Source organism: Rutidosis leptorrhynchoides, chromosome 1, assembly GCF_046630445.1.
Source record: "Rutidosis leptorrhynchoides isolate AG116_Rl617_1_P2 chromosome 1, CSIRO_AGI_Rlap_v1, whole genome shotgun sequence".
Lineage (NCBI taxonomy): Eukaryota > Viridiplantae > Streptophyta > Magnoliopsida > Asterales > Asteraceae > Rutidosis > Rutidosis leptorrhynchoides.
The window spans coordinates 28694183-28766271 of record NC_092333.1 but is presented as its reverse complement, the minus strand read 5'-3'; the positions used below and the strand labels follow the sequence as shown (position 1 = coordinate 28766271).

The 72089-nt window shown below is 35.5% G+C and overlaps 3 protein-coding genes across 3 annotated transcripts; 1 reads left to right on the top strand and 2 right to left on the bottom strand.

Annotated features, from left to right (window-relative positions):
* The first annotated feature begins 37914 nt into the window (after positions 1–37914).
* LOC139852011 (uncharacterized) lies at positions 37915–40438 on the top strand. Its single transcript, XM_071841259.1, has 3 exons — positions 37915–38898; positions 38971–39178; positions 40329–40438. The coding sequence occupies exons 1-3, from the start codon at positions 37915–37917 to the stop codon at positions 40436–40438; spliced, it is 1302 nt and encodes a 433-aa protein (XP_071697360.1).
* A 1855-nt stretch (positions 40439–42293) lies between these two features.
* Positions 42294–43743, bottom strand: LOC139851939 (uncharacterized). The gene is made up of 4 exons (XM_071841164.1): positions 43717–43743; positions 43226–43597; positions 42835–42990; positions 42294–42689 (listed from the first exon to the last, which is right to left on the bottom strand). Exons 1-4 carry the CDS (start codon positions 43741–43743, stop codon positions 42450–42452), a joined length of 795 nt encoding a protein of 264 aa, XP_071697265.1. The 3' UTR covers positions 42294–42449.
* A 12055-nt stretch (positions 43744–55798) lies between these two features.
* LOC139858088 (snakin-2-like) lies at positions 55799–57660 on the bottom strand. The gene is made up of 3 exons (XM_071846942.1): positions 57516–57660; positions 56398–56440; positions 55799–56266 (listed from the first exon to the last, which is right to left on the bottom strand). Exons 1-3 carry the CDS (start codon positions 57585–57587, stop codon positions 56085–56087), a joined length of 297 nt encoding a protein of 98 aa, XP_071703043.1. The 5' UTR covers positions 57588–57660; the 3' UTR covers positions 55799–56084.
* Between the last annotated feature and the right edge of the window lie 14429 nt (positions 57661–72089).

Below are 72089 nucleotides of genomic sequence, written 5' to 3'. Positions count from 1 at the left end.
CATTTTCTTTTCCCTTGATCAGTTTGAACAGTGGGTTAGGCAAAGTTATGGCTAACAGGGTTCTGATTTTAGGGTCAAGACCAACTCGACGTTTATCCTCATCATCCCATCTAGAGGGAGTGAGAATAACCTCTCTGCCAGGGATGGCAGGAGTGTCAGCTGTTGCTGGTGCACTACCAACTGTCTCAGTGGGAACAAAAGGGCCATTTTTGGCAATTCCAGGCATGAGTGAATCCACAGACTCAAGATGGAGCATGAACCTTGCCTTCCAGGTTTCATACTCATCTTCATCAAACTTAGGTGGTCTGTTAGATGAGCCATTCTCAAGGTAAGCTGAGTTTGAATACGAAGCCATAAGAGAATTCAGATCCAAGATATTAATTATCAAGACTGAAGCTCTGATACCAGTTGTTGGTCCCTTAATAACAACAGGAGTATTGTAGAGGGGGGGTGAATACAATTCTTTTCTTAATTAACTAGTCAGTTAATCACGTTTAGTATTCTGTAGTAAATAATATAGAGTCACAGGTAATTTTCAACTGTTATTCTTTATTGATTAAATCAGAAAGAATCACAACTATCCTTGGCGGAAATGATAGTTGGTTGATACAGATTACCTAGATTATAGCTAAGAGACAAACTAAAGCTATTACACGGTTTGGACTCTAACAAATAAACCCACACCACTGGTTTTTACAATAGTGGATGCAACAATATATATAGTAGTTCTATTAACCGTGTAATTAATCTATTGTCCACTAGTACATTGGATGCCTTGTACTTGTGGGGACAATTGTGTCAGAAGGCGTGCTCTTCTTCTTTCCTCTTAAGTAGCTATTTGCTGGAACACACCAATTCGGTTTGGCACTACCATTTGATTTAAACAAATGGAATGTTGTGTTCCCTAGGTATGATTAAAGTATAACACATGTCTGCACATGCGTTCCACTTCTGCATTCCCACGTGGTCTTGTAAGGTCACTTGTCAGCCGCCGACTCCTGTCCTTTTCTGTTCAACTTTGTCTTCGACTTCTGTTGAATAGTGCGTTGATGTAGACCACTCTGGGAAACTACCATGCTTGTAATGGAGCATGGCTGTCTTGTGTTGTATGCTAATATCCAGACTTACTGGTCCTTCATATGCTGAGTCACTTGATATTCTTGATTTTCTGGGTGCACATCCTGTGCTGGTTCGAAGAATACATATCTACCTTGTGCTGATAGACTAGGCAGCATACTAAACACTCGACACAGCTATATTAGCTGACTATACATAAACAAACGTGTGCTGGCTGCACATAACACTTTAGTGCAAATAAATATTGTTTTGTCATAATTAAATCCTTAATTATTTTGGGGACTCAACAAGCATGTTTATTCTCAGGTGATTATTAAGAGCTTCCGCTGTCGCATACTTAAATAAGGACGAGATTTGGAGTCCATGCTTGTATGATATTGTGTAAAAACTGCATTCAAGAAACTTATTTTGTTGTAACATATTTGTATTGTAAACCATTATGTAATGGTCGTGTGTAAACAGGATATTTTAGATTATCATTATTTGATAATCTACGTAAAGCTTTTTAAACCTTTATTGATGAAATAAAGGTTATGGTTTGTTTTAAAATGAATGCAGTCTTTGAAAAACGTCTCATATAGAGGTCAAAACCTCGCAACGAAATCAATTAATATGGAACGTTTTTAATCAATAAGAACGGGACATTTCAGTTGGTTTCAGAGCGTTGGTCTTAGAGAACTAGAATTTTGCATTAGTGTGTCTTATCGAGTTTGTTAGGATACATTAGTGAGTCTGGACTTCGACCGTGTTTACTTGAAAAATGATTGCTTAACAAATTTTGTTGGAAACTATATATTTTTAACATGTGAATATTATGTGATATATTAATCTCTTAACGCGTTTGATATTATGTGATAGATGTCTACCTCTAGAACAAGTCCCATTGACTCACCTAATAATAATGAAGAGTCAAATGTAAATTGGAATGATTCGTGGACTGATTCACAAGTTCCCGAAGAGGAACCGGAAGAAGAGTCGGAACCGGAAGAAGAATCGGAACCGAAAGAAGAATCGGAACCGGATGAAGAAATAGAACCGGTGGGGAAAATAATAAAATGATTAAGTAAAAGAAAATCCTCAACCAACCGACCAAGGTTAATTATGGTCAATGGTGTTTCCGCCAAGGAAGCAAAATATTGGGAGGATTACCAATTCTCCGATGAATCGGATTCCGACGAGAATTCCGATGATGTTATAGAAATTACCCCAACTGAATTTAAAAAGGCAAAAGAAAATAATAAGGGAAAGGGCATAAAAATAGAGAAATCTAATTCCAACCCCGATGAACTTTATATGTATCGTCAACCCCCGAAGTCCTTAAGTTGTAACAATGACCCGGGAACCTCTAAACCACCAGGTTTTTCTAAACAAATGTGGAAAACGACGGCTCGTATTAGGGGAACATCATATATCCCTAGAAACTTGGCAAAACGAACCAAAACTGAAGAAGAAGAAACAAGCGAGTCGGAATAAGATAGTTGTATTCGTGTGGTGTAATATATGTAATATAGTGTGCTTATGCTTTATGATATATGTAAAAATTGCTTGTATTAATAAGTATTTTTTTTATGAATCTAACTCTTGTCTATTTTACAGTATAAAAACACAAAATGGATAGACAACCCAATTTTTTAAGAGACCTACCCGGAGACATGATTGATGAAATCTTGTCTAGAGTCGGTCAGAATTCTTCGACACAACTATTTAAGGCGAGATCAGTTTGTAAGACATTCGAAGAACGTTCCAAGAATGCCTTGGTTTATAAAAGGCTTTCGTTCGAAAGATGGGGGATATCACATTGGGAAATCCATAAGTTACGATGTGTTTACTTTGACGCATATATTGCGGGGAACCCAAATGCTATTTTACGCAATGGGTTAAGAAATTATTTTGACTCAATATATCCGAATATTGGACTTCGTGATTTAGAAAAAGCGGCTAACATGCAACATAAAGAAGCATGTTATGCTTACGGATTAGTAATGTTCGCTTCTCACCAAAGTGAGAACAAGAACATCGGGCTACAACTATTAAACAAAACGTTCCCACAAGTGACGGAGTCGGTAATTGGGGTAAGAAATGAGGTTTTTAGATTGTTACGGGACTGTTGGACATTACGTAACCCTCGTCCCTTTGACGACATTACAACACGCTGTCTTATCAACGGCCATAACGGTTATGTTCCACAAGACCAAGGATGGGAAGTAGTCCTAGTAAAACCAGAATGCATGACTTGTTTCTGGACGTATGAATTACGTGTCTTTATTGCCTTTGCTGAACGACTTGTGTACTAGCTAGAATTATCTTCACAACTATCTTGTATCAAAGTTATTGTGTGCTATATTTCATGCTTTATGTAAAATAAGCGGTATTGTAAGTTTGTAAAATATTGTATAAAAGTTTGAACGCGAAATATTATTATAATCAGTTTTTCATATAGAATTGTAGTAGTTGAATTGTATATTAGCTACTAAGTATGAACTTAACGGGTAGGTACTACCCGAATTTAAACTTATAAAACGCTAATATGAAGAAAAAGCTTTTATAAATGAGTTCATATTATGCTACGAAATACTATTAACTACTCTTAATATTCTGTATGATTAACTTGTTCCATTTGACTATTTTGAAGGAAATGGCACCGACTACTCGACACACCGTGAATATGAATGAAGAGGAATTCCGTACTTTTCTAGCTTCAAACATAGCCGCAGTACAGGCTGCGCTATATACCAACAATAACCTTGGATCTAGCAGTACATGAAATCGTGTAGGATGCACCTACAAAGAATTCACTGCCTGCAAACCTTTAGAATTTGATGGAACCGAAGGACCGATCGGATTGAAACGGTGGACCGAGAAGGTCGAATCGGTGTTTGCCATAAGTAAGTATACTGAAGAGGACAAAGTGAAGTACGCTACGCATACCTTCACAGGTTCTGCGTTAACATGGTGGAATACCTATCTAGAGCAAGTGGGACAAGACGATGCGTACGCACTACCGTAGTCAGGATTCAAGCACTTGATGAACGAGAAGTACCGTCCCAGAACCGAGGTCAATAAGCTCAAGATAGAACTTAGAGGGTTACGAACCCAAGGATTTGATATTACCACGTACGAAAGACGATTCACAGAATTGTGCCTATTGTGTCCGGGAGCATTCGAAGATGAGGAAGAGAAGATCGACGCATTTGTGAAAGGATTACCGGAAAGAATCCAAGAAGATATAAGTTCACACGAGCCCGCCTCCATACAACAGGCATGCAGAATGGCTCACAAACTAGTGAACCAGATTGAAGAAAGAATTAAAGAACAGACTGCTGAAGAGGCCAATGTGAAGCAAGTCAAAAGAAAGTGGGAGGAAAACGGTGATAAGAATCACCAATACAACAACAACAGCAATTACAACAATAATCGCAACAATTATCCCAACAATCGCAACATTAATCGCAACTACAACAAACGGCCCAACAACAACAACAACAACAACAACAGCAACTACAACAATCATCCCAACAACAATAATAACCGCAACAACAACAACAATCAGAAGCAGCTATGCCAAAGGTGTGAAAAGTATCACTCGGGGTTCTGCACCAAATTTTACAACAAGTGTAAAAGAAATGGTCATAGCGCAGCGAAGTGTGAGCTCTATGGACCAGGGGTTAATAGAACGAAAGGAACAAATGGTGTCAGAACGAGTAATGTCGGAGCAAGTAGTGTCGGAGCAAGTTATGCCAATGTAGTTTGTTATAAATGTGGAAAACCGGTCCACATTATTAGAAATTGCCCGAACCAGGAGAACACGAATGGACAAGGCCGCGGAAGAGTTTTCAATATTAATGCGGCAGAGGCACAGGAAGACCCGGAGCTTGTTACGGGTACGTTTCTTATTGACAATAAATCTGCTTACGTTTTATTTGATTCGGGTGCGGATAGAAGCTATATGAGTAGAGATTTTTGTGCTAAATTAAGTTGTCCATTGACGCCTTTGGATAGTAAATTTTTACTCGAATTAGCAAATGGTAAATTAATTTCAGCAGATAATATATGTCGGAATCGAGAAATTAAACTGGTTAGCGAAACATTTAAGATTGACTTGATACCAGTAGAGTTAGGGAGTTTTGATGTGATAATCGGTATGGACTGGTTGAAAGAAGTGAAAACAGAGATCGTTTGTTACAAAAATGCAATTCGCATTATACGAGAAAAAGGAAAACCCTTAATGGTGTACGGAGAAAAGGGCAACACGAAGCTACATCTTATTAGTAATTTGAAGGCATAAAAACTAATAAGAAAAGGTTGCTATGCTGTTCTAGCACACGTCGAGAAAGTACAAACTGAAGAAAAGAGCATCAATGATGTTCCCATTGCAAAAGAATTTCCCGATGTATTTCCGAAAGAATTACCGGGATTACCCCCACATCGATCCGTTGAATTTCAAATAGATCTTGTACCAGGAGCTGCACCAATAGCTCGTGCTCCTTACAGACTCGCACCCAGCGAGATGAAAGAACTGCAAAGCCAATTACAAGAACTTTTAGAGCGTGGTTTCATTCGACCAAGCACATCACCTTGGGGAGCTCCTGTTTTGTTTGTCAAGAAGAAAGATGGTACATTCAGGTTATGTATCGACTACCGAGAGTTGAACAAACTTACCATCAAGAACCGCTACCCACTACTGAGAATTGACGACTTATTTGATCAACTACAAGGCTCGTCTGTTTATTCAAAGATTGACTTGCGTTCCGGGTATCATCAAATGCGGGTGAAAGAAGATGATATTCCAAAGACTGCTTTCAGAACACGTTACGGTCATTACGAGTTTATGGTCATGCCGTTTGGTTTAACTAATGCACCAGCTGTGTTCATGGACCTTATGAACTGAGTGTGTGGACCATACCTTGACAAGTTTGTCATTGTTTTCATTGATGACATACTTATTTACTCAAAGAATGACCAAGAACACGGTGAACATTTGAGAAAGGTGTTAGAAGTATTGAGGAAGGAAGAATTGTACGCTAAGTTTTCAAAGTGTGCATTTTGGTTGGAAGAAGTTCAATTCCTCGGTCACATAGTGAACAAAGAAGGTATTAAGGTGGATCCGGCAAAGATAGAAACTGTTGAAAAGTGGGAAACCCCAAAAACTCCAAAACACATACGCCAGTTTTTAGGACTAGCTGGTTACTACAGAAGGTTCATCCAAGACTTTTCCAGAATAGCAAAACCCTTGACTGCATTAACGCATAAAGGGAAGAAATTTGAATGGAATGATGGACAAGAGAAAGCGTTTCAGTTATTGAAGAAAAAGCTAACTACTGCACCTATATTGTCATTGCCTGAAGGGAATGATGATTTTGTGATTTATTGTGATGCATCAAAGCAAGGTCTCGGTTGTGTATTAATGCAACGAATGAAGGTGATTGCTTATGCGTCTAGACAATTGAAGATTCACGAACAAAATTATACAACGCATGATTTGGAATTAGGCGCGGTTGTTTTTGCATTAAAGACTTGGAGGCACTACTTATATGGGGTCAAAAGTATTATATATACCGACCACAAAAGTCTTCAACACATATTTAATCAGAAACAACTGAATATGAGGCAGCGTAGGTGGATTGAATTGTTGAATGATTACGACTTTGAGATTCGTTACCACCCGGGGAAGGCAAATGTGGTAGCCGATGCCTTGAGCAGGAAGGACAGAGAACCCATTCGAGTAAAATCTATGAATATAATGATTCATAATAACCTTACTACTCAAATAAAGGAGGCGCAACAAGGAGTTTTAAAAGAGGGAAATTTAAAGGATGAAATACCCAAAGGATCGGAGAAGCATCTTAATATTCAGGAAGACGGAACCCGGTATAGGGCTGAAAGGTTTTGGGTACCAAAATTTGGAGATATGAGAGAAATGGTACTTAGAGAAGCTCATAAAACCAGATACTCAATACATCCTGGAACGGGGAAGATGTACAAGGATCTTAAGAAACATTTTTGGTGGCCGGGTATGAAAGCCGATGTTGCTAAATACGTAGGAGAATGTTTGCGTGTTCTAAGGTCAAAGCTGAGCATCAGAAACCATCAGGTCTACTTCAACAACCCGAAATCCCGGAATGGAAATGGGAAAACATTACCATGGATTTCATCACTAAATTGCCAAGGACTGCAAGTGGTTTTGATACTATTTGGGTAATAGTTGATCGTCTCACCAAATCAGCACACTTCCTGCCAATAAGAGAAGATGACAAGATGGAGAAGTTAGCACGACTGTATTTGAAGGAAGTCATCTCCAGACATGGAATACCAATCTCTATTATCTCTGATAGGGATGGCAGATTTATTTCAAGATTCTGGCAGACATTACAGCAAGCATTAGGAACTCGTCTAGACATGAGTACTGCCTATCATCCACAAACTGATGGGCAGAGTGAAAGAATGATACAAACGCTTGAAGACATGCTACGAGCATGTGTTATTGATTTCGGAAACAGTTGGGATCGACATCTACCGTTAGCAGAATTTTCCTACAACAACAGCTATCATTCAAGCATTGAGATGGCGCCGTTTGAAGCACTTTATGGTAGAAAGTGCAGGTCTCCGATTTGTTGGAGTGAAGTAGGGGATAGACAGATTACGGGTCCGGAGATTATACAAGAAACTACCGAGAAGATCATCCAAATTCAACAACGGTTGAAAACCGTCCAAAGTCGACAAAAGAGCTACGCTGACATTAAAAGAAAAGATATAGAATTTGAAATTGGAGAGATGGTCATGCTTAAAGTTGCACCTTGGAAAGGCGTTGTTCGATTTGGTAAACGAGGGAAATTAAATCCAAGGTTTATTGGACCATTCAAGATTATTGATCGTGTCGGACCAGTAGCTTACCGACTTGAGTTACCTCAACAACTCGCAGCTGTACATAACACTTTCCACGTCTCGAATTTGAAGAAATGTTTTTCTAAAGAAGATCTCACTATTCCGTTAGATGAAATCCAAATCAACGAAAAACTTCAATTCATCGAAGAACCCGTCGAAATAATGGATCGTGAGGTTAAAAGACTTAAGCAATTGTTAAGGTTCGATGGAATGCTCGTAGAGGACCCGAGTTCACCTGGGAGCATGAAGATCAGATGAAGAAGAAATACCCGCATCTATTTCCAGAAGATTCGTCAACACCTTCAACAGCTTAAAATTTTGGGACGAAATTTATTTAACGGGTAGGTACTGTAGTGACCCAAACTTTTCCATGTTTATATATATTAATTGAGATTGATATTTACATGATTAAATGTTTCCAACATGTTAAGCAATCAAACTTGTTAAGACTTGATTAATTGAAATATGTTTCATATAGACAATTGACCACCCAAGTTGACCGGTGATTCACGAACGTTAAAACTTGTAAAAACTATATGATGACATATATATGGATATATATAGTTAACATGATACTATGATAAGTAAACATATCATTAAGTATATTAACAATGAACTACATATGTAAAAACAAGACTACTAACTTAATGATTTTTAAACGAGACATATATGTAACGATTATCGTTGTAAAGAGATTTAATGTATATATATCATATTAAGAGATATTCATACATGATAATATCATGATAATATAATAATTTAAAATCTCATTTGATATTATAAACATTGGGTTAACAACATTTAACAAGATCGTTAACCTAAAGGTTTCAAAACAACACTTACATGTAACGACTAACGATGACTTAACGACTCAGTTAAAATGTATATACATGTAGTGTTTTAATATGTAATTATACACTTTTGAAAGACTTCAATACACTTATCAAAATACTTCTACTTAACAAAAATGCTTACAATTACATCCTCGTTCAGTTTCATCAACAATTCTACTCGTATGCACCCGTATTCGTACTCGTACAATACACAGCTTTTAGATGTATGTACTATTGGTATATACACTCCAATGATCAGCTCTTAGCAGCCCATGTGAGTCACCTAACACATGTGGGAACCATCATTTGGCAACTAGCATGAAATATCTCATAAAATTACAAAAATATGAGTAATCATTCATGACTTATTTACATGAAAACAAAATTACATATCCTTTATATCTAATCCATACACCAACGACCAAAAACACCTACAAACACTTTCATTCTTCAATTTTATTCATCTAATTGATCTTTCTCAAGTTCTATCTTCAAGTTCTAAGTGTTCTTCATAAATTCTACAAGTTCTAGTTACATAAAATCAAGAATACTTTCAAGTTTGCTAGCTCACTTCCAATCTTGTAAGGTGATAATCCAACCTCAAGAAATCTTTTTTTCTTACAGTAGGTTATCATTCTAATACAAGGTAATAATCATATTCAAACTTTGGTTCAATTTCTATAACTATAACAATCTTATTTCAAGTGATGATCTTACTTGAACTTGTTTTCGTGTCATGATTCTGCTTCAAGAACTTCGAGCCATCCAAGGATCCGTTGAAGCTAGATCCATTTTTCTATTTTCCAGTAGGTTTATCCAAGGAACTTAAGGTAGTAATGATGTTCATAACATCATTCGATTCATACATATAAAGCTATCTTATTCGAAGGTTTAAACTTGTAATCACTAGAACATAGTTTAGTTAATTCTAAACTTGTTCGCAAACAAAAGTTAATCCTTCTAACTTGACTTTTAAAATCAACTAAACACATGTTATATATCTATATGATATGCTAACTTAATGATTTAAAACCTGGAAACACGAAAAACACCGTAAAACCGGATTTACGCCGTCGTAGTAACACCGCGGGCTGTTTTGGGTTAGTTAATTAAAAACTATGATAAACTTTGATTTAAAAGTTGTTATTCTGAGAAAATGATTTTTATTATGAACATGAAACTATATCCAAAAATTATGGTTAAACTCAAAGCGGAAGTATGTTTTCTAAAATGGTCATCTAGACGTCGTTCTTTCGACTGAAATGACTACCTTTACAAAAACGACTTGTAACTTATTTTTCCGACTATAAACCTATACTTTCTCTGTTTAGATTCATAAAATATAGTTCAATATGAAACCATAGCAATTTGATTCACTCAAAACGGATTTAAAATGAAGAAGTTATGGGTAAAACAAGATTGGATAATTTTTCTCATTTTAGCTACGTGAAAATTGGTAACAAATCTATTCCAACCATAACTTAATCAACTTGTATTGTATATTATGTAATCTTGAGATACCATAGACACGTATACAATGTTTCGACCTATCATGTCGACACATCTATATATATTTCGGAACAACCATAGACACTCTATATGTGAATGTTGGAGTTAGCTATACAGGGTTGAGGTTGATTCCAAAATATATATAGTTTGAGTTGTGATCAATACTGAGATACGTATACACTGGGTCGTGGATTGATTCAAGATAATATTTATCGATTTATTTCTGTACATCTAACTGTGGACAACTAGTTGTAGGTTACTAACGAGGACAGCTGACTTAATAAACTTAAAACATCAAAATATATTAAAAGTGTTGTAAATATATTTTGAACATACTTTGATATATATGTATATATTGTTATAGGTTCGTGAATCAACCAGTGGCCAAGTCTTACTTCCCGACGAAGTAAAAATCTGTGAAAGTGAGTTATAGTCCCACTTTTGAAATCTAATATTTTTGGGATGAGAATACATGCAGGTTTTATAAATGATTTACAAAATAGACACAAGTACGTGAAACTACATTCTATGGTTGAATTATCGAAATCGAATATGCCCCTTTTTATTAAGTCTGGTAATCTAAGAATTAGGGAACAGACACCCTAATTGATGCGAATCCTAAAGATAGATCTATTGGGCCCAACAAACCCCATCCAAAGTACCGGATGCTTTAGTACTTCGAAATTTATATCATATCCGAAGGGTGTCCCGGAATGATGGGGATATTCTTATATATGCATCTTGTTAATGTCGGTTACCAGGTGTTCACCATATGAATGACTTTTATCTCTATGTATGGGATGTGTATTGAAATATGAAATCTTGTGGTCTATTATTATGATTTGATATATATAGGTTAAACCTATAACTCACTAACATTTTTGTTGACGTTTTAAGCATGTTTATTCTCAGGTGATTATTAAGAGCTTCCGCAGTCGCATACTTAAATAAGGACGAGATTTGGAGTCCATGCTTGTATGATATTGTGTAAAAACTGCATTCAAGAAACTTATTTTGTTGTAACATATTTGTATTGTAAACCATTATGTAATGGTCGTGTGTAAACAGGATATTTTAGATTATCATTATTTGATAATCTACGTAAAGCTTTTTAAACCTTTATTGATGAAATAAAGGTTATGGTTTGTTTTAAAATGAATGCAGTCTTTGAAAAACGTCTCATATAGAGGTCAAAACCTCGCAACGAAATCAATTAATATGGAACGTTTTTAATCAATAAGAACGGGACATTTCAGTAATTGGGGTAAGAAATGAGGTTTTCAGGTTATTACGAGACTGTTGGTCATTACGTAACCCTCGTCCCTTTGACGACGTTACAACACGCTGTCTTATCAACGGCCATAACGGTTATGTTCCACAAGACCAAGGATGGGAAGTAGTCCTAGTAAAACCAGAATGCATGACTTGTTTCTGGACGTATGAATTACGTGTCTTTATTGCCTTTGCTGAACGACTTGTGTACTAGCTAGAATTATCTTCACAACTATCTTGTATCAAAGTTATTGTGTGCTATATTTCATGCTTTATGTAAAATAAGCGGTATTGTAAGTTTGTAAAATATTGTATAAAAGTTTGAACGCGAAATATTATTATAATCAGTTTTTCATATAGAATTGTAGTAGTTGAATTGTATATTAGCTACTAAGTATGAACTTAACGGGTAGGTACTACCCGAATTTAAACTTATAAAACGCTAATATGAAGAAAAAGCTTTTATAAATGAGTTCATATTATGCTACGAAATACTATTAACTACTCTTAATATTCTGTATGATTAACTTGTTCCATTTAACTATTTTGAAGGAAATGGCACCGACTACTCGACACACCGTGAATATGAATGAAGAGGAATTCCGTACTTTTCTAGCTTCAAACATAGCCGCAGTACAGGCTGCGCTACATACCAACAATAACCTTGGATCTAGCAGTACAGGAAATCGTGTAGGATGCACCTACAAAGAATTCACTGCCTGCAAACCTTTGGAATTTGATGGAACCGAAGGACTGATCGGATTGAAACGGTGGACCGAGAAGGTCGAATCGGTGTTTGCCATAAGTAAGTGTACTGAAGAGGATAAAGTGAAGTACGCTACGCATACCTTCACAGGTTCTGCGTTAACATGGTGGAATACCTATCTAGAGCAAGTGGGACAAGATGATGCGTACGCACTACCGTGGTCAGCATTCAAGCACTTGATGAACGAGAAGTACCGTCCCAGAACCGAGGTCAATAAGCTCAAGACAGAACTTAGAGGGTTATGAACTAAAGGATTTGATATTACCACGTACGAAAGACGATTCACAGAATTGTGCCTATTATGTCCGGGAGCGTTCGAAGATGAGGAAGAGAAGATCGACGCGTTTGTGAAAGGATTACCGAAAAGAATCCAAGAAGATATAAGTTCACATGAGCCTGCCTCCATACAACAGGCATGTAGAATGGCTCACAAACTAGTGAACCAGATTGAGGAAAGAATTAAAGAACAGACGGCTGAAGAGGCCAATGTGAAGCAAGTCAAAAGAAAGTGGGAGGAAAACGGTGATAAGAATCACCAATACAAGAACAACAGCAATTACAATAATAATCGCAACAACTATCCCAACAATCGCAACATCAATCGCAACTACAACAAACGGCCCAACAACAACAACAACAACAACAACAACAACAACAACAACAACAACAACAACTACAACGATCATCCCAACAACAATAACAACCGCAACAACAACAACAACAATCAGAAGCAGCTATGCCAAAGGTGTGAAAAGTATCACTCGGGGTTCTGCACCAAATTTTGCAACAAGTGTAAAAGAAATGGTCATAGCGCGGCGAAGTGTGAGGTCTACGGACCAGGGGTTAACAGAACGAAAGGAACAAATGGTGTTGGAACGAGTAATGGTGGAGCAAGTAGTGTCGGAGCAAGTTATGCCAATGTAGTTTGTTATAAATGTGGAAAATCGGACCACATTAATAGAAATTGCCCGAACCAGGAGAAAAAGAATGGACAAGGCCGCGGAAGAGTTTTCAATATTAATGCGGCAGAGGCACAGGAAGACCCGGAGCTTGTTACGGGTACGTTTCTTATTGACAATAAATCTGCTTACGTTTTATTTGATTCTGGTGCAGATAAAAGCTATATGAGTAGAGATTTTTGTGCTAAATTAAGTTGTCCGTTGACGCCGTTAGATAGTAAATTTTTACTCGAATTAGCAGACGGTAAATTAATTTCAGCAGATAATATATGCCGGAATCGAGAAATTAAACTGGGTAGCGGAATATTTAAGATTGATTTGATACCAGTAGAGTTAGGGAGTTTTGATGTAATAGTTGGCATGGACTGGCTGAAGAAGGTGAAAGCAGAGATCGTATGTTATAAAAATGCAATTCGCATTGTACGAGAAGAAGGAGAACCCTTAATGGTGTACGGAGAAAAGGGCAACATGAAGCTACATCTTATTAGTAATTTGAAGGCACAAAAACTAATAAGAAAAGGTTGCTATGCTGTTCTAGCACACGTCGAGAAAGTACAAACTGAAGAAAAGAGCATCAATGATGTTTCCGTCGCAAAAGAATTTCCCGATGTATTTCTGAAAGAATTACCGGGACTACCTCCACATCGATCTGTTGAATTTCAAATAGATCTTGTACCAGGAGCTGCACCAATAGCTCGTGCTCCTTATAGACTCGCACCCAGTGAGATGAAAGAACTGCAAAGCCAACTGCAAGAACTATTAGAATGTGGTTTCATTCGACCAAGCACATCACCATGGGGAGCTCATGTTTTGTTTGTCAAGAAGAAGGATGGTACATTTAGGTTGTGTATTGACTACAGAGAGTTGAACAAACTTACCATCAAAAACCGTTATCCACTGCCGAGAATTGACGACTTATTTGATCAACTACAAGGCTCGTCGATTTATTCGAAGATCGATTTACGTTCTGGATATCATCAAATGCGAGTAAAGGAGGATGATATTCCAAAAACTACTTTTAGGACGCGTTATGGTCATTACGTGTTTATGGTTATGCCGTTTGGATTGACTAATGCACCAGCTGTGTTCATGGACCTTATGAACCGAGTGTGTGGGCCATATCTTGACAAGTTTGTCATTGTTTTCATCGATGACATACTTATTTACTCAAAGAATGATCAAGAGCACGAAGAACATTTGAGAAAAGTACTAGAAGTATTGAGGAAAGAAAAACTGTACGCTAAGTTTTCAAAGTGTACATTTTGGTTGGAAGAAGTTCAATTCCTCGGTCACATAGTGAACAAAGAAGGTATCCAGGTGGACCCGGCAAAGATCGAAACCGTTGAAAAGTGGGAAACCCCAAAAACTCCGAAGCATATACGTCAATTTTTAGGATTGGCTGGTTACTACAGAAGATTCATCCAAGATTTCTCCAAAATAGCAAAACCCTTGACTGCATTAACGCATAAAGGGAAGAAATTTGAATGGAAGGATGAACAAGAAAAGGCATTTCAATTATTGAAGAAAAAGCTAACTACGGCACCTATATTATCATTGCCTGAAGGGAATGATGATTTTGTGATTTATTGTGACGCATCAAAGCAAGGTCTCGGTTGTGTATTAATGCAACGGACGAAGGTGATTGCTTATGCGTCTAGACAATTGAAGATTCACGAGCAAAATTATACGACGCATAATTTGGAATTAGGCGCGGTTGTTTTTGCATTAAAGACTTGGAGGCACTACTTATATGGGGTTAAAAGTATTATATATACCGACCACAAAAGTCTTCAACACATATTTAATCAGAAACAACTAAATATGAGGCAGCGTAGGTGGATTGAATTGTTGAATGATTACGACTTTGAGATTCGTTACCACCCGGGGAAGGCAAATGTGGTAGCCGACGCCTTGAGCAGAAAGGACAGAGAACCCATTCGAGTAAAATCGATGAATATAATGATTCACACTAACCTTACTACTCAAATAAAGGAGGCGCAACAAGGAGTTTTAAAAGAGGGAAATTTAAAGGATGAAATACCCAAAGGATCGGAGAAGCATCTTAACATTCGGGAAGACGGAACCCAGTATAGGTCTGAAAGAATTTGGGTACCAAAATTTGGAGATATGAGAGAAATGGTACTTAGAGAAGCTCATAAAACCAGATACTTAATACATCCTGGAACGGGGAAGATGTACAAGGATCTCAAGAAACATTTTTGGTGGCCGGGTATGAAAGCCGATGTTGCTAAATACGTAGGAGAATGTTTGACGTGTTCTAAGGTCAAAGCTGAGCATCAGAAACCATCAGGTCTACTTTAACAACCCGAAATCCCGGAATGGAAATGGAAAAATATTACCATAGATTTCATCACTAAATTGCCAAGGACTGCAAGTGGTTTTGATACTATTTGGGTAATAGTTGATCGTCTCACCAAATCAGCACACTTCCTGCCAATAAGAGAAGATGACAAGATGGAGAAGTTAGCACGACTGTATTTGAAGGAAGTCGTCTCCAGACATGGAATACCAATCTCTATTATCTGTGATAGGGATGGCAGATTTATTTCAAGATTCTGGCAGACATTACAGCAAGCATTAGGAACTCGTCTAGACATGAGTACTGCCTATCATCCACAAACTGATGGACAGAGCGAAAGGACGATACAAACGCTTGAAGACATGCTACGAGCATGTGTTATTGATTTCGGAAACAGTTGGGATCGACATCTACCGTTAGCAGAATTTTCCTACAACAACAGCTACCATTCAAGCATTGAGATGGCGCCGTTTGAAGCACTTTATGGTAGAAAGTGCAGGTCTCCGATTTTTTGGAGTGAAGTGGGGGATAGACAGATTACGGGTCCGGATATAATACAAGAAACTACCGAGAAAATCATCCAAATTCAACAAAGATTGAAAACCGTCCAGAGTCGATCAAAAGAGCTACGCGGATAGTAAAAGAAAAGATATAGAGTTTGAAATTGGGGAAATGGTCATGCTTAAGGTTTCACCCGTGAAAGGCGTTGTTCGATTTGGTAAACGGGGGAAACTAAATCCAAGGTACATTGGACCATTCAAGATTATAGATCATGTCGGACCAGTAGCTTACCAACTGGAGCTACCTCAACAACTCGCGGCTGTACATAACACTTTTCACGTCTCAAATTTGAAGAAATGTTTTGCTAAAGAAGATCTCACTATTCCGTTGGACGAAATCCAAATCAATGAAAAACTTCAATTCATTGAAGAACCCGTCGAAATAATGGATCGTGAGGTTAAGAGACTTAAACAAAACAAGATACCGATTGTTAAGGTTCGATGGAATGCTCGTAGAGGACCCGAGTTCACCTGGGAGCGTGAAGATCAGATGAAGAAGAAATACCCGCATTTATTTCCAGAAGATATGTCAACACCTCCAACTGCTTAAAATTTCGGGACGAAATTTATTTAACGGGTAGGTACTGTAGTGACCCGAACTTTTTCATGTTTATATATATATTAAATGAAATTGTTATTTACATGATTAAGTGTTTCCAACATGTTAAGCAATCAAACTTGTTAAGACTTGATTAATTGAAATAGGTTTCATATAGACAATTGACCACCCAAGTTGACCGGTGATTCACGAACGTTAAAACTTGTAAAAACTATACGATGACATATATACGGTTATATATATAGTTAACATGATTTTATTGTAAGTATGTATCTCATTAGGTATTTTAACAATGAGTTATATACATAAAAATGAGACTATTAATTTAAGAAACTCGAAAACGATATATATAACGATTATCGTTATAACAACGTCTTACTAGGTACATATGAATCATATTAAGATATTGATACACTTGGTTAATTATGTTAAATGATAAGTAAATATATTATTAAGTGTATTAACAATGAAATACATATGTAAAAATAAGACTACTAACTTAATGATTTCGAAACGAGACATATATGTAACGATTATCATTGTAACGGCATTTAACTGTATATATATCATACTAAGATATATTATATATCATAATATCATGATAATATAACAATTTAACATCTCATTTGTTATAATAAACAATGGGTTAACAACATTCAACAAGATCGTTAACCTAAAGGTTTCAAAACAACATTTACATGTAACGACTAACGATGACTTAACGACTCAGTTAAAATGTATATACATGTAGTTTTTTAATATGTATTCATACACTTTTGAAAGACTTCAAGACACTTATCAAAATACTTCTACTTAACAAAAATGCTTACAATTACATCCTCGTTCAGTTTCATCAACAATTCTACTCGTATGCACCCGTATTCGTACTCGTACAATACACAGCTTTTAGATGTATGTACTATTGGTATATACACTCCAATGATTAGCTCTTAGCAGCCCATGTGAGTCACCTAACACATGTGGGAACCATCATTTGGCAACTAGCATGAAATATCTCATAAAATTACAAAAATATGAGTAATCATTCATGACTTATTTACATGAAAACAAAATTACATATCCTTTATATCTAATCCATACACCAACGACCAAAAACACCTACAAACACTTTCATTATTCAATTTTCTTCATCTAATTGATCTCTCTCAAGTTCTATCTTCAAGTTCTAAGTGTTCTTCATAAATTCCAAAAGTTCTAGTTTCATAAAATCAAGAATACTTCCAAGATTGCAAGTTTACTTCCAAGTTTTCTAAATCCATTCCAAGTAATCATCCAAGATCAAGAAACCTTTGTTACTTACAGTAGGTTATCTTTCTAATACAAGGTAATAATCATATTCAAACTTTAATTCAATTTCTATAACTATAACAATCTTATTTCGAGTGGAAATCTTACTTGAAATTGTTTTCGTGTCATGATTCTGCATCAAGAACTTTCAAGCCATCCAAGGATCCTTTGAAGTTAGATCTATTTTTCTCATTTCCAGTAGGTTTATTCAAGGAACTTGAGGTAGTAATGATGTTCATAACATCATTCGATTCATATATATAAAGCTATCTTATTCGAAGGTTTAAACTTGTAATCACTAGAACATAGTTTAGTTAATTCTAAACTTGTTCGCAAATAAAAGTTAATCTTCTAACTTGACTTTTAAAATCAACTAAACACATGTTATATATCTATATGATATGCTAACTTAATGATTTAAAACCTGGAAACACGAAAAACACCGTAAAACCGGATTTATGCCGTCGTAGTAACACCGCGGGCTGTTTTGGGTTAGTTAATTAAAAACTATGATAAACTTTGATTTAAAAGTTATTATTCTGGGAAAATGATTTTTATTATGAACATGAAACTATATCCAAAAATTATGGTTAAACTCAAAGTGGAAGTATGTTTTCTAAAATGGTCATCTAGACGTCGTTCTTTCGACTGAAATGACTACCTTTACAAAAATGACTTGTAACTTATTTTTCCGACTATAAACCTATACTTTTTCTGTTTATATTCATAAAATAGAGTTCAATATGAAACCATAGCAATTTGATTCACTCAAAACGGATTTAAAATGAAGAAGTTATGGGTAAAACAAGATTGGATAATTTTTCTCATTTTAGCTACGTGAAAATTGGTAACAAATCTATTCCAACCATAACTTAATCAACTTGTATTATATATTATGTAATCTTGAGATACCATAGACACGTATACAATGTTTCGACCTATCATGTCGACACATCTATATATATTTCGGAACATCTATATATATAGTTTGAGTTGTGATCAATACTGAGATACGTATACACTGGGTCGTGGATTGATTCAAGATAATATTTATCGATTTATTTCTGTACATCTAACTGTGGACAACTAGTTGTAGGTTACTAACGAGGACAGCTGACTTAATAAACTTAAAACATTAAAATATATTAAAAGTGTTGTAAATATATTTTGAACATACTTTGATATATATGTATATATTGTTATAGGTTCGTGAATCAACCAGTGGCCAAGTCTTACTTCCCGACGAAGTAAAAATCTGTGAAAGTGAGTTATAGTCCCACTTTTAAAATCTAATATTTTGGGATGAGAATACATGCAGGTTTTATAAATGATTTACAAAATAGACACAAGTACGTGAAACTACATTCTATGGTTGAATTATCGAAATCGAATATGCCCCTTTTTATTAAGTCTGGTAATCTAAGAATTAGGGAACAGACACCCTAATTGACGCGAATCCTAAAGATAGATCTATTGGGCCTAACAAACCCCATCCAAAGTACCGGATGCTTTAGTACTTTGAAATTTATATCGTATCCGAAGGGTGTCCCGGAATGATGGGAATATTCTTATATATATGCATCTTGTTAATGTCGGTTACCAGGTGTTCACCATATGAATGATTTTTATCTCTATGTATGGGATGTGTATTGAAATATGAAATCTTGTGGTCTATTGTTACGATTTGATATATATAGGTTAAACCTATAACTCACCAACATTTTTGTTGACGTTTAAAGCATGTTTATTCTCAGGTGAATACTAAGAGCTTCCGCTGTTGCATACTAAAATAAGGACAAGATTTGGAGTCCATGTTTGTATGATATTGTGTAAAAACTGCATTCAAGAAACTGATTTCGATGTAACATATTTGTATTGTAAACCATTATGTAATGGTCGTGTGTAAACAGGATATTTTAGATTATCATTATTTGATAATCTACGTAAAACTTTTTAAACCTTTATTTATGAAATAAAGGTTATGGTTTGTTTTAAAAATGAATGCAGTCTTTGAAAAACGTCTCATATAGAGGTCAAAACCTCGCAACGAAATCAATTAATATGGAACGTTTTTAATCAATAAGAACGGGACATTTCACGCGTGAGGATGTCAGATGGGTATGGTTACCTATGAGAGCGTGGCTGACACGCGCCTGACAACTGCCACTTTATGTCTTGTCAGCCGAATGGTCTTCTGCGACAGTGACAGGCATTAAATGACCTCGAAATGCACGCGAAACATTGAATGCTAGCCGTTTTCTTGTTTTTTCCGCTTAATAGTTTGATGTCATGTGTCTTGCGTCATATAACATCAAACTGGGGGGACATAATGATACCGCAACCCGCATGCGCACCTCATATGCATGCGGGCGCTTAATAGTGTGCGTAGGCGTGTGCTTGTGTGCGCTATGCGGTATGCGAATTGTATCTGATTCCTTTGTTTTCGGTATAGCGGTTGCTTAGCTGTCAAGTAAATATCTTTTCCATAATTATATCCGTGATTCGGGGGAGTCAGTTATGGATGAGATTATCATGATCTGGGACGGTTCTAGAATTAGGGTTTGCCTATAAATACAAACCCTAATCATCATTCACCGGACACAGCATATTACGTAACCATCACCTACGATACAAAAGCATCATTCGGCATCTTTTCAAGGTTAACAGGTTAGTCTTTCGTAAGCTAGTACCTACGACCTTATTTGGGGCCTCTTGATCGACAACCGTTATCGGAGGTGGACTTAATCACTTGGCCACCCCGCCGACATCATCATGTCGGCCAGGGTTATTCACGGTAACCGGACCGGAGAGCCACGTTCTAAGATCCTTAAACCCCTCTTTATGTATTGAGCAGGCATATTAAACCCCACGGTTAAAATATGCATGATCAGTTTTGGTGTGCGTTTAAGAGAAAAAATGGTTGTCTCGCTGAATATCTCGGAAGCACGCAACACACACGGGTTTGCACGCATCATGCGTGGTGCATGGTCATGGGGCATTTTTTGCAATTTTGAATTTTATGGGCATATTGTTAAGGACTTTAGAAAATGATGTCATTCTGACCAGTTTCCCTTTCTGTAATTGATGGATTCCAAATAATTAACATACCTAGTTTTAGGAGAACCACATGAATATGTATTGTGATAATAAGAACTGCGAGCAGAACAAGCTGTGGGAGGAAACAATAGCTAGTTTGACCAAACAAGAAAGTGCCATCATGTTCAACAAAGAACAATATATGTTTACGTTGATGGTCTGAATAAATCAATAAAACAATTGATATAAAAATGATGGAAACAAGTTATTTTAAGCTCCTCATCAATAAATAGGCGCAAAATTGTGTTTAACAATTTTTTTTATTATTATTTTTGTACAGGGTTATGACGATATTAGTGGTGGAAATAAGTCAAGAAAGAGACGTGCTTCAAATGGTCTATATATCCCAATTTATAAATGATATGCAATTCATGGAGTATCAAATGGTAAATTACACAAACAACCGAAAATCAAGCCGACCTCAGAAAGTTACGTGAACAACAATGTTGGTAATTGGTATAGACTTGATTGAAGCAATCGAGCCTAGCAAAACAGTATTTCAAGACCAGTGAGATGCTTTTGGGGCGCAACCATATTTTGTCAAAACCCTAAACCCTAAACTCTAAATCGGGCTAAATTTTACTTCACAAAACATGGAAAAAAAACGTTCATATTCTTCACGAACAATATTATCTTGAATGTTATTTTTGTCGATCGTTTTCCCGCCTAAATAATAACATTCATCACGAAGTGTCTCTTCTAAATGTTCATATTTTTGTGTGATCTTGATGCCGGAAAAAAATTCCAAAAAAAACGAAAAAAAAAAAAAAATTTGCTTCCTCCGCTTCCCCCGATTGGTTGCTTCCCCATTGATCATGCCCCGGGCTATATTTAACGTAATAAATCCGACTTTAACCAACTGAACTGGACTTTTGTCAACTTTGACGGTTTGACCGAATAGAACAACCAAGTCTAAGACTATTCGGGACTAATCGGATTACCTTATGATCTATGCTAGTCGACTTAGGTGGCCTATTTGGGGGACTTTTATATCCATGACAAGAGCTATGTAAGTCTACTAACTATGCAAGTCTATTAATATATATAACATCTCAATACCTGACAAAATTAATCAAGAACAAAACATATAAACTTAAAATCTTCAAGTTTCACAATCTGAATATGTAAATATTGGAATATTGCTTATGCAGCGGCACACTCAGAAAGAAAGATAAAAGGATAAAACAATACTAAGAACACAAGTAATCCTTATTTAGCATTCGGATACGGAGTAATAAATTCACCTGGCCATTATCTTCGTCCAAAGTTTACTTCAATATAGATATTCTAATCTCATCGATCAAGCAAAAGAAGTGTATGAATGAGTCAAAAGTTTAATACTCCCTCCGTCCCAAAAAACAATCCACTTTAACTTTTTGTTGGATATAAGATATAATGATAAATTGTCTAATTTGTCCTTTATTTTTTTTTTTTTTTTTATTTTTTTGAAAGGCAAAGTTAGTTGTTAGTTGTTAGACTCGAACCTGGGTTACTCTCGAATCCATGAAACATGGATACCAATGAAGCAAAGCCTCATTGGCAATTTGTCCTTTATTTAATGTTAGTTATAAAGAGTAACTAATAAAGTAATGTTAGTTATAAAGAGTAACTAATAAAGTAATTGATATATTTAAAGTTGAATTTCCAAAGTTAAAAGGGACATAATTGGAACTTTAATGATATTTAATGGTTATTTAGAGAAATAGACAATAATTTTGGGACAAACGAAAATAAAAAAGTGGACAATTATTTTGGGACGGAGGGAGTATATATATTTTTTATTTGAATAAGCAACACTCCAAAAAAAGCCAAGCCAAACAACAGTTGCCAATTGGATCTGCTGGCCGTTGCTTCACCTGTTGAAAAGCAACCAACGCCGCACAAAATGTCAAAACCCACGCATTGATACTTGACATTGTGCCATTGTGGCGTGGGATTTTAGCCACGTTGATTTCCACCGGGTGGGTTTTCTACCGTTACAAAAGATCTAAGAATGCAACCCCATAAGTTGCCAACTATACCAACCTAAAACTGTACTGCCAAGTGCCAACTATAGCAACCCAAAAATGTACTTCACAAAAAAAGGGTCATGTTGACCTAAATATGGTGTATACTATAAAAAGAGGGTTATTTTGACCCAACAACACTTTATAGTGGAGTTTATCAATATCACTTTATCAAGTGCAACTTATAAATGAGGGTTATTTTGACCCAACACCACTTATCAAGTGCAGCTTATAATAGGGGTTATTTTGACCCAATTGAAACCGTTAATAATAAGGTAAATGGCAACACAATATTTGATGAACACTAATAACTGATAAATAGCCATTCAAATTGCAACATAGTTCAAAGCATCAAACATAAATGCAGTAACATATCGTAGCTGTGACAAATCTCGTGCTTCAATATAGTCAAAGCAGCCTTTTCAATTTATTCTAAAGTCGATACTCACCCGCTTAGAGTTCGCATGTACAACCTTTAATGCGAGAAGTACTAGCATCCGAGCAGCAGCTCAGGTATGGAGTACAACTCAGTCAACGGTCTTTGGGATACCAAGAAAATGGAGGTTCTCTTCGTGCCGAGAACCCTTTGACACCGAAGTTAACATTACAATGAGGATTTTTACTTTTATTTGATTTTTTGATTCAAAGTTAAAACGAAAGTGAAGAAGTTTCAGAGTCGGTGAGTAATGTGCATATTTTATTGGGTGACTTAGTTATGAGTAAAAAGGGTTTGTTTTTCTTCTTCTTTTGTTTGACCATAGCTAAAGCTATAGAACCACTAACGCTAACATCTCTTTAAAAGTACAAAACATATCAACTTAAAATCTTAAAGTTTCACAATTCAAATATGAAAATCTGCCAATTTTACTTGTGCAGCAGCACACTCGGAAATAAAACATAAAAAAAAAAAAGGATAAAACTACAGTAAAGAACACATGTAATCCTTACTTAGCATTCGGATAATAAATTCACCTGTTAATTATCTTCGTCCCAGGTTAACTTCAAAATAGATACTACAATCTCATCGATCATGCAAAAGTAGCGTTTCATGGTAGTTATATACATCGAAATTAATCCCCGCTCTATCAAGCTTAGCTATCTTAGTGACGCGTTCTGAGTTTGGTTCAAAAACATAAAGTCCTTCCGAATCGTAATCATCTGTCATTACAATTATAGGTGTGCCACTCCTTGTGAATCCCCTAACCCCTTTGCTCACCAGATTTGATGTGTTAATGTTGTATAGCTTTGTAAACGTTTTTGACACACCGTTATTCATCATCATCATCATCATCCATACTTCACATACTACTTTCTCGGTTTCTAAATATTTAAGAAGCACGAGAGAGTCTCTTAGCTTAGAGATATCATAATTTTCAAGAGGTGCTATAAAATTTGGGATTTCAATTAACTTAAATTCTTCAATTGTCAAATTAACGAAACGATTAGATGAGAGTTACCATTCGCAGCAACAACAGCTGAGTCATTAGCAACCCAATAGATAATCCTATCCGTAACTACTGCTGCTTTATTTTGACTTATTTCAACTGTTCCACGTGGCAGATTGTTAGAAATCTTCCTCCAACTACCAAACTTAATGTATAAATTTCTACAACCCACTTCAAATCATATATGGTAATTCTAACAAGTTTGGGGTCAAGAGTGACAAGACAAACACCAAAATATACTCTAGAAAAACTATTTGTAGGACCGACAATACCAACCGATTTTCTAATTGATGGATTCCAAATAATGTACATCCCATTAGGGGATGATGCTCACACACTGTTTTTTGATGCTCACACACCAATTTACTTGAACTCCTCCCTAATAATAGGGTAAAAGGGGTGTGAGGATTAAAAAACAGTGTGGGAGAATCATCCCCCATTGGCATAACCATATGTACTGTTCCTATCGTAATACCTACATTTCAAAAAGAACAGGCCGTGGGAGCTCCCAAGTATACTGAAAATACAAGTAATTATACTTTCTCTTGGAAACACAGGAAAAATAGATTGACCAAACAATAAAATGTCATCATGATCAACAAAGGACATATACTCCTTAGTTGAATATACTAGGTGAGATACAAGTAAAACATGCATATTAATATGGTGGTGGATGCCGTAAGTAGCAACAAACTTTGGGCTGTCGATCAAAGACTTCCATGTTTTTGACACGGATCTGAATCGAATTAAAGATTTGGCAGCAAGTCTTTCTATGATTTCTGTATGGATTTCAAAAGGGATGTGGTCTGACATTGATCTTGTTAATTAGGGTTTGGAGATATGAATGAAGTTGTACGTTTTCAGGATTTTTGTTTTGCTCAGTTGACGCTTTGAATAACAATTGAGTTGCCTGCCATTTGCTTCTTCGTTTATACGGAGTAATATTTAATAAAATCTCGGTTGCAATGGCAGCCCTAGGATTCCATAAACTGAAAGCCCGTTTTAGGCCCAATTTACGTATTCACATCACAATGGGAGGTGGTCACCATATTAGGTGGATATCCACTCAAAAGTCAAACCACTCGATTCATGACGAAAAGGGGCACGGAGACTGAAAAGGGGCAGTTTGCTAGGTGGCGAGCTGTAATTGGGTGGTCAAATATGGACGTCGGGGTTATAGCCGTTTGAAAATTTAACTTTTTTTTTTTCCCTCCTATAAATACATATACATTCTATCCTTTATTTTAATATCCCTCATTTCACCATTTGCTAGGTTGTATTCGTTGCACAAGGAGAAACATGTTTTTAAATGAATGTTGGGTAGTATTGACTGTATGCATTGAGCTTGGAAAAATTGTCTCGATGCATGGAAATGTCAATATACTAGAGGTGATTACGGTTACCATACGATCATGCTTGAAGCGGTTGCTTCATATAATATGTGGATTGGCATTCGTTTTTTGGGATGGCATGTTCAAACAATGACATAAATGTGTTAAATCATTCTCCGTTGTTTGAAACCTCCCACCAAACTTTCGTTCTACAAACTAGTCTTTTATTTTTTATGTATTTTTTTTAATGTAACATCATTGACATCCTTTGACAAAAGTCCCCCATTACAACTTCCCCATTTACCTACCATGGTTCAGTCATTGACTTGCTCCAAAAAATTCACATTATTCACTCCATGTCACAATTACCATTATCCGTGATCTAATAACAGTCTAAAGAGACATATACTTACCAGGCAAAAGGTTGCGAAGTGGTCTCAAGTTTGCCTTCGTTAGGTTTCACGGGGTTGTGGATGCAGATCGACTTCTTCAGCGCCTTGAGGGTATTATGTTTGATTCGAGGCATATTAGGGTTTTCAAGGCAATTAACAGGAACCCTAATATGGGTAGGGGTAACATTCATCCGGTTAGGACTGAAAAGGTGAACGGCAGGTCAGTGTGGTTACCTAAAGTTAATCCCTTGGAGAATCCGAATCGTCTTGCATTGAGTGAAGACTTCCCTGATCTCAATGAAGTCTATGGGAATAGGCAAAGGAACACTATCTTTGGTGTTCCATCACACAACAGAAGGGTTAAGGTTAACCACTCTAAAGAAGATTTACGTGAGAAGATTTTAAAGAAGAGGTGGGAGAGAAAGCTGCTAAAGGAGATAGAGAAAGCCAGATTTGTGGAGGTTGAAAAAAACACTTCTTTTTCTAATATGGAGGATCGTGTTCTTCTTGGTGAATTAAAAAGTATCGGGTCGCTTAATCTAATCACCACTTTGGGGTCTGCTAATGGGTTGAATGGATTCCATTTAAAATATGTTGGAGGGCTGCTTGTATTGATTATTTGTGACAACCCAGTCATTGCAAAAAATATCGTGGAGGGGAACAATCAATCGTTTAACAAATGCTTGCAAAATTTAAAGGTTTGGGATGGTGGTTATATTAATCCTGGAAGATTAGTTTGGGTGGACATCAAAGGTGTTCCTTTTAAGTATTGGAACATTTCTACATTTAATTCGATTGCTATGTGGTGGGGGAAGGCTATCGAATTCAGAAACTGTAACATTACTCAGGGGAAACAAAACTTAATCTCTGGAAAAGTCCTAATTCACACGTGGGAGGATGAACATATATATGGTGTGGTTAAGTTAGTCGCTGGCTCATTGTGCAAATTTGTTAACATTATTGAATCGTTCGATAGAATTGAATTGGATCTGGAAAACATTAACGTCTCTGATTGGGAGGATTCTTCAGGTTCGGATGACATTTCAAACTCGTATTCTGATGATAGTGCGGACGAGATGGAAGAAGGTGAATTCAGGGGAAGTCGCCGTAGCAAAGCTACTTTTCCGGTGGAAGATGAGGGGTCTTCATGCATGGGTATTAAACATCTTTTTGGATTAATCAATGATAATGATGACACTTTGTCCAAAGTGATAGAAACTCCTAGTGCCTCCAACTTTATTAATTCAAAAGATGCTGGAAACGAGGAGGTGGGGTCAGAGAGCCATGATAAATCTAGCAAACTAAGCAAAAAAATCTACAATCTTGTGGACGTTCCAGTAGAAGTGGTGGGCCTAAGTTCTCCTAAACCTATTATTGGGCCGAGTGTGTTTAATAACCCCCTGGATCCTCGTGATAAGGTTATTGTGGAAGACTTGGGAGAGACCGATCGTTCCTCTGATAATGATGATTGTTTCAGCCCAATAATCGAGCCTATTCCATCTAATAATCTTGGGCCTATTGGGCCTTCTAGCAAAGTTGGACCTGGCTTAAATTTTGACAAGTTGGGGGTTTCTGCTCCTACTATTTTACCTTCGGCTCCAAAGGGTGTGTCAGCTAACAAGAAGAATAAAGAGAAAGTATATGGTTCTGATTCATCCAGTTGCTACTGGAATACGGCTGGTAATTGGAAAGCTTCGTCGAAACTTCTCCGTGCTAATAAAGTGAGTAGGAAAAAGTTTAAGAATGATGTGCTGGGGGGTGTCAACGAGGTTACTGATGGCATCAGAAGAGGGAAAAAGTCGAAGAATTATACTAAGTTGAGTTCAATCCCGAAAGGAAAATCTTCTTCCTCTTCGCGTGTTAGCAAGAATGTGGAGTTAAAACAACAAATTTCAGAGAGTAGCATCGGGGTTGAGGAATTTGGGACGACTCTTGGTCTAAAATGGACCAAGAATGCTATGTAAGTTTGCTTCTTTCTGTTTCGTTTTAGTAGGTTCAAATGAAGATTATCTCGCTAAACATTCGTGGGTTTGGGTCGGGGAAAGAAAGTAAGTTCGGGGATGTTAGAAAAATATGTATTTCGGAAAAACCTTCGATTTTCGCTCTTCAAGAAACTAAATGTCACAATAGAAATGATAACTGGGTTTTCGGTCTTTGGGGGTCGAAAGAGTGTGGGTACATTCAAAAAGAGATGGTGGGCAAATCGGGAGGACAACTTCTAATTTGGGACAAGAATGTATTTGAAGTCAGTGGTAATCTAATAGGTGATTATTTTATCGCAATTCGGGGAACCTGGAAGGTTTCGGGAAGTGAATCAATTATTGTTAATGTTTATGGGCCTCACGATGATATAAGTAAACGTAAGATGTGGGACTCGCTAGACAATCTTCTTTGCATTAGTGGGGTTTCGTGGGTATTTTGCGGGGACTTCAACGAGGTTAGGGATATCTCCGAGAGACTTAATTGTGAATTCGTTGAAAACCGGGCAAAGATGTTTAATGAGTTTATCAATAGAAACATGCTCGTGGATATTCCGATGGGTGGGAGAAAATTCACTAGGGTTAGCGACGATGGTATCAAGATGAGCAAGCTAGATAGGTTCCTAGTCTCTGGTGATTTTCTTGTTTTGTGGCCATCTCTTAAAGTAACTACTTTGGATAGAATAGTCTCGGATCACTGTCCTATTCTGCTTTCGGATGGTGACATTAACTTTGGTCCCAAACCGTTCAAAGTGTTCGATGATTGGTTTTTTGTGGATGGTGTTGATCAAGTTATTTCCGACTCCTGGTCGATGCCTATGACAGGAAACCGGAAAGACTGTGTCTTTCGCAATAAACTAAAGAGATTGAAAGAGGCTCTAAAAGTGTGGAGCCACTCGCACTTCGGTAACCTAGATGTTGAAATCGAGAATGCTAAGCGTGTGGCCATGGATCTTGAAATTAAAGCAGAACAAGGACTGTTGGATAATGTTGAATTTGAAAATTGGTTGTCTTCGAGGAAAACCTGGTTAGATAAAGAGAAAGTTAAAACCGGTATGTTGAAGCAAAAAGCTCGAGTTCGTTGGATGACGGAGGGGGACGAGAACTCCAAATATTTTCATAACTCAATGCGCAGGGATTATAATAAAAATAATATTCGTGGGGTTTCAATTAATGGGGCCTGGTGTGAGGATCCAGTGGTTATCAAAGAGATTGCATCGAGCCATTTTGAAAACATCTTCAACGAACAGAATAGTGACAGACCAAGCCTCGATGGTTTATCCTATGCGTCGATTTCGGATCTGGAAGCAGCTGATCTGGAGGTGCCGTTTACCGAGGATGAAATTTGGAATTCGGTTAAGTGTTGTGGTAGCTCTAAAGCCCCCGGGCCCGATGGTTTTAATTTGGGATTTTTTAAAAAATTTTGGAGTATTATTAAAAGGGATCTCGTTGAGGCTATTAATTGGTTTTGGGTTAATGGGGAATTCTCAAACGGATGCAATGCCTCATTCGTTTCCCTTATCCCTAAAAAATCGGATCCACTTTCTTTTGGTGATTACCGACCGATTAGCCTCATTGGTAGTTACTACAAGATCATTGTGAAATTGCTTTCCCTTAGACTGAGACGTGTGGTACCTCGTCTTATTGGACCGGAACAAAGTGCGTTTCTTGGTGATAGGTTCATTCTTGACAGTGTTCTAGTGGCAAATGAAGTGGTGGATGATCTCAAACGTAACAAAAAGCACGGGCTCATTTTTAAAGTAGATTTCGAAAAGGCTTTCGACTCTCTTAATTGGAATTACCTTCTTGAGGTCATGAAGTGTATGGGGTTCGGGGTTAAATGGTGTAAGTGGATATCTTCGTGTTTACATTCGGCATCCATTTCCATTCTAATTAATGGATCTCTAACTCGTGAGTTTCACTTAAAAAGAGGTGTCAGACAAGGTGATCCTCTATCTCCTTTCTTATTTATTATCGCGGCGGAAGGGCTAAATATTCTAACTAAAGTAGCGGTCGAGAAAGGTTTGTATAAAGGCGTGGAGGTGGGTGTTGATAAGGTTGTCATCTCCCATTTGCAATATGCGGATGACACTATTTTTTTCGGTGAATGGAGTAGACGTAATGCTCGAAATCTAATGTACTTGTTGGAATGTTTTGAAAGGGCTTCGGGCTTAAAGGTTAACTATAATAAAAGCTTGTTATACGGGGTTGGTATTAATACCAATATTGTGGAGGATCTAGCATCATGGTGCTCTTGCCAAGCGGGCAAACTACCGTTCTTTTATTTGGGTCTCCCCGTGGGTTGTAAAATGAAAAAATTGAATGATTGGTCCCCGGTTATCGAGAAGTTCAACAATCGGTTAGCGGAATGGAGGGCTAAAACGGTGTCATTCGGTGGTCGATTAACTCTTGTTAAATCGGTTCTCTCTAGTTTGCCTCTTTACTATTTCTCGCTTTTTCGGGCCCCGCCTTGTGTGCTTAAATTATTAGAGAGTGTGAGACGTAACTTTTTTTGGGGCGGGTCGGGTCTCAATTCGAAAATGTCTTCGGTTAAATGGGAAACAATCCTTCTTCCTCACGAAGAAGGAGGGTTAAATATTTCGTCACTTAAATGTAAAAACCTAGCACTTCTTTGTAAGTGGTGGTGGAGGTTTAAAACCGAAACCAACACTTTGTGGACTACAGTGCTTCGTAGCATCTATGGTTCTAACGGAGGGCTTGTGTTTGGTAACGAGATTACTCGTAATTCAAACGCGAGCCTTTGGTCGTCTATTTGTAATGCAGGAAAAGGTGTGGACAAGCTAGGGATTCACTTCTCCAGTTCGTTCTCTCGAGTTATCGGGGATGGGGCGAATACTTCTTTTTGGAATGATATTTGGATTGGTAACCTTTGCTTCAAAAACAGATTCAAGAGATTATATATGCTGGAGTTAAACAAGAACGCAAGCGTGAAGGACAAGATAGTTGGAACTCTCAACGCGGCTGCTGTTTGTTGGACTTGGGCTCGTGAACCATCGGGCCGAACTGCTACTGAATTAGTCGAGCTTGATGGACTGCTGCAGCACACTATTCTGGACCGAGACAAATGTGATGGTTGGCAGTGGAATCTGGATCCGATAAAAGGGTATACAGTGAAGAAAATGGCAACATTGATTGATGACATTATTTTACCCAGGGACTTTAATCCAATTGAGACACTTCGTAATCGTTTGGCTCCTAAAAAAATCGAGATTTTCATATGGCGAGCTCGACGTGGGCGTGTACCGGTGAGGTTTGAATTAGACAAAAGGGGTATAGATTTGCATAGTTTGAGATGTCCGGTATGTGATGGGGGGATCGAGACGGTTGAACACATTCTATTCTCATGCCAACTCGCAAAGGAAATTTGGAGTAAAGTTCTTGGTTGGTGGGGTTATGATTCGGCAATATTTGGGTTCGATGATATCTTCTTAGGTACATTTGGGTCGTTGGCTTGGGATAGCAAGCGTGCGGTGTGGCAAACGGTTTGTTGGGTTGTATGTTACTTGATTTGGAAGAGTCGGAACTCTAAAGTTTTCAAGACCAAGATTACGACGGTTCCATCCTTATTAATGGAAATCCAAGCTCTCTCCTTTGATTGGATCTCGCGAAGACTTAAACATCTTAGTATCGATTGGCACACTTGGTTCACAAATCCATTGTAGTCGGAATTGCATCCTTTGCAATTTCATGTTCCGTGTAATTGTATAGCCTATTAGTTTCGTGTTTTATTGTCGTTATCAAATTGACAACCATTGTACTCTTTCGTTGATTTATATAAATCTACTTGCTTTTCAAAAAAAAAAAAAAAAAAAAAAAAAATAACAGTCTAAAGAGCCGTAACTTTAATCAATGAGTTGGAAATTAATATAAATAAATAAATTTCCAATAAAGAAAACAATTCCCTCCAACAAACCTATAATCATTGGTACATAAGACAATACAAACATTTTACAAAAGAAACTTAAAATCAATAAATAAAAGGGCTCTCGATTCTAACAATAACCTTTAACCTTTTAAAAAAAGAAAGGAACAACCTTGGCCCCGACACCTATGTATGGCATTGGAGAAACGTATCTAAATACTACTCTGTAAGTCGCTGTGACAAATGTCGTTCTTCATTATAGTAACAACAGCCTTTTCAACTTATTCTAAAGTCGATACTTCATCTGCCCTGTACACATAAAAAAAAAAAAATCAATTTAATCCCAGAAAGAGATTTATTAGAAATCAATGTTAGACCTTTTTAGCAGAGTATAGATACCAAAGAACGTGCTAAGTCCATTCTAAAAAATTAACTGAACTTTAACAAAATTCACCAATTTTGCTTGTGTATCGATCAAGCAAAAGTAGCGTTTCATGGTAGTTATAAACATCGAATTTCAACTCTGTTCTATCAAGATCAGTTATCTCGGTTACGCGTTCTGAGTTTGGTTCATAAACATAAAGTCCATCCGGCTTCCAATCATCTTCATCTCCCATTACAATTATAGGTAAACCACTAATCCCCTAACCCCGTACGGTATCAGATTCGATGCCGTAACATCGTATAGCTTAGTAAACGTTTTCGAAACGCCATCATTCATCATCCATACTTCACATACTACTTTCTCGGTTACCAAATAACGTACATCCCACCAGGAGTACCGTTATTATTATTAAAATATATACATTCAGAACAGATCAAGCCGTGGGAGCTACCGATTATTCTGATAATTTCAACATCATCAGCTCCTTTTGGAGGCACGGGATCAAGAGTTTGATCGAACAATAAAATTCGTTTTTATTTTCTATACATAACGTCGGTTGATCCACTAATCCTACCATTCTACTGCATTTTTTAGTCCTTATCTAAAGTTTCTATAAAAATTCTATAATGATGATGATATCATTATTAGGTTAATTTTTTTATTAAAAAAGTTAAAAAATAAAAGAAAAAAATCTAAGCATAATGGGTGATGTCATGAATCTAAATAAATTTATATTAAACTTAAATCTCATTAATTAATTATTATTACTAAATTTTATTAATAATTATTTTAATTATTAAAATTAAATAATTTTAAATAATTTTAATTAATTATTTTGAATTAGGGATGGCAATGGGCGAGAAAAAACCCGTGACCCGCGGGTACCCGATTCGTAATGGGCGGGTAAAATCATAAAATCATACCCGCGGGCACGGGTACGGGTACAAAATTATACCCGCCAATGGGTCGCGGGCGGGTCGCGGGTACATACTACCCGTCGCGGGTAAAACCCGATCCGCTAATTTATGAGACTTTTTTTAATTTATCCGCGAGTTTATACATAGAATTATCAATTTAAAAGGGTTTTTACTTGAAATGCAATAATGATTAAAAATACAATATTATATATAAGTAAAAAACTTGACTTTCACATCATTTTACACGTGTTATTGGTAAATATTGTTTATAATTAATAAAATTTCCTAATTTTTCTAATTTTTTTTTTTAACAAAGTTGTATATTATTATTACCCGCGGGTTTACCCATGGGTCACGGGTATCCGCGGGTCACGGGCATGAGCGAAATATTTTTACCCGCGGGCGGGTAACGGGTCTCTACGAGCAAAAAAACCAGCCCGATGGACGGGTCGCGGGTATATAGAACCCGTGCCCGTTACCCGCGGGTGCCATCCCTATTTTGAATTGAATACGAGAATGTATAAAATTTAGGCAGAAGAAAATCAATTCTAAATTTATATTTTAATTTACTCTTTTAAAATAAAATAACAACCAATAGTATCTCTTATGATTGGATGTGGATTGTTTAATATGCATTTTAGGTGTTTGATGAAATGTTCAGCTGACGAGTTTCTTAGTCGGACTCCGTGGTTCCACGGGTCATTAAACTAAATAACTTTAACATTTACGTTAACTTAATACCTACAATATATTATTAAACTGTTTCATTTAAACAAACATGTGGTTTCACGGGTCATTTCACTAGTTGTATGTATTTATCTTGTTTAGAGGTATTTAATATTTTTAGTTTGAAACCGTTTATAACTAGAATAATTTTTTATTGGACATCACATTTAACTCGAATAATTAACCGAACTCAAATTGAAGTTGTAAAAATTTAATTTCAGTTTTCGGTTTTGAAAATTACAACTATAATTTGATTGAAATCGAATTCAATTTATACAAATATTAAATAGATATATATTACAATAACCGTTGGATCGCATCACAAAAATAAAAATTATTTTATTAATAGGAGTAACTTACCTCTAGCTAATAGTTATGTCAATCAATCATTCAATCGTAGCTCCTAGTATACATGATCCATTGCTAAATTGCTACATTACACTTTTCCAGTGCCATGGGAGCTACCGATTATTCTGATAATGTGAACCTTTTTAGGTGCTTTTGGAGGCAAAGGAACAAGAGTCTGACCAAACGATAAATTGTCACCATCATCAACAAAGGACTTATACTCAGACCATGCCGTTATAAGGTGCGATGTAAGAAAAACATACCTTTGAATATGATCCATGCCTGGCGCAAATTTAAACATCTGAAACAAGTGATATTTTTGGTTTTATCTTAATTGATTCGATTTCGAATGAAGAATAAAATAAGAGATACCAATTAGGGCACACAAAGATTTAGAAACCGGCTTAAACCAAAAAAGATACTTTAATGGAATGCAGACATTTTTGCAAGAGAATTAGGATTTTAATGTAACAGAGAATAAGTTGCGTGTGTATATATTAGTTGAGTTATATCATTAATATAGTTGATATAATTGAAATTTCGATCGATTAGATGAAAAACATATAACGCTGAAAATACATTGATCTAAACAACACACAGATATATGGTATAACTTATATGCATATGCATACATATAGAACAAAGATTAGACATCTGTAACCTAAATTGAAACAACAATGAATTGAACATTAATCATACAACAACGAAAATGTTTGAAAAGAAAGCAGAAGTTACCTGAATGTATATGAAAAGTGTGAAACTGTACACTTGTAAGTTGTAACTAGATACTGCACAAGTCCCCAGCACAAAAAAAATGATAATCATTAATCAACAAAAGAATTTATAATTGAGACATTTTAATTTTGGAATGATTTGGATCTCAAGTTGTAAAGGTTTATATAGAGAAAAACTTAGGTGTGAACACACAGATTTGGGGATGGAATATTCTGACACGTAGAAGCTTGTGGTAACACGTTTTTCATGTGAATCTGTGATTTTTGGGTTGGGCTTTGCAACTTATTGTTACATGGGCCATTGTCAAATAAATAAACAAAAATTAATGTAGCTACGTTCAAGCGTATACATGTAAAAAAAACATCTTTGTGTTAGGATATTAGGACCCAAACAACGCTAATAATTCTACAAAATTACTAGCCGAGTAGTGATTCTAATAAGATCATTCAAACCCACTTAATGAACGAAAGATAATAAATGCGAAAATGTAAAGAACGACACAAGATATAACGTGGTTATATGCAATCGTTGTGATTGCTTTAGTTCACGGACCAACTAGAGATAGTTTTATTACTGAGAATTTGTGTGTGGTGTGTTACAATTGCATACAATGAGTTCTATATATAGGAGAAGACAAGAACACCATGACAACTAGCTAGGAATCTTCATCATGTCAAGTAATCATCTTATTTATCAACTAGTCATGCTTTACACCCTTGAATTATCATGATCACAGCCTCAATTCAAGGTGTAAAGTACACACTTTGCACCTAAAGCAAAAGGTTAGTCAATAAAATACGGAACCCTTTTGAGCAACTTGATCAACTTGCTGATTTCCAGGTCGATGCGCCGCATCTCATGGGTGATGTGCCGCATCACCTTGCTTTCCACGTTTCAGATTCAAGAAATCGCGACTGCAGGCTCAAACTAGCACCAGATGCGCCGCATCAGTGGAGTGATGCGCCGCATCTCTGCCCTTTGATGCGCCATACCAGCTTGAAACACCGCATCCAAAACCTTCGGCATAAAACGCTTGATGAATGCGCCGCATCCATCATTGGATGCGCCGCATCGATGCTCAGATTCATATTTCTTGTTTGTTTAACGTCTCCATACTACAACACTTTGTTATTCTTTTTATTTTATTTTATTTTATTTTTTATTTTTTAAAAGCCAAACATCTTTGAACGTAGTTATTCTACTTTTACAAAGGCAATATTTTAATCTAGCCCACTTATTATTTATATTTTATTTTATAATCACGATAATTAAATTCTATATTATATATACTCATTGAGTTAGACTTGAACTTGCAATCACTTTTTTAAAGAAAAGTATTTAGAATCACTGGCACGGTAATGACCCATTCACTCGATCATTTTCCACGCACATACGTGCTTTCGGGCGAAAATTCGAACCGCATTACAGAGACTCAATCCTTAAACCATGCCGAGGGGTAGGCGGAGCAAGCCAAAATCCTGAAATGCGGGTCGGTAAAACCTTCCGGGGGTCACTCCATAAATCGGGTAAATACCCTGAAACGTTTTATGGAAATGAGACTCAAACTTGAGATCTCCCACTGTCATTCAATACACAAGGTGTTGGGCCAGAAGGATGGGTACAAAAATCAATTGGTAAGAAAAAGTTTACACATTGCAATTTACGTAGATTACTTAAATTTGATTTCCCTTATTAATAACAAAGACTTCTTACCTTTTTTTTTTTAACGGCAAGACTTCTTACTTTGATTCCAAAGGGTCTAATTACTAAAAAAAAAAAAAAAAAAAAAAAAAACCTAAAGGGTTTTAAACTCTAAAAACAAGCTACTCTTATATATATTGTAAATGTTAAATCATTTTATCGTAAGAGTTGCTAAAAGGGATTATCACCAAAATACCCTTTTTTTTAAGCTTGTTGACTGACAGCCCTAAAAGAAAAAAGTTTGACAATTTGCCCTCGCAAGGCGCAAGACACCTTGCGTCTTTGCGACCTTGCGTCTTTGCGATCTTGCGACCATGCGACCTTGCGTTACTGACAAAACGCAACAAAGAGACTTGCGTCCTTGCGTATTGCGTCTTGCGACTTGCACCTTTGCGCCTTGCGTCTTGCGTCTTATCCAGATAAGATTTTCATGATTTCGTGGATAAGATTTTGTACGATTTTTGTACTATTACGGATAACTTTTTCAATTCATATAAGGTATTACCAGCTCTATTTTCACTTCATTTCCACCATTTCAACATAAATCATATAATTTCAAGCGTCATTAAGGTAACTTTCTTTATTTTAAATAATGAGTTTTAGTGATAATGAAACCTTTGTTATTCATATATGTTGTGGTGGTTCTTTTCAATTTATTAATAACTTACCTATGTATTTGCCTCTAGATTGTTTTAGAACACGATTAAAACTCCCAGTTGCTCCCCAAAAACTAATTACTCGAAGAATATTGTTAAAAAATGTTCTTAGAAAAATTAATTTGCCACCTAATGCTCCTGTTTCAATGAGATATGTTGTCGATAATCTTGTTTTTGATATTACTGATGATTATGAAGACTTTCGTGATTTTCTACAACATGCAATATCAAATGCTCCTATTAATATTTACATTGTCGACAAAGTTACAATGCATCAACTCCCAGAAAACTTACAGTCAGTGCAAATCCTACCAATACACAATGTCCATCAAAACCTACCAACACACGATGTCCAACAAAACCTACCAACAAACGAGGAGAGCACAAACCTTCAGACACCCAATTTGGAAGAAGCACGACCTGAAGTACCACCTCCAAACACAGAAGAGTTTGATTTCTTCAACTATGGAGTTGAGAACGTATGTAAAATTAAAAAAACAGATCACCCTTTTGAATCAGTTGTCGCGTCTAGTGCTTCGGAGGAAGAAAATGACAGAGAAGATCAAGATGAAGATGAAAATGAAGAAGAGGAAGAAAAAAAGGATGTATTCTGGAATATGCCACTTTTATTGAGTGAGCATGACCAAGAGACTGAATCTACGAGCCAAATAACAACCAGTTATAGAGTATCCGATTTGATTAAAGTTCGACAAACTTTTTTAAACAAGGATGATTTTGTAAACCATCTATACACAAAATGTCTTGAAGAAAACTTCCAAATTAAGCCTGTAAAGTCTGACAAATCTCGATTCACTGCTAAATGCATGTTGCCAAATTGTGAGTGGAAATGTAGTGCATACAAAATACGCCACACTGACAACTTCATCGTAAAGAAATTGCATGACGTACACACATGCTCACGTACCCAAATTATGGGAAATAATAAACATGCTTCCAAAAAGGTGTTAGGAAGTATTCTGATGGAATCGTTCAAAGCTGCAAATCGAGACTATAATCCAAAAGATATACGTGATGATGTTGGCAACCGTTTTCGGGTGAGCATTTCTTACAATCAAGCATGGAGAGCCAAGTGTCATGCAATAGAGATGCTTCGTGGCAGTATGGATGACTCGTTCCGAATGCTTCCCATTTATCTTCATAACATTAAGATTCATAACCCAGGAAGCATGACAAATGTGGTGACTGACAATGAAAATAGATTCGTGATGTGTTACATGTCCTTTGGCGCAGTTGTAAGTATCACTCATCCTACAATTGTTTTATCTTAAACTAATAGCAATCTCATTTGATTTGTTTGCGTGCAGATTCGATCATTTGTCCAAAATGTTCGCCCTATTATCATCGTTGATGGTGCACATTTGAAAGCTGGATACTTGGGTACAAATTTAGTCGCTGTTGCAATGGATGCCAATAACGGAATTTTGCCATTGGCTTATGGAATTGGTGAAGGCGAGACAAACGAGGTTTGGTCATGGTTTTTTGGCAATCTAAGAGATCATTTAGAAAGTTGTGGTATGAGTAATCGTATGTCAGAGATTACCTTTATTTCTGATCGTGCTCCTTCAATAGCACATGGTATTTCAAATGTGTTTCCTGAAGCCTTTCACTCTTTTTGCGCACGTCATCTATTCATGAGCATAAAAACGATGTCCAACAAATTCAAATATTTTGAATGGCACTATTGGAAAATGGTTAAGGCTTATCGTTTGTCAGATTTTCAAGATCATGTTAGTGTATTTCAACGAAGATTAAAAGCGTCTCACAAGTATCTAAATGACGTTGGTTTCAACAAATGGTCCAGAAGTCATGCTGGTCATGTTAGGTATGCATACCTTACTAGCAACAGTGTAGAGTCTATTAACGCTCTATCCAAACATGCTCGCAAACTACCAGTTTGCATGTTATTGGAATTTTTTCGCGCTTCTATACAGGATTGGTTTTTCAAACATCACAACAAAGCAGTTAGTCTCACTTCAACGGTTACTCCATATGTTGAACGTAAATTAGGTAAGAGGACGAACAAATCAAGAAGATGGCAAGCATTTCCATCGACAAACAATCTAATAGAGGTGCGTGATGGAAGGAAAAACGGCCTCGTTAATCTAGAAGATAGAACATGTACATGTGGGCAATGGCAATTATCAGGCATACCTTGCGGACATGTATTGGCAGCAGCACGACTCTTCGGAGTGGAAGATGTTACATGTTATGTATCACATTGGTTCTTGTCTCAAACTTATATAAATACATATTCCGAACACATCCTTCCTTTGCCCCATCGATCCGAATGGTCCGATCCAGGGCCCAAGATCTTGAAAATCGTAAAGCCCCCAATTCAAAAGAAAAGAGCACCTGGACGCCCAAAAAGTACCGATCGGATTCCATCTCAAGGTGAAGAAACTGAAAAGAAAGTAAGAACATGTACTCGTTGCAAGCAAGCAGGTCATAACCGAACAACATGTAGCGCTTCTTATGACCTAACCGGTGAATCTACTTCTCAGAGGTTTAAAAAAACAGCCTCAAAATCAAAGTCAAAGTCGAAAGAGAAAGTCGAACCTTCGCAAGCTTATCAGTCTCAATTTTATCAAACGTACGATTTAGACCAGAATTAGGGGACCAGAATTAGTTGCTTGTTTATCAGTCTCAGTTTGTTGTTTATCAGTCTCAGTTAGTTGTTTAAATATGTGTCATAAATTGACCTACATAGAGACGCAAGAACGCAAGAAAAATCTTGCGTATGTCATCAAACACACGCAAATACGCAAACAATAACTTGCGTCTGTCTTTAAAAAAGACGCAACTTTTCAAACAATACCTTGCGTATGTCATGAAACATACGCAAGCACGCAAACATCAACTTTCGTATATCTTTTAAATACGCAAGAACGCAAACAAAACCTTGCGTTCCTTCAAACATACGCAAGAACGCAAACAAAACCTTGCGTAAGCCATTTAAAGAGACGCAAGGACGCAAACAACACCTTGCTTCTGTCAAAAAACCAGAAGCAAGGACGCAAAAAAGTCCTTGCGTCTGTCCCAGATTATTTACATACAAAAATTACATGTTTTACCTAAAAACTGTATAATAATTACATCTACAAGTTAACTAATTAACAACCTTTGGGTCCTCTGGGTCCTCTGGTGGTGGTGGTTCCTGTGTATCAAAGCGTGCACGGAAGAATGTTCTTGCCATTCGAATTCTATAGTCCTTAGCAGCCTTTTTAGGATCTCCAATGTTGTCAATCTGATCCCAACCAAAAACTATCCTCTCCATATGAAGGCAGACCCAAACACCACAATCACCATGGCCACCACTCTGCATTGGCACATACGGTGCATCCTCGATCATCAACTCTACATCTTCTCTGTTCTCATAATAGTCAACAATTTGTGAGTCCTGCTTCTTGTTAAAGTAATCAATAGCCTTCAAATATAACGGCAAGTTGTCTGATAAGTTTTTGAAGACAGCCTCGAGTTGACCTTTTTTCAAACAACCCTTTAAACTATCATAGACTAATACTCTCTGTTCATCTAAGTTCAAAGTGAGTAGTATAAAATGTTCAGGATCTGAAAAATGTACTGGAATCAAAATCTGCAACAAAAGAAACATAAAAAGTCAAGAAGGCAGGACGCAAGGTTGACCTTGCGAGACACGCAAGGACGCAAGGTAGACCTTGCGTCAGGAGCAAGGACGCAAGGTCTACCTTGCGGGTGGACGCATGGACGCAAATTTTACTTTGCGTCCATAATGAAGACGCAAGGTTAATCTTGCGAGGGTCGCAAGGACGCAAGAGAGTGTTTGCGAACGGACGCAAGGGCGCAAGATTTGTCTTGCGCCTATTACAGTTTACTCAAAATGTATAGTTTATATATAAAAAAAAGGACTAACCTTATCACATTCAGCCCAGGATGGATAAAGGTCATCACTACCATCCCCAAGACCAATCAAATACATATAATCTGGGGGATTGAATTTAATGATCCCCTCTGCTTCAGGATTAGATGTATCCCCCTTCTCCTCCTCATTTTGAGTGTCATCATCATAAAAGGACTTGAATTCCTCCAGTTGATTGAGGAAACCCAATGGCATAATCGTCCATCGAGAACTACATGTATAATCTGCAATCGGAAACTGAGGACTCGAGGACATCTGGCTAGCTCGGGGCAGAAACCTCTGCCGAAATCTCAACAGGAAGGTAGCCCATCCATCAATATGCTATAATCAGATCAAGTTGATTATGAATGTTATAAAGCTAAAAACAAAACAAAACAAAACATGCATAAGTTTATAATTATTAACAAACTTACTATGTTTTCCAAATAACCAGAAAATGCAATTCCCAATAAACGTTTCCAAAACTCAGTATCAAGGAAGAGGAAGGTTTCATTTTGGAAAATGAACATGCAACGCGTATCTTGCTTATTGAGGATTAGTGATTTCAAATCTTTTGCTGGCCCCACATGCTTCCTTTGATCTCTCCATGCACTTGGTGGTGGTGGTTGCAAAGTTCCTTGATCGTTTATAAATTTATCAACCATTGACCAAATTTCCTCCTCACAAACCCAATCCTTTTCCTTCCTTTTTCTCTTCCTTTCCTTTTTCTGAAAAAAAAACAATTAGTAATAAAGACGCAAAGACGCAAGAATTGTCTTGCGTCGGTGTAATGCAAACGCAAATACGCAATACAGTTCTTGCGTCCATCAGTGAAGTATACGCAAAGACGCAAGGTAATCCTTGCGTCCAACAATGAAGAAGACGCAAAGACGCAAGGTGATCCTTGCGTCATTCACTAACATCATGCTGGTCTGCTTGTTTTTCTGCTTCATTAACCAATGGCAAATCAACTCCTTGCTCAATCTCCTCAGACACCAGAGCCACGTTCTCATCTTGTTTATCAACAGCTTTTTCAGCCCCTTTTTCAGTAGGCTTTTCAGTTTCCATTGGCAACACATTCTCAGCTTCTTTAGTCCCTTGATGAGAAACTTTCAGCCTTTTTACTCTAGAAGCTACTTCGTCAGACAACTGTATATAATATATGAGTCATCAAACATACGCAAGGACGCAAGATATATCTTGCGTATACCAAGACGCAAAACGCAAGGTCTTATAAACATCAGGCGCAAGGACGCCAGGAAAACCTTGCGCCTGGTGAATGTTATAGATATACCTTCTCCAATGGTTTTCTGTAGCCCGGTGTTGTGAAAGGGGAATTTAAAAAATGAGTGGGCCTTCTTTCTCTTTTCCCACGTCTAACAACCCTCGGAGATGTATCATTGTCAGAGAAAGATCGAGGATCCACATATGCATCCTCGTTATCAGCATACTATAATGAACAAAACGCAAAAAATAAGAAAAGTAGCCATACGCAAGGTCGCAAGTAAGTCCTTGCGTCTGAGTTAGGGACGCAAGTACAACCTGCGCCTAAATTACAAAAAGACGCAAGGACGCAAGATGGTACTTGCGTCTGATATAACATCAGGCGCAAGGACGCAAGTAAAACCTTGCGCCATCATAACAGGCAAGACGCAAGGTCGCAAATAAAACTTGCGCCAATTTACCTGATGTTCCTGGTGTTCCTGTTCTTTCAAACGTTTTTCATGATCATCAAGCTTCTTTTTACAATCAGCCAACTCCTTTTCTTGATCATCCACCCTCTTAGTCAACATATTAACCATACGCAACAATTCCTGCAATTTGTTGCCTTTTTGTGTTGGATGAGGGTCCGAGGTCTGCTCTGACTCCTCCTGCAATAATTCCTTCAAACTGCCACCCAACTCCTCTTCAACTTGATTATCATCTTGTGTATTTTTCTCGTCTTCAACAACATCTCCTTGAAAGTAAGAGGAACTCTGGATCCACCATTGACAACCTCTCTCTGTCTCAGATGGGTGCAGGGAACGAAAAGGTCTTTTTCTCTTCGGACAATCATCCTGAAATGAAGTTATATTAGTAAAAACAAAAGGACGCAAGGACGCAAAAGTAATTTTGCGTCTAGACGCAAGAACGCAAAGATCATCTTGCGAATAGACGCAAGGACGCAAGAGTAAACTTGCGATACACGCAAGGACGCAAGCATGATTCTTGCGCCTGTAACAAGAATAACCCACGGTTCACACGCAAGGACGCAAGGTGTAACGACCCGGAAATTTCCGACCAAATTTAAACTCTAATTTCTATATGGTTCCGACACGATAAGCAAAAACCCTAAAGTTGACCCGCATTTTTTTTCGATCGTTCTATACTTATAAGATTAATATTTACATAAATTAAAACTTACCAACATGATAAGTAATCCAAATTGTCGAGATTTATATTTCCGAAAAGAGTTTTACACAACGTTTGACCGTCTAGTTTGACCGACGATATCACGAACTATACAATATATGATAATTATACGTTTGCGTATATATATGTATATATACATATTTAACATGATTAATGAATGTTTTAATATCTTATTTTGTATCAAAAACTATAAGTTATAAGTATATTTTGAAACTACTAACTTAAGTTTTCAAAACGATAACTATACGTAACGTTATTTGACATAAATACTTAAGACTTATAATGTTTATACATATATCGTATAAGTAATGTATTTACTCACTTTTAAGACTTAAATACATAAAATCATATAAGTGTATTCACAAAAGATAGCTATATTTGAATCCTCATTCCATTTTTCACAAAATTTCTATACGTATATCTAGAGTATTTGTACTCGTATCATACCTATCTTCTATACGTATTTACTATTGGTATATACACATCAAATCACCACCTAACCAGCCCTTGTTACTACCCTAGGTATAAGGTAATTGCTTTTGTATTATTGTTTGACAAATACATAAGATTACAAACTAAAATTTTGTCATGTTATCCTTAAAGATCACATTTTTAGGAGTATATATGTATCATCATTTTGATTCATTTACTACTTCAATCTCCTAGCTAAAACACACACACACTTATAACCCTTAAACACCTTCAACAATTCAGTAAAGTTCTAAGAAGATCTAGCCTCAAAAACCTTACATAAACACCATAAGAAAACCATACAAAAACACTTCAAGAAAACCTTCCAAGAACACCAACTTACTTCCAATCTTTCATCCACTTCTATCACCCTTTTGATTCTAGCTTCTTACTCCTCTTTTACAGCAAACTTATCCAAGGAACTTGAGGTAGAATCTATGTTCATAACCTTGTTCGATTCATATATATATAGCTATCTTATTTTGTGGTACAAAAGTTTAACAACAAGAACATAGTTTGAATGTTTTCAAACTTGTTTGCAAACTAAATAGATCCTTCTAACTTAACTTTTAAAATACTTCAAGACCTGTAATATAACTTAAATATATGCTAATTTAATAAGGTAAAACTTGGTTTTTCAAAGTATAAGTATTTTTAGAAAAATGGTCATTAAATGATTTTTTTTTTGTAACAAAATGTTTAACTTCATATGTTTCACTAATGTTTCACTTATGCCGTATGATTTTGAATACAAACCAAGGTATTTACAGTTCATAGTCTTAAAGAAGAACTCGATCCAAGAAGATGGCAATTTGAATCAACGAAAACGGACTTGTAACGAAGAAACTATGACCGAAACAAAATTGGTTATCCTAGATCATTTCAACTACGGGATCAATTGGAAAAAAAGATATAAATCACATATTTCTAAGATAACATGATATTTTATATATATGTACTCATAATTCAATTTCATATGGTTCAGGATCACCCGTAAACAACACGAGAAGATTAATCATAAGATCCCATGATTGTACGCAACACGTCATTTGACAACACCGGTACTTTATGTACGCAACACGTCATTTGACAACACCGGTACCATGGGTCAAGATTAATCTCGACCAACACATATACGATGGGGTTTTATGGGAGTTTTATTTATTTCGTTGGGGGTTTATTTATTGCGGGTATATTAAACATCTAAAAATGAACCATTAAAATTGAATTACTAACATCGAAACGCTAACTACGGACTAAGGAATTATTCAAAGTATTAAAAGTATTATAAATATATATACGAGATGTTTGTTTAAAATGAAAATATATTGATATATTATATATGGATAGGTTCGTGATATCAACCGGAAGACCAAGTCAAAAATATATATATCTTCGAGACAACAGTGAGTATATAGTCCCACTTTTAAACTCTAAATATTTCGGGATGAGAATACATGTATTTTATGTTTTACGCTATGGACACAAGTAACTGAAAAATATATTCTACGTTGAGTTGTACCACTGGCATACTTCCCTGTAGCTTGGTAACTAATATTTACAGCGGTATTGTAAACGCGAATCCTGTTGATAGATCTATCGGGCCTGACAACCCCAACCGGACTGGACGACCAGTATTCAACGGTTGCACAGTACTTCGTTTCGTGACTACACCTTGGTACGGTGTAGTAAGATTTCATAATAAAGGGAATATGCGACGTGATTAAATGTTAAGTATGGTTACCAAGTGCTCAACCACTTAGAATATTTTTATTGAAATGATTATATACGAAATCTTGTGGTCCATTGTTATAACGCTGCTAGCATCAAACCTATATATCTCACCAACTTTATGTTGACGTTTTAAAGCATGTTATTCTCAGGTACGAATTAAGTCTTCCGCTGTGCATTAGCTCATGTTAAGGATACTACTTGGGACCATTTAAGCTATGATACAAGGACGTTGCATTCGAGTCATTGAAGTTCATTAAAGACTATTGTTATGAAAATGGCAGATTAGATCATTTGGTTGTTATAAAATGTTAGGCTAATATGTCAACTCTCGATGTAATAATAGATTGCCTTTAAGAAATAAATGCAACGTTTGTAAAATGTATCATATAGAGGTCAAGTACCTCGCGATGTTATCAACTATTGTAATTCGTTTTTAATCTATATGGACGATGTCCGGATGATTAGTTTCGGATCCTTTCAGTTGGTATCAGAGCGTTGGTCTTAGCGAACCAGGCCTTGCATTAGTGTGTCTAACTAGTAGTTGTTAGGATACATTAAGTGAGTCTGGACTTTGACCGTGTCTGCCTGTCAAAAGTTTTGCTTATCAATCCTAGTCGGAAATCATCTGCTTATCATCCTTAGGGAACTGCCTGCTTATCATTCTTAAGTCTAGACACGTCTTACTGCATTTAGTGCATCGATAGTGTATAGACAAAATTCATATCTTAGCGTATCTGTTACTATAGACATTGCCTGACGTATTTCAAAGATTCTCCGTAATTCATGGGATTTTGATATTATATATACATATGTAAATTATGTATTGAAGAGTACCAAACCCAACTCCTATAATCTATTCCAAACCAAAAATTCACTTCTCCGACTATACAAGATGGATTCTTCATCCAGTTCGAATTCCTCCGACTTCGATAGCTACGCCGATATGGATTTCCATTCGAGCTCCGAGAACAGCGTCACCGGAATGGATCAACCAATTTCCCATCATCTATTTTGGATGAATTGGGGATGGGTTCGTAATATACTAAATCTCTGGAGGCAAGAAGAAGGTGATCCATTCCATCCACCAAATTGTCCTCTTAACGATGAACCTGAAGCACTTACCGGTGAACCTATTCGAAACACCATTTTCTCGCTCATTTCTAGAGTATCTCGTCATGATTACATACTATCCCATATTTCGAATCTTGTTCATTCGCTCGTTCCAACCGTCAATCATCCCGGTATAATAGAAGAAGTCAACGAGCTTCGCGCTCGGGTAGTGGCTTTAGAAAATACGGTGCGAAGGTTACAAACACCAGCAGCAGCACCAGCAGCATAATCTATACCACCATCATCAACGCCGACAGTACTCTTGTCACCCCCAAAATCTCAACATCACAATCTGTCTCTCGAATATCAACATCACACGACTCAATATCTGTACTTCGAGTATGATCTTCGTTCTATATATCGTTCTACATCGATTATCTTCGCTTTACGTATCGTATGACGATTATGTAATTTCTAAAGTCTTAGAGATTATGTAATCTAGAATTAACGATAAATCAAATGAGTTTATTATCTTATTGACTCATTAAATCTATGATTATCTCTGAAGAAAATATATATGTAAGTATATTTTCATAAAGATAGTAATTAAAAATTCCTTCGTACAAACTAATAATGATGAAAATATTTTAACGGGTGGGTAGTACCCGAGGAATATTTAGAATTCACATTAATAAGTTATATTGTACATTCTTGAATCTGATTCAACGGTCATTTGTTATTTTACTTACAACCATCGATATACGTATCCGTTCACCCCAGAATAACCATTTCCATTTAAATTTCATATTTGAATTTTTTTTTACCTATCCAAATCCAACAAGTGGCATAAAGAAGAAACATTGGACAATTAAAATGAAATAAAATGTTGATTATAACATATGAAACTAAACAATTCTTCAATTTTGCCACTTGATTTCATCCTAAACCTCATTTGTACTTCGACAATTATAATCCTCATTCAAATCTTTTCATGATTCTTGAAAACACCTCGATCGAGAAGTTGAACCAGCCGCACCTCGTTTACGGAAGAAAGATTTATGCATACAGTGATGCACCTGAAAAATTTTCGAAACCGAAGTTATAGTTAAAACGTATCCGCGTCGAATTCCTTATCATTCATTATCAAAAACAATCATACGATTCCTTTTCAAGAAGCTAATTTTGTCACAGCTCCACTTCGACTTCTCAGTGAGACTACTCCTATTATAATCTCGATATTTATACTTTGTCCTTTCGACGTTGTTATCGGAGAACCTTTTTCACAACATCATCAGCAGACGTACCAGCAACTCGTTATCTCTTTGGCGAAACCCGCAATCAGTATTTTGAAAATCTCGTAGAAATTCTCCCAGTTATACCGAGAACGACTATCCCTAAGAATTACATTTTTCGAATGTGAAGTTCTGAAAAACATCCTGGACTATGAAGTAGTTCTTGAAATGCTGAAGAAGCAGAAAAAAAAAAAAAAAAAAAAAAAAAAAAAACTGTAAACGACTTTAACAGTCAAAAGTTTAATGATGAAGTACATTGTATTGGTAAAGCTTAGAAAAAGAGGAGAGTTGGAACTGGAAAACGGATTGAGCAAAGTATGAAGGAGGATGTAGATAAATCACAAGAACTGAATCTGCTTTCAAAAGATTCAAACGATTCAGTGCTTGCTGAAACCATTAGTAAAAAAAAAAAAAAAAAAAAAAACCTACCCCTTATCCTAAACCTTTCCCGATGATATTCTTCATCATCATCTTATCTTAGATATTATAAGATATCTTCATATCTTTTGTTATACATATCCTCCATATTTCTGGAGATATTCTCACAACTGTTCTTATCCAAAATCATGTATTTCTCCGTAATATCTGCGTTACAATATAAAAGAAACTGTGTTAGTTTCTAAGTTCTAAAACCTTCAAGTTTAAAATAGGAATGTTTTGAAGTAGTGTTGGGAACTGATACATGAATTAGTATAATATAATGAAACTTGATCAACTTCATTATATTACAGTAAGTCATGTTAAGTTTCTAATGGAATGTGATGATTCACAGTACCGTCATCATGTGCCATGTTACACGGCTCTTACATTCTATCAAGTCTCCAAACATATTAGAACGTATCACCTTGATAGTTCTATTTTTCCGGAATATTCGAGTAATTTAACGAATCAAGATCGTGCCATTACAATTTTATTCTAAAACCAATAGCTAGGTTCATTCCAAATTTTATACCTACGAATTCCGAACTATTGATCGCTTGACTCAAGGACGGGAAGAAGAAACGAAGGGACAAAGTCCCAAAATAGAAATTGGGGTATAGATCACAGCAAATAGGAGAGAATATTAACTATGGATGACAATGATTATGGAAAACAGAAGCAGGAGCATCGAAGTATAAGGAAAGATATCAAACCCAACAACCACCCAGAAACTACAAACCATGTATATCAATACGTATGGCGACGTAAAGACACGGGAGAATTAGAAACATTATAATTCCAAGAAAATCATAAAAGTGAATAGATTCTTCTGGCGGTAGATGGAAGAGAAGAATGAAAGATATAAAAGTTAGAAGTATAACAAAAATCAGAACGGGATGAAGCATTTCAAAGGATACCTTAAAGTAGGAATTAAGGAGAAAGAGTAGAAGATGCGAGTTGTGAAAAATAAGGAAACGAAGGGGTGGATTTATAGTGAAATATCCGACAGAGAAATCGAAACAGATTACCGCATTAAATCAAAGAAGATTCTGATCGCCGAATAACCAAATCTTATTACGTAAGATTTTTCCTAAATCCCTTAAATCCCGGAAATCAATTCTAAACCACGTCATCGATTAAAAACGATTCCATATTTACTCATTTCATTTTTTTTTTGTGATAGCTTCGCTCGTGCGTCTCACATAACCAAATCGTTTTATCTAAATCTTTCAATAATGATAAAATTTCATTATTACCTCATATTCGTCATGAAAACATTCCTATGGTTATTTATGACAACCTCTACCAAATTTCGAGGACGAAATTTCTTTAACGGATGGGTACTGTAACGACCCGGAAATTTCCGACCAAATTTAAACTCTAATTTCTATATGGTTCCGACACGATAAGCAAAAACCCTAAAGTTGACCCGCATTTTTTTTCGATCGTTCTATACTTATAAGATTAATATTTACATAAATTAAAACTTACCAACATGATAAGTAATCCAAATTGTCGAGATTTATATTTCCGAAAAGAGTTTTACACAACGTTTGACCGTCTAGTTTGACCGACGATATCACGAACTATACAATATATGATAATTATACGTTTGCGTATATATATGTATATATACATATTTAACATGATTAATGAATGTTTTAATATCTTATTTTGTATCAAAAACTATAAGTTATAAGTATATTTTGAAACTACTAACTTAAGTTTTCAAAACGATAACTATACGTAACGTTATTTGACATAAATACTTAAGACTTATAATGTTTATACATATATCGTATAAGTAATGTATTTACTCACTTTTAAGACTTAAATACATAAAATCATATAAGTGTATTCACAAAAGATAGCTATATTTGAATCCTCATTCCATTTTTCACAAAATTTCTATACGTATATCTAGAGTATTTGTACTCGTATCATACCTATCTTCTATACGTATTTACTATTGGTATATACACATCAAATCACCACCTAACCAGCCCTTGTTACTACCCTAGGTATAAGGTAATTGCTTTTGTATTATTGTTTGACAAATACATAAGATTACAAACTAAAATTTTGTCATGTTATCCTTAAAGATCACATTTTTAGGAGTATATATGTATCATCATTTTGATTCATTTACTACTTCAATCTCCTAGCTAAAACACACACACTTATAACCCTTAAACACCTTCAACAATTCAGTAAAGTTCTAAGAAGATCTAGCCTCAAAAACCTTACATAAACACCATAAGAAAACCATACAAAAACACTTCAAGAAAACCTTCCAAGAACACCAACTTACTTCCAATCTTTCATCCACTTCTATCACCCTTTTGATTCTAGCTTCTTACTCCTCTTTTACAGCAAACTTATCCAAGGAACTTGAGGTAGAATCTATGTTCATAACCTTGTTCGATTCATATATATATAGCTATCTTATTTTGTGGTACAAAAGTTTAACAACAAGAACATAGTTTGAATGTTTTCAAACTTGTTTGCAAACTAAATAGATCCTTCTAACTTAACTTTTAAAATACTTCAAGACCTGTAATATAACTTAAATATATGCTAATTTAATAAGGTAAAACTTGGTTTTTCAAAGTATAAGTATTTTTAGAAAAATGGTCATTAAATGATTTTTTTTTTGTAACAAAATGTTTAACTTCATATGTTTCACTAATGTTTCACTTATGCCGTATGATTTTGAATACAAACCAAGGTATTTACAGTTCATAGTCTTAAAGAAGAACTCGATCCAAGAAGATGGCAATTTGAATCAACGAAAACGGACTTGTAACGAAGAAACTATGACCGAAACAAAATTGGTTATCCTAGATCATTTCAACTACGGGATCAATTGGAAAAAAAGATATAAATCACATATTTCTAAGATAACATGATATTTTATATATATGTACTCATAATTCAATTTCATATGGTTCAGGATCACCCGTAAACAACACGAGAAGATTAATCATAAGATCCCATGATTGTACGCAACACGTCATTTGACAACACCGGTACTTTATGTACGCAACACGTCATTTGACAACACCGGTACCATGGGTCAAGATTAATCTCGACCAACACATATACGATGGGGTTTTATGGGAGTTTTATTTATTTCGTTGGGGGTTTATTTATTGCGGGTATATTAAACATCTAAAAATGAACCATTAAAATTGAATTACTAACATCGAAACGCTAACTACGGACTAAGGAATTATTCAAAGTATTAAAAGTATTATAAATATATATACGAGATGTTTGTTTAAAATGAAAATATATTGATATATTATATATGGATAGGTTCGTGATATCAACCGGAAGACCAAGTCAAAAATATATATATCTTCGAGACAACAGTGAGTATATAGTCCCACTTTTAAACTCTAAATATTTCGGGATGAGAATACATGTATTTTATGTTTTACGCTATGGACACAAGTAACTGAAAAATATATTCTACGTTGAGTTGTACCACTGGCATACTTCCCTGTAGCTTGGTAACTAATATTTACAGCGGTATTGTAAACGCGAATCCTGTTGATAGATCTATCGGGCCTGACAACCCCAACCGGACTGGACGACCAGTATTCAACGGTTGCACAGTACTTCGTTTCGTGACTACACCTTGGTACGGTGTAGTAAGATTTCATAATAAAGGGAATATGCGACGTGATTAAATGTTAAGTATGGTTACCAAGTGCTCAACCACTTAGAATATTTTTATTGAAATGATTATATACGAAATCTTGTGGTCCATTGTTATAACGCTGCTAGCATCAAACCTATATATCTCACCAACTTTATGTTGACGTTTTAAAGCATGTTATTCTCAGGTACGAATTAAGTCTTCCGCTGTGCATTAGCTCATGTTAAGGATACTACTTGGGACCATTTAAGCTATGATACAAGGACGTTGCATTCGAGTCATTGAAGTTCATTAAAGACTATTGTTATGAAAATGGCAGATTAGATCATTTGGTTGTTATAAAATGTTAGGCTAATATGTCAACTCTCGATGTAATAATAGATTGCCTTTAAGAAATAAATGCAACGTTTGTAAAATGTATCATATAGAGGTCAAGTACCTCGCGATGTTATCAACTATTGTAATTCGTTTTTAATCTATATGGACGATGTCCGGATGATTAGTTTCGGATCCTTTCACAAGGATATCCTTGCGACACACGCAAGGACGCAAGGTGTATCTTGCGTCCTCATGCGACACATAAAACTGCTCTGTTAAAACAGAAACTGCTGTATATACACTATATAAAAAGCTCTTGGAGATATTAACTAACCATTATATGTAGAAGTTTTAGGTAGTCAGACACTGTAAAGGTTTCAGCAGATGAACGCTTCCAAAATAATGCTCTTGGTACTCCATCCTTATCAGTTTTGGTTGCAAAACTCTTAATGGTACGACGGTATGCCTCGAGGATCCAAATCTTAAATGCCCACATAAAACCAGCCAATGTGTAAGCCTTTCCACCCCCACTCTCTAATTGGCTTTCTCGAACCTCAAAACCTTCGCTCACCGCTGAGTAAGTAGCATCCCAAATACGAGACCCCCATGGGTACACGTTCACTTTATTGAAATCTTCAACCAACCATAGAAACTGTTTACTAACCACATGTTGCCCCTGCTTCCCCATAAACGCTCTCTCTACGATCAAAATTATAGCTAGTCGAACAATATCATCGTCACTAACCTTGGGAACCTTTACATCACCTTGTTTTTTGATAAGGATGTTTTGTATATCACTAACCAAAATGTTGCTGGCATCGGGACGTTCTGGAAAATAACGTCGTCTAATGGGTGCGGTCTTAGATTCATAATTTCGAGGGATGTAATGTGCCATGTCCGTCTGGCTACCAAACATAAAGCCGGTGACTAAACAAAATTCACGCCGACCAAATCTAATCATAAAATTAGGAGAAAAATGAAACCATATATCTTGTTGCTCTTCAGGGTACTTACTAGCATCTAATTTTTCTGAACGCTCACATTTCCGTTGGAGCATGGCATGTACTAGGCCAGGATCATTACCCGTGTATGAAAGATCTAACCAGGGACCAAAGCATGTACTTCTAAATAATTTTTCTTGTCTCTCAGTCAACATTTTCTTGACCTGAGGAATCACGGTCAACATATTCTTCATGGTCAATTTACCTTCCACATAGCCCTGTAAAAGTCAGAAGAACAACAGAAGAAAATCACATAGACGCAAGCAAGCAAGACAGAGATTGCGTACAAGGCCGCAAGGACGCAAGGTTAACCTTGCGTAACAGATGTGCAAGACGCAAGGATGCAAGGTTAACCTTGCGTAACTTATGATCAAGACGCAAGGACGCAAGGGTTACCTTGCGTGCACATGCAAAGGTAAAATTATAGCAAACGTAAGGTCGCAAATATCACCTTGCGTACATTGTGAGGCATACGCAAGGACGCAAGGATTGTCTTGCGTCTACATAGCAACAGAGTTACACAACTTGAATCTAGCAAAAATTCCTGGGTATCGTACGCAATCTCAATAATATACAATCAAAAACACAAAATACAAACAAATTTCGTTGACACATTTTTTCGAACACTTGGCGTGCAAAGAGTGCAAAAACTTTGTTTTAGCACATAAATCTAAGCACTATGAAGTAGATCGAATAATATAACATAGATCTAAGAAATCTAACCTGTTCTTGAGACATAGTGAACGATGATGGTGATTCGATGATGTTGGTGGCGTAGAAGCTCGCTTGTACTCGGGAAGATCGAAGATGGAAGGATGAAGAAGATCTAGTAACGATGAAGATGTGAGGAGGATGACGTGAGGATGATGATGAAGATTTTGCGAGTGATTTGCGAGTGTTTGGATCTTGCGAATGACGAGCGAAAGGGCACCAGAGAGGAGTTTGCGTATGTGTGTGGGAACAGTGAACGCAAACTGATCATTTAACTAGTTCTTTTACAGCTACACGCAAGGTCGCAACGTCGCAAAGACGCAAAGACGCAAGGTCGCAAGGTCGCAAGGACGCAAGCTGTCTTGCGCCTTGCGAGGGCAAATTGTCAAACTTTTTTTTTTAGGGCTGTCAGTCAACAAGCTTAAAAAAAAAAGGCATTTTGGTGATAATTCCTTGCTAAAACATGCTGATGAAAACATTAAAATACCTAAAGATATGAGAAATGGGTGCAGGCCCAACTAATGGACCGATAATAATGAGCTAAGTGGGCCCAAGTTGTGTTGACATGTACTTGCTTTGAAGTTTGGACATAGATATAACTAGACCTTTGGTTTTAACTTGAATTCGAATGAGCCTTTTAAAATTGTCACTAATCGCTACAAATTACATGACTCGAATCATACGTAGTTAGTATTAGTATGTTTATATATACGTACATGTATATGTACATACATGTAAATGAATGTATACCTAATTAGTGATAGATTTTATATCATGTTATATTTACTTTACTTTAGTATCATAATAGCAAAATAATTAATTATCCCAAAAAAAAACCCCAATAAATACAAGTATTAACCAAGTTTTGTCACGACAACACGAGCTAACTGATTCTTTATTATTGATGTAATCATAGAGCAATATAAGGGATCTAATGGATGAGTTTTTCTATTAAACTAGATCAGTCGATCGTCTGTATAGAAAATAAAAACGATTTTTTTACTAAATTCGACCTTTCGTAAAGAAAAAGATACGTATAAATACAAAATAAAATCTTAAAGTCATAAAGGTGCAAATCCATATCCCATAATCTTATTGATCTTTCTTTCTATTATTGTTTTGTAGAATGTATACAGCTAGAGTTTGTTTTAGCCCTATGTCACAACTATCATTCACATATAGAAATTTCATAAATAATTATATGATGTCGTTTTCCCCCATCTCAACAAGCAAAGATGGTTTCAGCCACATCAATGATCATGTTACATCCAAAAGAAAACCATACAAATACAAATCATAGTTACATCAATCCAATCATCTGAATTTGACCTTATTACACGTCGATAATACACATGAATATAACAAAGTACAATCACTCAATACCCATGATGAAAAAATATACGTAGTAATACAGTACAATACAATACGTTATGTGATCATGTACGTAATTACGTAAAATTAAAGATGCCTTTTAAGGACACTTTCTTCTGCCACCTTGAGTAGTCATGTTGTAGTAACAAGGGCAAACCTTTTGGTTACCGGAAGTGCCAGGTGGCACACAGCTGCAACGTGCGCAACAAGTCCCACATGCCCTGTGGCACAAATTTGGCCTCGATGATAACCTGCACCTTGCCTTACATGCTGAACCGCAATCTGAACACAAACATTTAATGAATATGTTACATAATTTCAATAATATATTGAATTTCATAAACTAAAACTTCACAAAGTCTAATGAATATTCAATAAACAGAATCTATGTAGAAATGAAGTATGTCACGTACTGATTTTGGAAGACTTGAGGCTTGTTTCATCAGTTTCGTTCACCTGTAAAACACAATAAAGGTGAACTATAACTAACTACATAAAAACATGTAAATCTATCCAATATAATATTGAGTGTAGATAGATTAACTAACTACATATAAATTTAATTTGATGTTCATATTATATTAATATTAATATTATATATTATATTAATCCTATTCAATAATAAGTGTCATGTTTCGTTTTTCAAGGTCATATTTTTTTGACTTTAAATATTTTTGTTTGTGTTACGTGATATTTGATGAAAATTATGTAAATGAAAACACCTTTTAAAACCGAATATATTCATATAATTTTCATCAAATATTGCATATTAAACAAAAATAGTTGAAATCGACATTTTAAAAGTAAGATCATGAAAGTCAAACAAAACACTTACTCCCTATTATGGGACGGATGGAGTAAAAAACAAAAGTTAAATATTTGAAAATACACATTTAAACGAATATTCACAAATGTACTTGTGTAAACAAATAATTAATGAATACGGAGTACGTTTTTAAATTTATTTTGTTAATTTCATATTTATGAGAAAAAAAGTTAGATACAGTTTCAGTTTTTTATTAAACTAGCTTGTTGAAACATATTTCACATTTTGAGTTTTTTAAAAGCTTATTTCAATTTTTAACCTTTTTATAGTATAAAAAATAGTTGATACGTACACTTTTTATAAGACATACGGAGTAGTTTCTACTCTTTTTAGAATAAGATTTTTTTACTTAAACCAATCAATATATTTTGAAATGAATACAACCGATTAATTTAATTTATACCTCGTACTTAATTAGCAAATGCTTATTGAAATAAGAAATTGGCATTAACCGATCAAAAGTGAGGTAATCCGTGATTTCTGATTGATCAATACGATGCGTATATATGCATGCGTAATCATAGTAACGCTATGATTTAAATGTTTCATACGATACATAGATATATAAATATAAATAAATATAAATATAGATATAATATAATAATATGGTATATATAACAATTGTTATTTTTGAACAGTAAAGGATGAAATAAAGGAACAAATTAAACTAAATAAATATTTAAAAAAAAGTTGAAATTAAGATACCAATTCATGAGCTTGAACCAGAAGAATCATTGAGAGAAAAACAAGAGCAACAAAAGGCTTAGAAATGGGCATGGCTATGTTACAAATTGAAAGTTTTTTTTGGCTTTCTGTTTAGCTTGGTATCTAAATGTTCGACACTAGCCACCTATTTATAGTCAAAGAGAGATAACAAATTAACAATAAGAAATACGGAGTATTATTTAAAATAATCTTTTTCATTTTCTTTTATTTATTTTCAAAGACAACTACCTATCAGGGTTCTAGTAACATACATTAAAGCCGAACGGTATTAAGTTAGCCTTAATTGATATCGCTTATTTAGACTTCATTTACTACACTTCTATCATTATTGTTGCTATCACAAAAAAAGCTTCGAGTATTTTATGAACCATGAAGGTCGATTTGTCGTCCGGAAAAGTGCTGTCCGGAAAAATCATTTTTCTAGTAGTGATCATCGAGTTCTTTAACTGATTATACTATTTCCATTCATAGCCGGAAATTAGTGTACTCGAAAGGTTTACTCATCCCACCTGTGAAAAATTTCTAGTGTAATATTTATAATTTTTTAGGGTACATTTTTTATTATTCACATCCAAGTTATTATTTGACTCCTCATGTTACAATCTTCAAGTTCCGTATCTATTTCCATTGATTATCACTGGCCAGGCTCTAACATGGAAAATAATAAGCTTTAGCTAAATAATCCTGTTATTCGGTTTTGTTTCCGCATGAAACACATGTGTGCATGAAAAATGATCGGATGAATAATTTCTATCTTCGTCAGTGATTTCAAAACTCTCTTTCCAAAAAATATAAATATAATCATCCATCGAACATTGGAGTTGTACCTTTAGAATTAAATATTTTTGTTAGGTTAGAAGCCACATATATCTATATCTATATACCATTAGTTCATAACCTTTTTTATGTTGGAATCCAGAAAGAAAAGATGTTGGTATAAGATGGGATACTTTTTGGTTGTCAACATTTGGACAACTATTATTGCTATTCCTTTTCCTTTCTTCTAACCCGTTCGTATTGCATGGTAACGCATAAGACAAAACAATCTACATACTAAAATAAATAAAGTATAAGAGTAAATTATATCTATAGTCGTCGCGGGTTACATTAAATTATATCAACCTTTCATGCATTGTAGATTACACTGACTGAATATGATTAATGGTCGTTCATGTAATTATAATGAAATCTCACCAATCGTTATTATCTTTTAGAGTAAAAATTACGTTAATCATTTCTGACTCATTTATAAGTGTAAGTTGACAGAAGGAATGATCAACACACATTTTAAATAAATTAGAGACTATCAACTTACACTTTTAGGTAAGTTATGAACGATCGGTGTAATATTTAAAAAATAAAGACTATCAACTTGCACATTTTAAATAAATTAGAGACTATCAACTTACACGGAAGAAGCAACGGGCATTGTTGCAAGTTTTTATTTTTTATTTAATTTAAAAATATTATTTTTATTCCCTTTTAATACTTAACCCAATTATATTTTAAAACATCATTACAATACTCCTAACTCACACCACCACTACTTCACACAAACAACTCACACGTCCTAATCATCAAAAAGCAACCCACGCTCCCGATCACTACAAATGATCTTAAGAAGATTGCCTATTCTATTGATCTATTGTACTGAAATTCTTGTAAATAAAAATGCACACGTTTTGGCAGGTAACTAGAAGTCGTTGTAGAAGCCAGAATGGTACAGCAAAAAAGTACAAAAGCCCCTACAACAAATGGTTCTATGCGATTTAATTTATATATAATATATATATGTGTGTGTGTGTGTGTGTGTGTGTGTGTGTGTGTGTTGGGGGGGGGGGGGGCTAATCAAGAGGGAAATGAATTTTAGAAGGAAAAAAAGGAAGTAATTATTTTTTTTATTTTTCTAATTTTTTGAAACAAAGTTAGCAATGAATATCAAGATCCGGTGAAAATAAAAACATTTAAAAAGGACATTTAGTGATGAATGTTATTATTTTGACCAAAAAAATGTTTAAAGAAATAACATTCATCACGATGAATGTTATTGACATGATCAGGAATAACATTCATCGTGTTAAATGTTATTTTTCGAGCGTCTTATGTTCAAAATAATAACATTTATCACAAAGTGTCTTTTTTATATTTTCATATTTTCATCTAATCTTAATGTTTATGAAATTTAAAAAAAAAAATACTTCTTCTTTCCCTCGTAAAATCTACTAACCCCTAGATTAATATATATATATATATATATATATATATATATATATATATATATATATATATATATATATATACACACACACACACACACATTTATAGTATATTTGTGTAATTAACTTTATCTTAAGTTTATATAATAATAATAATAATAATAATAATAATAATAATATTAATAATAAATAAAATAATAGGATAGTCGCTTTGAATTACGCATTGTCGGAGCTAGATCTTAATTCCGTGCAACAAGTGCTCAAAAATCGACTGAGTTGGATTGTGGAAGTACATATAATGAAGTGGAAAAAGGCACTTACACCTTAACGAACAATATAAGCTATATAACGCTAGTAGACTTCGATTTCTTTTTTCTACATGACTTTTTATTGTAGTTTTTGGGTCTACTATGCTTCGCCTTCGCTACTTCAGTTGTGTTTCTCTAGTTCTCATATTTCTCAAATATCCGATTATGTCTATATATAAATAAAATTGGGCACCCGAAATCCTTGGACCCCGAACTAGGTTTATCACCGTGTTCCCCCTCCAGGCCTCCCATGAATCTTATTAACACTATATAACAATATGCCCTTAAATTATTATTATTATTTTCAAAAACAACGTCACAAGGTGTTCTACAACCTTCAAGGAAGTCTTGTGGATGTCTGGTTGCAAGGTGGTTTTGTAACCTTGTGGCTGGGCAAAACTAGACACGATCAAAAAAATTTAGAACGCGAAATCTTTTGATCCGTAGCTCATATTCAGGCATCGTTTTTGTTTTGTTTTGAAAGTGTGTGTTTTTTGAGAGATCTATATGTTTTATTATATCCGAAGTCCCTTTTTTAAAATCGACCTTATATTGCGATTTATGTACAAACATGTGATTTTCGAGCTGTATAATCTAGTTCAAATTGATTGAGGGCTTCGTCAATAATGGTGAAGAATTAAACGGATAACAAATTAGAATCTTCTATAGTAAGTTATGTGAGGTCAAATTATGTCTAAAAGTCAAAATCAACAAAAACGACAAAATTTAAGGTCTTCGAGGCCAAATTTCAAATAATTGTTGGGACAACCCGCATTCATATAAAAAGAAATGACGTTTTAAAATTTTGAGTTTGCCTGTTACAGGTTAATCGCTAGACGACTTTGCGACCAATCATTCGCAAGGGTCACAAGCGCACCTTGTGTAACGTCCTCCCAATAGGGTCTGGAAGGAACGTCACTAATATCAAAACATACCAACATATTATAATAAACGAGAACAATACTAAATGATGAATTTAACTTTAATGAGTACGCAGCGGAAAATGAAATGTCGTTACAATGACAGGAATAACAATATCGTAAATGTTCACATGCAGAAGTAATAAATGCGATATCTCTTGATCCTATGTCCAAGTAGCATCACATAAGCGGTAAGTATAAGAGCTTGAATCAAACAGCACCTGAGACAAAACATGCTAAAGTGTCAACCAAAAAGGTTGAGTGAAGTTCATAGGTTTAACAAAAAGTTTGTCGTTGTTTTAGACCACAAGATTTAGTTTGTAAAGTTGATCTCCCGCAGGATCAAAAAGTTATGCCAATGCGTGATATTTAGACTAAACGTTCAAGTTTTGCCCCATGACAAGTTGTGTCTGTCCTTGTCGGTTTAATTTCATTATTAAGTAATACAATGACTTGGTCAAATGTATCGGGGACGTTACTCCCGATAGGCCTACCCCCAATAATTAAGCATGCCGCAGCAATTAAAAATATCACTGTAGGGACTTAGTCGGACATAGCCGGGTATAGCATAGTTTAACAGTTTGGTACTTGTGTCTAAAGTGTAAAAAGTAAAAACAGCATGTGTCTCACCCCAAGTAAAAGTAAGTAAGTTTGCTAGTAATAAAGAGGGGCTATGAATTCACCTTAGTAAGTAGAGAGAGAGTTATTCCTCGGAATAAAGAGTTGAACGAGTGAGCAGGAAAGTCAACCTATTGACATTTAAGAGTAGTTAAGTGTTTTGCCCATGTTTAAGTTTAAGTATGTGTTTGTTTTACTAAGTTTCTATTCATAGTAAGTTACTATTTTTATAAAGTTTCCATTTTTAGAAAGTTTCTTATTTTACTAAGTTTCTATGACTAGAGAGTTTCTACTTTTATCAGTGTTTTCCATTTTAGGATACTTGCCGTATTAGATAAGCTTCCAATCACCCCTTTCCCTTCGGATGGCTAATTTAGATCTAGGGGCTTGAGCCATAGGACCCTTTAAATCGGAAATCCAAACCCTCTGTCTAGAATCTCATAGAAACCATTCGTCAAGAAAGTTCGAAGATTTATACATCTCTAATACATATCCCAAAATGTTTTTATGTTACAATATAAGTAGTAGGTTATAGGTGCTAGTAATAGTAATAGTGTATACATGTTATTTATTTTATTTTTAATTGCATATAATTTATAACATTATTTACATGTTTCGGTAAAAATAATAACCGAAGTAAAAAGTAAAAAGTAAAAAGTAAAAAGTAAAAAAAATAAAAAGTAAGAAAAGAATACTTACTAGTAGTAATTCTTCAAAGAGAGAATGAGAGAAATTTTGGTGTGAGTTTGAATGAGAAATGTGGGGTATTTATACTTGAAAAAAATTAGGTAAAAAGAATAAAATAATTAAAAGAAAAAGAAATATTTTAATTCTTAATGGGATTTTAAAATCAAAAAGTATTAAATGTTAGGTCATGGGATAATGCACAAAATAAAATAATAAAAGTAGTTTTTCCATTACAATTTTTAATTAAAAAGTAATTTATTTATTTATTTATTTATTTATTTTTCATTTATTTTAAGGATTTTTTTTTATAAATAAATAAATTGATTTAATGCTTTTCCAAGAATATTTGTCAATAATATTTTATTTTTATTTTTTTTATTTAATTAATAAATACAAATTTTGCATAAAAATAATAAATAATTCGGTATTTTGTATTTTTAATAATAATTATGATTTTAATTATTAAACTATAGTTTTAGTAAGTTTGTAAATATTATTACATTTATATATAATTAGATTTATTATATAGTTAAATATATAATACATTAACTAAATAATAAAAGTGATACAAAGTTTATATACTTAGTTAAATTATGTCAAATTATATAAATTAATAATATATTATTTATTTAAGCGTACATCGTTGACTAAAAATTACTATTCGGTCAATATTTAATTGTATATAACAACCCTTAATATATATAGTCAGACATATAACCCTAGGGTTAATTCAGTAAATTTAGAAGTCGAAAAGTGAGGGTTGTTACAGTACCTCCCCATTAATAAAAACTTCGTCCCGAAGTTTTAGGTAGACTTCTCGGATGCATCAGCGGTTGAGAAGAGATAGGGATATTTCTGTTTCATTTGGTCTTCACGTTCCCAGGTATACTCGGGGCCACGTCGTGAATTTCAACGGATCTTAACAATAGGTATGGTGCTTTGTTTTAAGCGTTTAGCAGATCGGTCCATGACTTCTACAGGTTCCTCTATGAAGTGCATTTTATCATCAATGCGAATGTCATCCAAAGGAATAACGAGAGTGTCATCAGCGAGACACTTTTTAAGATTCGAGACATGAAATACGTTGTGTACGCTGCTAAGTTCAGCAGGTAATTCTAATCGATAAGCCACGGGTCCGATCCTTTCAGTAATCTTGAAGGGTCCAACAAAACGCGGACTTAGTTTGCTTCGTTTACCAAAACGAACGACGCCTTTCCAAGGGGATACTTTCAACATGACTTTTTCACCAACTTGGAATTCCAAATCTTTCCGACCTTTATTAGCATAGCTCTTCTGTCGGCTGCGGGCAGTTTCTATTCGTTTCTTAATCTGAACTATCTTTTCGGTTGTCTCGTGTATGATTTCAGGACCAGTTAACTGTCTGTCCTCTAATTCATCCCAGCACAGTGGGGATCTACATTTTCGTCCGTATAAGGCCTCAAAAGGTGCAGCCTTAATACTTGAGTGGTAACTATTATTGTAAGAGAATTCAACCAAAGGCAAATGTCTATCCCATCCTTTGCCGAAGTCGATAACACAAGCGTGAAACATATCTTCCAATGTTTGAATGGTTCGTTCACTTTGACCATCGGTTTGCGGATGATAAGTAGTACTCATGTCGAGTTGAGTTCCAAGAGCAGTTTGTAAGGATTTCCAAAATCTGGAAGTGAATCTACTGTCGCGATCGGATATGATTGATATAGGAACACCATGACGAGAGACAATTTCTTTGATATACAGTTGTGACAATCTCTCCATCTTGTCGGTCTCCTTGATCGGTAAGAAATGAGCAGATTTAGTAAGACGATCTACTATGACTCATATAGTATCATTGCCACTAGAAGTCTTGGGCAATTTAGTAATAAAGTCCATAGCGATACATTCCCACTTCCACTGCGGAATATCGGGTTGTGTCAACAGACCAGAAGGCTTTTGATGTTCAGCCTTGACTTTTAAACAAGTGAGACACTTACTAACATAAGTAGCAATGTCGGCTTTCATATTAGGCCACCAGTAGAATTCCTTCACATCGTGGTACATCTTACTGGAACCCGGATGAATAGAATACCTAGTCTTATGCGCTTCATCCAAGACTAGTTCACGGAGATTACCGAAGCGAGGAACCCAAATTCTGTTGCCAAAGTACCGTGTACCATTAGCTTTCACTTGGAGTTGGTTCTCGAAACCGATAGGTCCTTCACCTTCGATAAGTGTTGGTTTAATAGCTTCCAGTTGAGCTTCGCAGATTCGTGATATAAGATATGATTTGATTTTCAGGTTTAAGGCACGAACACGTTTAACATCGTCTTTTCGATTAAGGGCATCAGCAACTACGTTTGCCTTGCCAGGATGATATTCCATCTTATAGTCATAATCGTTCAATAACTCGAGCCATCGGCTTTGCCTCATATTCAGATGTTTTTGATCAAAGATGTGTCGAAGACTTTTATGGTCAGTGTACACCGTAAACTGGGTACCATATAGATAATGTCTCCATATATTTAATGCAAATACCACAGCACCTAACTCAAGGTCGTGTGTGGTATAGTTCTCCTCGTGTTTCTTCAACTGTCTAGATGCGTAGGCAATAACCTTTTCACGTTGCATTAAAACACAACCAAAGCCTTGCTTTGAGGCATCGCAGTAAACAACAAAATCGTCAGTACCTTCAGGTAAAGATAGAATCGGGGTTGTGGTCAACTTCTCTTTCAGAATCTTGAAAGCAGATTCCTGTTCTTCGGACCACTCAAACTTCTTCCCTTTTTGAGTTAGCTTCGTAAGAGGTTTGGCAAGAAGGGAAAAATCCTTTATGAATCTCCGATAATAACCGGCAAGTCCCAAAAATTGACGAATATGCTTCGCAGTCTTTGGTATCTCCCAGTTCTGGATAGCGGTAATCTTAGCTGGATCGACATGTATTCCATTACTATCAACAACGTGTCCGAGGAATTGTACGGTTTTGAGCCAAAACTCGCACTTAGAAAACTTAGCGTAGAGTTGTTCCTTTCGTAAGAGTTCAAGAATCACGCGCAGATGTTGCTCATGTTCCTTCTCACTCTTGGAGTAGATCAAAATATCATCAATGAAAATAATGACGAATTTATCGAGATAAGGTTTGCAGACACGGTTCATGAGATCCATGAAAACTGCAGGAGCATTGGTCAAAACAAAAGGCATGACACAAAATTCATAGTGCCCATAACGAGTGCGAAAAGCAGTCTTAGGAATATCAGATTCCTTGAGTCTAAGTTGGTGATATCCGGACCTCAAATCAATCTTTGAATAAACACTTGACCCTTGAAGTTGGTCGAATAGATCATCAATACGTGGCAACGGATAACGGTTCTTGATAGTAAGCTTGTTAAGTTCGCGGTAATCAATGCACATCCTTAACGTACCATCCTTCTTTTTAACAAATAGAATAGGAGCTCCTCATGGGGACGAGCTTGGACGAATGAAACCTTTATCCAATAGTTCTTGGAGCTGGTTGGAAAGTTCCTTCATTTTGGAAGGTGCTAAACAGTATGGTACTTTAGCAATAGGAGCAGCACCGGGAGCTAAATCAATTTGAAATTCAACTTGTCGAGGAGGTGGAAGACCAGGAAGATCTTCGGGAAACACATCGGGAAAGTCTTTAACCACTGGTACATCTTCAATACACTTCCCTTTCGATTCGATCATCTTAAAGTGGGCTAGAATAGCTGGATTACCTTTCATAAGGTGTTTGCGGGTTTTAATACAGGAGATAATATTGAGATTGGAACCACTCTTTTCACCTTGAATGATAAGAGTCTCTCCATTTCTTAATGGAACATGAATGGTTTTATCGTAACACATGATGGCAGCTCTCAATGGACGTAACCATTCCATTCCAACTACGACGTCAAAACTTCCGAGCTCGACTGGCAAAAGGTCTATCTTAAATTCTTTATCGGCTAAGATTAGGTTGCAGTTTTTATAGATTTTATCGACTTGCATGACCTTTCCATTGGCTACTTCTACTAATCTTTTAGTTTCTAAGGGTTGAGGCTTTTCAGCAAATAGGGTACAAAAATCACTAGACATGTAACTTCTGTCGGCACCAGTATCGAATAAAATAGTTGCATAGAAATTATTGACAAGATACGTACCCGTGATAACTTCATCTTCATCTCGGGCTTCAGCAGCAGTAATAACAAACGCACGACCCTTCGCAGCAGTAGCATTAGCTCCAGTAGCGGGATTATCTTTCTTCTTAGGACAATTCGGACTAATGTGTCCCTTCTCTCCATAAGTATAGCATGTAGGAGGAGCTTTGGCTGGAACAATAGCCTTATCCTTCGGAGGAGTCTTACACGTCTTAGCAATGTGTCCCACTTTCTTACACAACGCACAAACCACAGTACACTTCCCCGGGTGATGCCTCTCACAACGAATACAGAAAGGATAAGTACCCTTATAATTCGACCTTGTACCATCCGCAGGCTTCTTATTATCATTCTGAGCCGAACCTTGAGATGGCTCAAACTTCCTCTTACCATCATTACCCTTGGTTTCAACTTGCTTATTGGTCGACGCCCTTCTTCTCTTGGCCAACATGAGATTTTGTGCCATGAGAATCACATCATCCAAAGTAACCTTCTCAGCAGCAATAACATTCCCTTGAACATCCTCGGGAAGACCTTCAATATACCGCTCAATTCTTCTAGCTTCAGTAGGAAACATTTCAGGACATAGAGTAGAAAGCTCCAGATAACGATTGGTATAGTTCTCAATGTCAGTACCCTTGACCTTGAGTTCCCAGAACTCAGCTTCAAGTTTCTGAACTTGACTTCGAGGACAGAATTTGTTGACCATCATGCTTTTGAGTTCACCCCATGGAATTGCATTAGCATTATCAATTCCTACGAACTTGGCATGAGCAGTCCACCAAGTTAAAGCATTGCCACCCAATGAGCTAGTGGCATACTTTACTCGATCGTTATCACCACAGTTGCAAATACGGAAAATAGATTCCATCTTCTCGAACCAACGGACTAGTTCGACAGCTTCTTCAGTCCCCTTAAATGCAGGAGGATGACAGTTTGAAAAATCCTTGTAGGAACAAGGTTTCAGTTGTGGATTAGCATGGTTAGCTTGGGCGTTGCCTTGGGCGGCAGCGAGTAACTGTTGGAATTGTTCAGTAGTTAACACAACGTTGTTAACGGTAGGTGCAGCTGAACGAACCATGATGTGACTACATAAAAGTGAACATATGTTTGATAAGTTTAACAAGTTATAAGTTTGAGCAATCACAAGTATGAATAAAATAAAGTATTGATATCGCATGATATTAATAAAACACTTTATATTATTAGAACGAGGCATTAAATAAACCTTTATTACACGATTCAGAAATAGAAATAGTTTAAGCATAGCCTTTACATAGACAAGGAATTGGAAAAATAATCTAGGAAATATTAAGATTGAAGTAATCTTCATATTTCTTCTTCTCATCCTCCACCTTCTTCATAAACTCATCAACTTTCTCATTCCTCGCCTTTTGTTTCTCATGCAGGAACTCGAGATTATCATAAAGGTTAGAAACTTCATTGTTGATTACATGGTACTTGTGGTCCCTTATAGAAAGTTGATTATTCACGCGGTTTTCCTCCATCTTCAATCTAAGGTCAACATCTTCTCTTAGGTAGGAGAGAGATTGCTTCCCCCATCGGGTATTTCTATCACCTTCATACTTCACCAACTTTATCTCTTTCTTTAGTTCAGCATTTTCCTCCATGAGCTTCTTGATCGCTAGGTCTTTTTCCTTCATTTGAAAATCGATCCTTGCAATATGGCGAATTAGGTCATCGGTAGTTTTTCGCAGATTCATGAGCTCGTACTTGGCATCAACTTCATCGTAGAAAGGAGATCGGGATCTTTTCTTTGACGGCCCAGTTTCTTCAAGACATTTCCTTTTGTCTTTATTCCTCGGGGTTGGATAGTATTCAGGAGACCCATGTAACTTTAGAGTAGTATTTGGCTATAATTTGGTGAGGGAGGACCACCAAAGCCATAAGGTGGACTTTGGACTGGTCTTTCTGTGGAAGACCTTTCAGTATCTTTTTTGGTTGGCTTGAAAAGATTCATTTTGGTCGTTTGATGATAATTAGACATCCTAAAATTAGGAAGGATATTTTGATTAGAATCTTTAAGTCAAGTTTATTAAAGTATAATCGTTAAGATTATGGGGCAATCCTAAGTGCTTTAATTCTAAGGCAGAAAAGGTTATAGTTTCCTAGATTGCTAAGGCACCCTAGCTAACAAGTAAGGCACACATAAAAATGCAATCCTGGTTCTCTATAACAGCCTGGTTATGCTCTGATACCAATCTGTAACGTCCTCCCAATAGGGTCTGGAAGGAACGTCACTAATATCAAAACATACCAACATATTATAATAAACGAGAACAATACTAAATGATGAATTTAACTTTAATGAGTACACAGCAGAAAATGAAATGTCGTTACAATGACAGGAATAACAATATCGTAAATGTTCACATGAAGAAGTAATAAATGCGATATCTCTTGATCCTATGTCCAAGTAGCATCACATAAGCGGTAAGTATAAGAGCTTGAATCAAACAGCATCTGAGACAAAACATGCTAAAGTGTCAACCAAAAAGGTTGAGTGAAGTTCATAGGTTTAACAAAAAGTTTGTCGTTGTTTTAGACCACAAGATTTAGTTTGTAAAGTTAATCTCCCGCAGGATCAAAAAGTTATGTCAATGCGTGATATTTAGACTAAACGTTCAAGTTTTGCCCCATGACAAGTTGTGTCTGTCCTTGTCGGTTTAATTTCATTATTAAGTAATACAATGACTTGGTCAAATGTATCGGGGACGTTACTCCCGATAGGCCTACCCCCAATAATTAAGCATGCCGCAACAATTAAAAATATCACTGTAGGGACTTAGTCGGACATAGCCGGGTATAGCAAAGTTTAACAGTTTGGTACTTGTGTCTAAAGTGTAAAAAGTAAAAACAACATGTGTCTCACCCCAAGTAAAAGTAAGTAAGTTTGCTAGCAATAAAGAGGGGCTATGAATTCACCTTAGTAAGTAGAGAGAGAGTTATTCCTCGGAATAAAGAGTTGAACGAGTGAGTAGGAAAGTCAACCTATTGACATTTAAGAGTAGTTAAGTGTTTTGCCCTTGTTTAAGTTTAAGTATGTGTTTATTTTACTAAGTTTCTATTCATAGTAAGTTACTATTTTTATAAAGTTTCCATTTTTAGAAAGTTTCTTATTTTACTAAGTTTCTATGACTAGAGAGTTTCTACTTTTATCAGTGTTTTCCATTTTAGGCTACTTGCCGTATTAGATAAGCTTTCAATCACCCCTTTCCCTTCGAATGGCTAATTTAGATCTAGGGGCTTGAGCCATAGGACCCTTTAAATCGGAAATCCAAACCCTCTGCCTAGAATCTCATAGAAACGATTCGTCAAGAAAGTTCGAAGATCTATACATCTCTAATACATATCCCAAAATGTTTTTATGTTACAATATAAGTAGTAGGTTATAGGTGCTAGTAATAGTAAAAGTGTATACATGTTATTTATTTTATTTTTAATTGCATATAATTTATAACATTATTTACATGTTTCGGTAAAAATAATAAGTAAAAAGTAAAAAGTAAAAAGTAAAAAGTAAAAAGTAAAAAAAATAAAAAGTAAGAAAAGAATACTTACTAGTAGTAATTCTTCAAAGGGAAAATGAGAGAAATTTTGGTGTGAGTTTGAATGAGAAATGAGGGGTATTTATACTTGAAAAAATTAGGTAAAAAGAATAAAATAATTTAAAGAAAAAGAAATATTTTAATTCTTAATGGGATTTTAAAATTAAAAAGTATTAAATGTTAGGTCATGTGATAATGCACAAAATAAAATAATAAAAGTAGTTTTTCCATTACAATTTTTAATTAAAAATTAATTTATTTATTTATTTATTTTTTTTCATTTATTTTAAGGATTTTTTTTTATAAATAAATAAATTGATTTAATGCTTTTCCAAGAATATTTGTCAATAATATTTTTTTTTTATTTTTTTATTTAATTAATAAATACAAATTTTGCATAAAAATAATAAATAATTCGGTATTTTGTATTTTTAATAATAATTATGATTTTAATTATTAAACTATAGTTTTAGTAAGTTTGTAAATATTATTACATTTATATATAATTAGATTTATTATATAGTTAAATATATAATACATTAACTAAATAATAAAAGTGATACAAAGTTTATATACTTAGTTAAATTATGTCAAATTACATAAATTAATAATATATTATTTATTTAAGCGTACATTGTTGACTAAAAATTACTATTCGGTCAATATTTAATTGTATATAACAACCCTTAATACATATAGTCAGACATATAACCCTAGGGTTAATTCAGTAAATTTAGAAGTCAAAAAGTGAGGGTTGTTACACCTTGCGACGTCGCACAATGTCTTGCGACTTGCAAAGGCATTTCTAGACTTGCAAAGGCATTTCTGGAAACTTTATTATTGAGGGTTTATCGTTAAATTTTGTTAAAAAACTAAACGTTTTGATTCATACTTAGTAATGATTCATTTTTAGAGAGATAAATGTAATCGGTTTTTAATCACTATACTTATTTTTTTATTTCGTAACAACAACAACAATTCTTGATTCCACTAATTTGGTGAAAAATTCGTGAAAAATTACCAAAAGTTCATTGTCCTAGCTAGCGGCATTGAAGAACATCTCTAACTAAAAGTTATAAATTCAAGTCATGGATAGACATTTTGTAAATGTTGGTGAAAAATACTTGTGTATGTACGTTTGCAAAATAAATAACATAAATTGCAATCATTTACACATTTTAATTTGAAAAACCAAGTAATACGGAGTACGTAATACAGTTAAGTAATTACAAAATTGCAAGGTTCATGTTACAAAATTAAATTTTAAATAATTGATTGATTGGTTTCATTGTTTGGTCACTGAACCTAACTAGCACTGTGCTATCTAGCATGATGTTTACTTGGAGCTAATTTCATGTGTAGCAATGATTCCATAACATTACATAAGGAACTATCATTATTACAATTTTAAAACTTATTGAATTTGATAAATAAATAGGTTATGTAGTTGAAGGTTATCATTTACGATTTTAGGTCACCATATATTTAATAAATGATTTTGTGGGTACATCAGGTTCGCATGTTACTCGTAATATATCGCATCTAACTATTGCCTTCCAAATTGTTGAACTAGATCTGAACTCATCAAATAGTGCAAATGGTAGATCCTTGGTGAAGATGACAACAAATTGATCTCTGGACTAGACATGTAATACCCGCACATGTCCCTAAGCAACTAGATCGTGAACAAAATGAATATCAATCTTAATTTGTTTGGTTCGCTGATGTTGAACCATATTAGTATAGAGATAGACAAAGCTGACATTATCACACTAAACCAAAGTAGCTAAAGTAAGAGGATAATGAAGCTAGCGCAAAATATTACGGATCCAACAAGTCTCGGCAATGACATTGGCAACTCCTCAATATCCCGCTTTTGCACTGGAACAAAAGGGCATGAGTTTCCGCTTAGATGACCATGACAGAAGGTTGTTGCCGAGAAAAACACAATAGTGAATAGCCTGAGGTAGATCGTCTGGTTATGGGGCAACCTGCCCAGTCAGTGTTTGAGTGAGTAACCAATGTGTTGGTAGAAAATGCATATAGTTGTAGACCAAGGTTAGTGGTACCCTAAATTTAACGAATGATCCGTTTGAGGGCATGTAGAA

Excerpts from the sequence above, each read along its gene's own strand:
- LOC139858088 (XM_071846942.1), bottom strand. The coding sequence starts at position 57,587 with ATGCCCATTTCTAAGCCTTTTGTTGCTCTTGTTTTTCTCTCAATGATT. Across the intron at positions 56,441-57,515 it reads TGGTTCAAGCTCATGAATTG|GTGAACGAAACTGATGAAAC; the intron begins GTATCTTAATTT and ends TGTGTTTTACAG. Across the intron at positions 56,267-56,397 it reads CCTCAAGTCTTCCAAAATCA|ATTGCGGTTCAGCATGTAAG; the intron begins GTACGTGACATA and ends GTTTGTGTTCAG.
- LOC139851939 (XM_071841164.1), bottom strand. The coding sequence starts at position 43,743 with ATGCTTGCGTCCTTGCGTGTATCGCAA. Across the intron at positions 43,598-43,716 it reads CGTCCTTGCGTGTATCGCAA|GATGATTGTCCGAAGAGAAA; the intron begins GTTTACTCTTGC and ends ACTTCATTTCAG. Across the intron at positions 42,991-43,225 it reads AGGAACACCAGGAACATCAG|TATGCTGATAACGAGGATGC; the intron begins GTAAATTGGCGC and ends TGTTCATTATAG.
- LOC139852011 (XM_071841259.1), top strand. The coding sequence starts at position 37,915 with ATGCATCAACTCCCAGAAAACTTACAGTCAGTGCAAATCCTACCAATA. Across the intron at positions 38,899-38,970 it reads ACATGTCCTTTGGCGCAGTT|ATTCGATCATTTGTCCAAAA; the intron begins GTAAGTATCACT and ends GTTTGCGTGCAG. Across the intron at positions 39,179-40,328 it reads AGATCATTTAGAAAGTTGTG|TCTCAGTTAGTTGTTTAAAT; the intron begins GTATGAGTAATC and ends GTTGTTTATCAG.